Source organism: Gossypium arboreum, chromosome 4 (assembly GCF_025698485.1).
Source record: "Gossypium arboreum isolate Shixiya-1 chromosome 4, ASM2569848v2, whole genome shotgun sequence".
Classification (NCBI taxonomy): Eukaryota; Viridiplantae; Streptophyta; class Magnoliopsida; order Malvales; family Malvaceae; genus Gossypium; species Gossypium arboreum.
In genome coordinates, this window is record NC_069073.1 from 112,234,487 (window position 1) to 112,306,575 (window position 72,089).

At 34.0% G+C, this 72,089-nt stretch overlaps 2 protein-coding genes across 2 annotated transcripts; both read left to right on the plus strand.

The window, feature by feature from the left end:
- Positions 1-7,378: 7,378 nt before the first annotated feature.
- On the plus strand, positions 7,379-8,230 carry LOC108458645 (uncharacterized). The gene has a single exon (XM_017758051.1). The coding sequence runs from the start codon at positions 7,379-7,381 to the stop codon at positions 8,228-8,230; it is 852 nt and encodes a 283-aa protein (XP_017613540.1).
- A 23,670-nt stretch (positions 8,231-31,900) lies between these two features.
- LOC108459860 (zinc finger protein JAGGED-like) lies at positions 31,901-34,664 on the plus strand. Its single transcript, XM_017759254.2, has 5 exons — positions 31,901-32,226; positions 32,352-32,443; positions 32,851-32,982; positions 33,233-33,311; positions 33,467-34,664. Coding segments are annotated over exons 1-5 (798 nt in total). The 5' UTR covers positions 31,901-32,224; the 3' UTR covers positions 33,960-34,664.
- The last annotated feature ends 37,425 nt before the right edge of the window (positions 34,665-72,089 follow it).

Here is a 72,089-nt window from a genome sequence, read left to right on the forward strand (position 1 = left end):
AATATATTTGTCTAAAGGTTTAAACCTAGTGTCATTTTCAATTCCATACTTGTGATACTAATTTTCTTGCTTTCATCCTATTTCTTATTTCATTTTGTTTCAATGAAATGAGTTTTAGACTTAGAAGAAATCTATTTCCCCATACTTCAAACAAATAAAAATCTTCCTTTTATTTGCTCTAGTGTGAAAAGTGACTATTGGCTAAGCTTCATCTCATGGCAAACTTATTTGGGACAAAAGAGGTAGCAAAAGATAGTTTACCATTTTATGGAAAGAATTACGGAAGAAGGCCGTTTATCATAACAAATATGCAAAAATTCATTAAACAACTATAGTTAAACAATATTTATTTATTTCACCTTTGGGATTAAATATCTTAGATACATGATTTTACCATCCTTTTTCACTTTTTCCCATAAAGAATATAAAATTCATACTCATTTTGCTTAATGCCCCTAGTGAAGAGATGATTCTAAGGGTCTACTTGAACAAAATGTGGGATGTGCCTTGCATTTGTCAAACTCTTTGTAGGCACTTAGAAAGATAATCAATGAGCAATCGAAGAATGGTCAGAAAGATAATCAATGAGCAATCGAAGAATGGTTAAAACAAGACTAACGTCATGACGAGCAGCTAAATTACACCACGACGTGGTGATGTGTTCCCACATAAATCAAGTCTTTTCTTCCAGTTAAACTCTCTTATCTTTTCCCAATTGAACTCTAATAATTTTAGGAATATTTTAATCATATTATCTCACAAATTTTAGTCTATAAATAGGGTTCTTAGCAACCCTAGATTGACAAAACAACACAACAAAAAAAAGTTTAAGAGAATTTTGTGTTCTAGCCAGTGAGCTTTGTATTATTTGAGATTTGAAGGCTATTCGTTGCTTAAATTGGGTTTATTGCCAAAAAAACAAAAGAATTATCTAAGCTCAAAAAATGTAGTAGGGAAATGTTTTTTTTTTTTTTCAAGTTAAGGATGGATCAAAGATCTCTCAAATATGGATGTTTTTTTATGAAGAATCATTTGCTGAAGATTACAATCTTCCAACAATTCTTCATAAATGCTAAAGCACTTACGAAGGAACTTGCAAACTCAATTTGAACTTTCCCTAAATAATCATGGGCATGATTTTCACCATAAACGTTAGGGCACTTAAGTGGTAACTAATAGACTACATTTGAACTTTCTTTTAAGGCATGGATATTAATTTTCAAGAGTGCCAACGTAGATATGACTTTCAAAATTGAGTTACATATTATTATGTTAATTGTCTTCACATTCATTATTTAGGAATTAGAAAGTATATATTTAGGTATTAGAAAGTATATAGAAATGAAATGGATAAATGTCAAAAGATATGAAAAAAGTTGAACAAAAAACCAAATGTTATGGCAATGCATAATTTGTTAATTTATTGCAATGATAAAAGAATGCTAATAAATGTATAGGTAGAAAGGATCCTTTTTATAATTATAAAAAATTAATCGATGATGTCAACTTAAAACTTTCTCATCAAAATGCCCCATGGTGATTGGGCAAAGGATCTTCCCAAAAAGTTGGGTCTGTTTTCTCATCAAGCTTCAATTTATCATCTTAGACTAAACATTTTACTTTGGTTACTTTTGTTTCTGAGAAAACTTTGTTTCAGTTGTTGTTGAAATTAATCAAGTATGTTTGAGTGAAAAACTTGTGTTATAAATCTTTATATGAAGGGTTGTTTTTGAATTGATGTATACCTTATATATATATATAATGTGGAATCTTTTCTCCATTTTATCGGATGTGATCATGTTTAATTTAGAGAGGCAGTGTAAACTTTAAAAGCTATATATTTTTCTTGATTAACATATATCTATAATAATATAATATATATTTTTATCTTAATGTGCTAGAGATGAAAACTAGGAAGTTGGAACTCTTGGCATTAAGAATTTATTTTTGCATATTCTTAAATATTATAATGTATTATTACTAAACATATTATTATTGTAACTTTGACCATGTAAACTTACTTGATATTTGAATTCAATAATATTTATTTATTTAGTTTTATATATTATTTAAAATTTTCTATTAATGTGTATTTTAGTTTTTTTTTTTACTTAGATTATTCATTGAAAAATATCGTGGAGTTTCAAGATAGATGGGATAAAATAGAGATATAACAACTGTGATAAAAATTTAAAATGCGTCAGAATTTTGTAAATGAAATTAACATAAATTATAAGAGAAAAATTGTGATAGATTTTTGTAACAAAATTTAAATTTATAACAGATTTTAGTGAAGGAATATGTGTTGTATTTAGTGTTTTAAGTGTACACTTTCATTTTTTTGAAACAAATTGATTTAATAAAATATCTATTGATTACATTAATATTTCTTGTATACTATCATCAACGTTTTTGGCACACAAAGCAAAACAAAAGTAAATATTTGCTCACTAGTTATTTAAGGTTTAACTAATACTAAATAGTATTACGTGGCCGGATTGTAATATGGAAAGACAACTTATATTAGGAGACAAACCTAAACACATCCTTAGTCTAATTGAAAATGAGCAAACTAATTAAAAGACTAATATGTTGTCTACTAAGTCCAATTGGGAGGTGCTTTTTCTTGAATATTAGAGCGAATGACTCCCAGAAGATAGAGATAGAGATACCACTGATTAAACTCATAGTACATCCAACAAGACCCAAATAGAATACATTTTAAATCTATTTATAAATCTATTAACTTGTGACATTTATAGTGTGACATACATTAATCCTGAGTGGATGATGGACTATATTCACGTGACTCGAATACTTTGATATAAGTAAAAACCTTAGTTCAAATAGATAATGTAGAAGGCCCATTTCGCCCGGGCCCTTAGAATTATTTACAGCAAATAAATAAACCAAAAAAGTAAATTAAAAACCAAAATAAAAAAAACCAATAAAAGGTCCAAATTTATTAGTCCAAAGTCCATCAATTATAACAAGCCCAACTTCGGCCCAATTAAATACCAAATTTTACATTAAACCCAAATTAAAATTATTCCCAAAATAATCCCTAACCCAATTAAATAAACCTAACCCAAATGGAAACCTAAAACTTACTGGCCTAATAACCTCAACCCAAACACTTGGACCCAATGGTCCAATCTTATCATGGACCAAGTAACCCAATTCCAAGACTGGCCCAAATGGCCCAGCACATTTGGGGTTTTTGGAAGACTCTTCCCCCGTGCTGCAACGCTCACACTTGGTTCCCTCTGTACGGCCATCTCCACGTCAGTCGAACCTGCGAGAAGAAAAGAGTAACAGAATACAGTAAAGAAATAGCAAAAAAATGAGAAAAATTTGTATTTGTATTTTACGATCTCTATTCGGCTATAAAAAAGAGGTCGATTGTATACTGTAGGGGGCTACTGATGCATATTGAATACAAAATCAAAAAGCAACCAAAAAGTTAGAAGGTAACCTTAGATTCCGTTTCTTTTCTTTTCGATTTGTTTTTTCTCTTTGGTCTTGCATGTAGTTCTTTCGCATGAGAAAATAAAAAAGGGAAGGTGAAGGATTTACCTTCGCAAATGTGCCATCGGAGTCCTTATCTCCTTTGTCGAAATCGGAGTTTGAGATGGAATTTTGGGGCTAAAATCGACAATCCTCGAGTCTTGGTTCTAAACTGGGATAAAAGGGGCCTTTGCACATCATCATCCACCGATTACAGTGGTGAAATGGTGGTCGGACGGCGGGTTTCTGGATCAGCTGAATGGGGGAGGAGCATTTAGGGCTTTCCATTTCATTTTTTTCTCTTTTCTGGAATGGTTAAGTGTTTTATTTTTTTAGGTTTTTTTCCCTTTTATAAATGACATGAAATGACGTCGTTTAAGGACTAATTCAGTGGCCTTAAAACGACGTCGTATAGGCTGTACCTGAAGACCCGACCCAGACACAACCAGGATCCGCGTGTTTCGGTCTTTGAGGGGAATTTGCGCGATTAATCCCTCCATCTTGCTCTGTTATTCGATTGGGTCTTATTTCTATTTCTTTTGTTTTTTAATGTTTTCCTGAGATTTATGCGTAGTTTTAATTTAGTCTATCGTTAAACGCTATGTTTAGGAGCTTGGAATAATTGTATATTTGGCCCCTACTAGTTTGCGCGCACCTTATTTTAGTCCCTAATTCGGCTTTAACAATTTATTTATTTACTAATTATCCTTAAAATATTGTTTTGGTTTTCAATCTCATCCCTAATTTACTTAATTCATTTATCTACTTAATTTTAAACTGTTTTACTATATGATATTAAAAAAATATTTTATATACCATTCATTTTAAACTATTTTTATATATTATTTATTCTAATTTGTTTTAATGTAATGCTTATTAAAATTTATTTTACTATTTATTTAAAATAATTTTATATACATCATTTATTCTAAACTTTTATATATATATATATATATATATATATATTATTTATTTTAGATTTTTTCACGTATTAGGTAGCTTATTTTAGTTTTTTTTCATCTCTTATTATTTTAAAATTGTTATGTATTTAAATTTTCTCTTTTACATATATTGTTTTAACCTTTAATTATTTTTTATTAAATTATTTATATACCTTATTTTAGATTCATTTATTTATTTTAAAGTGTTTCAATATTATTTTTGCACTTATATATATATATATATATATATATATATATATATTTAAATGTTTTATATATCATCTGTTTTAAATTGTTGTATATTATTGATTCTTAAAACTACTTTTTACATTATTTTTAAATTTATTTATTATTTATATTCTATTTATTTTAATTTTCTTTATGTTTATTTTCTATTATTGTTTATATATATTGTTTAATACCTCTTAAAAATTTGTTAGCGTGAATATTGGAATAATATATGTTGAATGATTATTCGCCTTGTGTGTCGCATTTTGAATTCATTACTTTTTATATTGTTCATTTGTGTCATATTCGATTTTTTATGCTTTCCAACACCATGAGTTGTTAATGCTTTTGTAATGTGTTTTGGAAAGATAATATGTCGTCATTCTTATGCATGTTGTAATGTGTTTGGAAATTCGAGAAATTGTGCCCTAACGTCCAGGGTTTTGATTTACCGTTTGACCAAATAACCGAATATCCTTTTAAAATTTCAATGCATGAGTTTTGGAAATCATGAGATGATCTTGGTATCGAGGGTTTGAAATGTTGTATCCTAACGTGCTGGATATGATATTTTATTTCTTCAGAACAAGAGAATCTTAATATCCACTTCGAGTTATCCAAACATTTTTTAAAGGGATTGTATTTTAAATTTTTTTCAAATTTTCAACATTAGGACATTAATTAATCAATAAGGTACCAATTTTGGGTGCTGCGAGGGTGCTAATCCTTCCTCGCACGTAACTGACTCCCGAACCCGTTTTCTTGAATTTCGTAGGCCAAAATCAATATTTTAATAAAATAAAATGTTTTATAGGTGATTCGATCACACCTAAATAAAAAATTTTGGTGGCGACTCCATATTTCTTTTTAAAGTCGATCCTCGTTTTTCAAAATAAAAAATGGTTTCGACAGCCTGACAACTCCACTAGGGACAAATAAGAGAGTCAAGCCGTAAAATTGATTATTTTTTGTGCTTTTGTCGAAAATTGAAAATTTGATTTGAAAAATCATGATTCTTTTGTTGCATTTGTTTGTGATCCTTATGATTGTTGTGGTTTGAGTCTCGTAGGATACTCTTGCATTGCATTACATGAACATTGTGGTTACACCTTTAAGTGGGAGTGAGAAACTATGCCTTCATGAGGTTTTCACCTCCACATGGGCTAGTGGACTGCTTCTGGGAGACATCTGTACTTATGTCTTCATGAGATTTTCATCTTCGTATGGCCATAGGGAAATGTATTCCCCTGAATTGAACTCGATCCATATGAGCCTATGATGGGTGAGGATTGAGGAATCTGCTGGTTCAAGTACCATTCATTTAAAATTGAACTGCATATAGTGAACCCTAAGAGCCCACCCTAGGTCGAGCTATGTTGAACCTTAGCGGTTACCCAAATAGATGTTTGACTATTTTTTGTTTGCTTTGAGTTTTATCATTTGTATATGATACTGAATTGTTGTGTTTTGTTTTGGCTGTAATTGCATGACATTGCATATTAAAGAGGTGTCAATTCGTGTTCGGTTACTAAGTTAGAAGGCTTGCCATGGAGAATGAATTTCTTGATAAAGTAGAGGATAATGCGGTTGTCCGTATATGGTCAGAGAAATTACAATTAGTGAAAGGGGATATTCTAGCTGAGGGGTATACATCGGAGTTGTAGGACTTCACTCGTATCAATGTGACACAAAATAAACTTCAGGAATTGAGAGATATATGGGCCCATTGGGATGATGAGACTAAGCAGCTGTTTCACCATAATTATGGTGCTCTACCCTACTTGCTCGACAACAAGGTGGACAAGCATTTGTTTCGGGCTATGGCTTAGTTTTGGAACCCTGCCTATTGTTGTTTCACTTTTGGAAAGGTGGACTTGGTGCCCACTGTAGAAGAATATACCACTTTGCTTCGTTGTCCAAAGATCCAAGTCAGCAAAGCTTACTCTAGGGCCGCTAATGTCTCAAATTTTGTGAAGAAGTTAATGAATATTACCGGGATGAGTGAACATTGGGTTATGGGATGGTAAATGCAGTCCTTGGGTGAGTTCGAGGGACCTGATCCTAGCACATCTAGATGTAAAGAAGAAAGTTGACATCTTCGCCTTGAGTATTTATGGTTTGGTAATCTTTCCTAAAACTTTAAGGCATATAGATGAAGCAGTCACTGATTTATTTGATCGACTTGATAAAAGGGTCACACCTGTACCTGCAATTCTAGTCGAGACATTCAGATCTTTGAACATGTGTCGGAGGGAAGGCGAAGGCAGATTTATCGGATGTGCACACTATTATTGGTATGGTTTTATGGTCATTTCTGGAAGGTGGACAAAGTCTCTTACTGAGTCTTCTCTGAGAATTATTCCCCATTAAAGGAGGAAGCAGCTACGCAAATGAGGGACGACATATCAGAGGAAAGGTGGATGACAATTCGTCAAAATCTCAAAGAAGAGGATGTTGAATGAAGAGCCCTTTGGATTGTCCTCGATAAGATCCTTTATCAGTGTGGGAGTTTTGATTGGGTACCTTTGCTTGGAATTTGGGGAGCCATTGGATATGCCTTTTTGCTCGTATTAAGGCAGTACAAATCAAGGCAGTTTATACCGGTGACATACAGACTAGCTCAATGTGAGTTCTCGTACAAGGGGGACAATTATAAGAAAAAGGTTTGAGAGATTTCTAATGCTTGAAAGGAGACCCGCTGGATGAAGAGATTGGCTGTTGGTTCAATGACAACTTCTGAATACAATGGATGGTTTAGTAAAAGGATCAATGATAACATTCCTGGGCCGAATTTGGAGGGCGCTCAATCAATAGAGGAATGCTTGCAAGTGGTCCCATCAGAGTTAGAGATCATAAGGCAGGACTTCGAAAAGAAGAATTCTGAGCTCGGGAAGAGGATTGAGCAGCTGGAGGAGGAAAAAATGAAGTTGAGATTAGATGTGGATGTTCAGAAGTTAGAGGCTGAGAAGTTAAGAAAAGGGAAAAATAAGGCCGAAGAATATCTACATAGTTTGAAGACAGATTATAATAAGCTACATCTATCGATGAGAACTGCCGAGTTGGGGAAAACTTCAGAGCAATGGCGTCAAGAGATTCGAGAGGAAAAGATCAAAGCTGATCGGTGGGAAAGAAAATTTCAAAAGGCTGAAACGCAAAACGAGGCCCTAGAGAAAAGTTTATCAGAAAGCCGAAATGAACAGGGCGAATTAAAGGCTAGAGTAGCAGAACTCAAAAAATCTCTTCATCAGTACCAAAATCTTAATTCCGCGATGGAATTGAAAGAAAGCTTAAACAAGATGAAGGAAATGAAAGGAAAAGTAGAAGAATTAGAGGCGGCATTACAAAACTGTGAAATGCGGATTGAATTCCTTGAAGCAAGTGAAGAGCGTTGGAAAGAACAGCTTTACTATTCTCAAAATCAAGTCAGAAACAGAGATTACATTATGGGAGAAGTTGTGGTTCAGATTCAGGAGGTAGTCGATCACTTGCAGACTTTAGCGGTGCAGGCAGATATATTGAGTGTGAAGTATGAGTTAGAGTCAGACCGGGGGTAGGAACTAGCTTCACTGTTTAAGAAAACTAAAACTTTGAGCATTAGGGCAAATCCTTATTTGTAACCCGTTTTATGTAAAGAATTTTGTTTTCTAGTAAAGTTTTCCAAATGGGATTGAATCAGAATCGACGCCTTTTTTGCATTCATTTCATGCATCTGCATTACATTGCGTCATATGCATTAAAGTCCACCAAAAGATCCTAATTAATTAAAAAATTATTTCAGTCATCTGGAAACTGACAAAAATCTACCTAGTACGCATCCCTACGGTACACGAAGAAAAACCAAAGCAATGGATAAAAGACTAGAAACGTTGAAACAAATACAGAAGGAGATGAAAGAATAGATGCAAGCATAGATGCAAGAGAAAATGGCTAAGATCCAGTAGGATATGAGGGATCAAATGCTGGAATCACAAAGGAACATGATGAACCAGCTAACAAAACTGCTGACTGGTGGACAGGAGAAAGGAAAAGGCCCTATGGTCAATACTGGAGATGACAATGAAGATCCTCTTTACCCTCCTAGTTTTACCCCGACAAACGTACAAACACAAGCCGAGGTATGCACACGAAGGTCATCCGTTACAATCAGACCCCAACAATTTCAGGCTAGTGTTTCAATACCAATTAACTATCAAGCCAGCTTAGCCTCTAATCCAGGAGATAACCCAACTAATCCTGTGGTCCCTGATCTGGATGACATGGTAGAAGCTGAAAGAGTGAGAATGGAGTTCGAAAAACAATTAGAATACCGATGCAAGTGGTTAGAAGAGAATTTCAAAGCAATGGAAAGTGTTGACCATCGCTGTAGGATCGACGCTAAATATTTGAGCTTGGTTCCGGACTTGGTGCTTCCTCCTAAGTTCAAAACTCCTGAGTTTGAGAAATATAACAGGACTAGTTGCCTCGAGGCTCATATTACCATGTTTTGTAAACGAATGATTGGGTATATAAACAATGATCAATTATTGATTCACTGCTTTCAAGACAGTCTTGTTGGGGCAGCATCCAAATGGTACAACCAATTGAGCCGTACTAAGATCAACTCATGGAAGGACCTAGCTCAAGATTTTATGAAGCAGTATAGTCATGTGACGGATATGACTCCAGATATAATCACCTTGTAGAACATGTAAAAGAAACCAAATGAGAGTTTCCAACAATATGCCCAAAGGTGGAGGGAGGTTGCTATACGAATCCAACCACCTCTCCTAGAAAAAGAGACTACCATGATATTCATCAATACCTTAAAGGCTCCATTCATTACTCATATGTTGGGGAGCGCCACCAAAAGCTTCTCAGATATAGTGATGACTGGCGAAATGATTGAGAATGCGGTAAGGAATGGAAAAATAAATGCAGGGGAAAGTATCAAGAGGTCAACCCTAAGGAAAAAAGAGAATGAGGTGAACAATACGAGCACGTCCAGCAAAGGTCATTCCAAATCACTCACTGTAAACCAACCAAAGACAGTAATTGCCAACCATCCAGGTACCCCAAGACAAGAACCCAATACGAGGATGAACACAAAAAGACTACAGTTCATGCCTATACCCATGACATATAGGGAGCTGTATCAAAACCTATTTGATGCGCATGTGGTGGCCTCTTTTTACTTAAAGCCATTACAACCCCCATACCCCAAATGGTACGATGCAAACGCTTAATGTGAGTATCATGCAGGGATCACAGGGCATTCGATAGAAAACTGCACTACCTTTGTAACACCCCCAGCTGTTTCCATCGCCGGAGTAGGCTACGAGACATTACCGATCATATCACAGTTCATACTAATAATATGTTTAAATCATAATTTGGCATATATTAAAACAAATTATAAATTGTATATTTAAACATAGAACATAATACAATTTAACAAAATCGTTAATGAAATAATAATCTAAAACACCCATTCAAATATATTCATGTATAAGTAAGTGTAATTAAGCATACTTAAGTAAACTTTACAACAAATCATACTTACGGTTTAGTAAACAACTATCATACTAAAAATTTCAACATGTTATACCGATCTTAAGTTTATTACATTATTATATCATAAACATTTTTAGACAATAACTTTAATACATGCATATGATAAAACCGATTAAATCTTATTACCTAACTTAACTAACAATCGCATATGCAACTCAACATGACCGAACATGCTATTAAGGTATATAGATGAATATACATAGCATGCACTTACTCTAAATTCAGAGCCACGTTTAACATTGGAATTCATACCAAAACAATTAACTAAAATCATCAATGAAACATTTTATTTTCTTAATAATTTGCACGGCTGAATATTATTACTTAAAACCACATTCACATCCAAAATTTCCACCACGAAATTGCCAAGACTAAACTTATTAAAAATTACATCTAAGAAAATATCAAACGAAGTCCAAGCATAATAAGCAAGTTTCGCATACACCTTGTCTTAATATAAAACACATCCCAAACCAACCATTTTACTTATGATCGGTTCTTTCATACATGTTTTAGTCATTAATAAACTTCAAGAATGTATTATCTTCTATTTCTAAGTCATAATTTACCTATCACAAATATCATTTCATCATAGCACTTAACACGATAACCAAAATTGAATTCAAACATAATCAAGCATAAACGAATTTATCATAGGAATAAGCCATATTCGCATGGCTTTTATACAAAACCAAAGTTCGTTGTTTCTAAACACATTCCAGCCTATATATGCCATAATTCGAGTTTGATTATTTAAATACCAAAGCTGTAGATAGTGTGATGAACTTTGTTGACGATCCCCGAGCTGGTAACTTGCTTCAAAATCTATAAAACAGAGTACACAAATACACACAAAGTAAGCTAACTTAGCTTAGTAAGTCATAAGCAAATATAACTCAAAAATATAGTCAACTTCTTAAAATTTAAACTGAACCAATTTACTATATCAATGTCGTATTTAATCTCAACTTATACATTCCATAACCACACATGTTTAACATAACAATCACTTTGGCCGAATACTTATAAGGTTAAAATTTTACAAATTTTCATTCAACTTTCAAAGTCAAATACCATTTACACATTCAAGTATACTTCCATTCATTTACACAAACTCATAAAAACTAGAATTAACTTCATATACAAACATCACTTATTTGGTCGAATACACAAGATTTTGTATAACATCACATATGTACATTACCTATATGGCCGAATATACATGGTCACACTTATACACCTATTGAATAATCATTTCATTAATATAAAATTTATTTAGTCACAGGGCCGAATGCACATACTAAACTCACATATATTTTTCATTACTATTATACATGATTTAACATAAATATTCTAAGTACTTACTTACCTTATCTCACATAGGTAACAGGTTAATTCATACCTGGCCATTTAGCTCAATTTACTTACTTAAATACCACACCAGCATGAAGTCTTTTAGGCATAAACTTATGATAAATCACCGGCATAAAGCTTGCCAGGCATAAGCCTGTATTACACACTCGTACAAGGCCTGCTAAACTCAAAGTCTGATTTTTATACACCGGCATTAAGCCTGCTAGGCATAAAGCCCGATTAAATTCACCAGCACAAGGCTTGCTAGGCTCAAAGCCTGAATATCATTATTATAAAGTTGTCTCATAAACAATTCATATATCAAACATTCCAGATATTCCACATAATTCATAATGTCTTCCAAATGTTATAATTCAATCGAGTTAAACTCAAATACATTATCTCTATGCTTTATCACATTCGGCTAACTATACCATAATTTCATGAATTCCAAATCAGCATATTAAACTATTTTACATTCAAAATTGACGATATTTAATTGCTTAAAGACTTACCTCGGACAATGAAAAATCGGTATAGATTGGCTAGTCAACAACTTTACTTTTCCCCCGATCTAAATCCGATTTTCTCTTTTCTTGATCTAAATTAATATAAATTAAACTTATTAAATCAAATATTCAACCAAACTCATCCAAAAACACGTAAATGGGCAAATTACACTTTTATCCCTGATATTTCACATTTTTTACAATTTAGTCCATATTGCATAAAACACAAAATATGCACAATCTCACAACAACATAGTTAGGCCAAATATTCCTTATACTCATACTAATCCATATATTTCATTTATTTTACATTTTAGTCCCTCAATTTATTATTTTTTCAATTTAGCCCTAATTACTCAAATTCATCAAAAATTCCAATACAAAACATGTTAATCTAAAACATATCTTTAATATTTCATCACCAAACATCACAGAACACAAATATTCATCAACGGCACAACTCAAAAAGTTCATCAAAATCAGAAATTCTAGCATGGGTCGGATAGTATTCGAAGCAACGATTTAAAAAACGTAAAAATTATCAAAAACTGAAACCAAACTAACCTTGAATCAAGCTTGAGAAATGGCCGAATATCACCAAGCTTTAGTTTCTTTTCTTTCTTTTTTGTTTCGGTCAAAACATGCATATATGAACATCATTTTATTATTTATGTTATATTATAACATATATTATTTCATCTTTTACTATTTTAACCTTTACTAAATAATATAAAATCATTATATTGGTCGTCTACAACCATCCAACTCATTTAATTATGGCTAATTGCATTATAAGTGCTTCATATTAAAAAAACCACTAACACTTCAGACCTTATGCTTTAAACTATCAAGTTTTCAATTTACGCAATTAAGTTCTTTTATTAAATTAAGCACACAAATAATCAAATTTTCATACAAAACTTTCACACATACAAATTCACATATAATAAACACGAGAAATAATATTTAAATATTATTCTAACTCAGATTCGTGGTCCTGAAACCACAGTTCTGATTAGGGTCTAAATCAGGCTGCTACAACCTTTAAGAAGTTAGTTGAAAAATTTATTCAAATGGGCATTGTAAAGTTTGATGATGCATCTAGTGCAGAAAACCCATTACCTAATCATACCGATAATGGGGTAAATGTTATAAGTGAAAATATGGGGAGAAGGATCAAGGCAGATATTACAGAAGTAAAAACTCCTTTGAGATGGGTCTAGAAGGATATGACAAAGAGGGGGTTAGTTATTTCGAATCCAGAAGGAAGCTGCGAAGAGATAAGGAACTACTGTGAGTTCCATCATGAAGAGGGGTACGAAGTCCAAGAATGCATAGGATTTAGAGCTTTGGTGCAAGGTCTGATGGATAATAAAGAGATAGAGTTCTGTGAAGAAGTTAAAGAAGAAGAAAGCATATGCGTGTCAGAATCAACAACGAAGGTTCCAAAATTCAATTATCCTATGGTTATTATTTCAAGTCCTAAAAGTAATGAAGCTGGGATGTAGATGACATCAAAGATCGTAATCCAGAAACCGAAAGTCTTCTCTTATAAGGATAGCAAAAGGGTCCTTTGGAATTATGATTGTAATATGACAATCCCGATAAAGGAGAGTTCAGCCAGCGCTTTAAAGGAGGATCAAGATGTAGGTTCTTATACGTATAGTAGAAGACACTACGATTTGATAAATGCCCGAACAAAACCTGTAAAAGGAAAAACCCTGATGGTGGAACAAAAGAAGGGAAAAGTAGTCGAACCTGAGTTACCTGTTAATGAGCCAGTAGAAGAGGAGGAAGCTAAAGAGTTCTTGGAATTTCTAAAGCACAGTGAGTAGAGTGTTGTGGAGCAGCTGTATAAATAGCCAGCTCGTATCTTGGTGTTAGCTTTACTTCTAAGTTCAGAAGTCCATCACAGCGCACTGATGAAAGTCTTAAACGGAACCTATGTAGCTAATGATATTTCTGTTAACAAGCTAGATCGCCTAGTTAGCAACATAAGCACAGATAAATTCATCTTCTTCAATGATGACGAAATACCACCCGGTGGCATGGGATCAACTAAGGCTCTGCACATTACTATCAGCTACAAGGGGTATACGCTACCAGGGGTGTTGATTGATAACGGGTCAACTTTGAATGTCCTACCATTATCCAAACTGAACAGATTGCCTGTGGATAGTTCTCACATGAAAACCTGCCGAAATATAGTAAGGGCGTTTGATGGTACAGAAAGAAGGGTAATGGATAGAATTGAAATACCTCTTATGATCGGTCCGAACAAATATGAGGTGGACTTCCTGGTGATGGATATTAAGCCTTCATACAATTGTTTATTGGGAAGACCTTGGATACATTCGGCAGGGGTAGTGTCTTTGTCACTACATCAGAAGTTCAAACTAGTATCAAAAGGTCGACTGGTGACAATAAATGTCGAGGAAGATATTATTGCAACCGTAACCAGTGATGCTCCGTATTTGGAAACAAATGAAGCAACCAAATGTTCCTTTCGGTCTTTGGAATTTGTAAATGGGACATTCGTTACTGAAGGGAATAGAATCCTAATGCCAAAGCTATCCAAGACTACAAGAATGGGTCTACAATTGACGGTAGGAAAAAAAGCTTTACCGGGAAAAAGACTTGGAAGACACCTCCAGGGAAGAATTGAAACTCCAATGTTGAAGGACAAGTATGACCGCTTTGGCTTAGGCTACAAGCCGGATGCAAGACAAAGAAGGAAGGAACTGGAAAAGAGACAAGAAAGAAAAAAGGCACATTTGAGTGGGGAAGAAGTCAAGTGAGAACCAATGATATTCCCCTACATATCCAAGACCTTCGTATCGGGAAGGATTATTCATCCTGAACAAAGGATGCCAAAAGAAGAAAACATTGAAGAAATGTCGAGGAATATACATATCAATGCCATATCCAAAGAGATAATTGAAGGAGGGACCTTGTTAGATATCTTCCCTTATGAACCTAGGAGTGTTCTGAACAATTGGATTGCGAAAGAAATTCCTGCAGTTTTTAGAGCTTACTCAGAGTAATGTTCAAAACACACTTGTTGCTTTAAGCCTAGAGGCAATAAGGATTTTTTTGTGAAATAGGCTCATGTTCAAGCATCATTATTTTAATGAAATACATCTTTGCTATCATTTTGAACGAATATTCTTTCATTTTTTCCATACAAATAATTATTTTATATTCCTCCATGCGAGCAATTTTTTCAGATTCTTTCAAATCATTCTTTCATTTCATTCATAATCATACTATATAAATAATTATTCTTAAATTCATTTGATTCTTTGTATATTCTTTTGTACCTACAGTAGGTTCCCAGATATCAATGATATGAGCGACGCTGATACTGACTCAGAATTTCCTTTTGAGCAAGACTTGTGTTTAGAGGGATCCCAGGATTTTGAAGATGACATAGACTATGGCTTATCCCCAGATTTGTTGAGGATGGTAGAGCAAGTAGAGAAACAAATTCTACCTCATAAGGAGACAGTGGAGACTATGACTTTAGAAGAAGGAAAGGTAGTAAAAATGGGAACGTGCATAGCCGAAGAAACGAAGTAAGACCTTGTTGAGTTACTTAAAGAATTCAAAGATGTCTTCGCGTGGTCATACCAAGATATGCCTAGGTTAAGCACTGATATTGTAGTACATCGCCTTCCCATAAAAGAAGATTGCAAGCCAGTTCAGCAAAAACTTCGAAGGATGAGGCCAGACATTGTGCTAAAAATAAAGGAGGAAGTCAAAAAGTAATTTGATGCTGGATTCCTGCAGGTGATCAAATACTCGGAATGGGTAGATAACATTGTGCCTGTTCCTAAGAAAGATAGAAAGGTATGAATGTGTATGGATTATAGAGACTTAAATAGGGCTAGCCCAAAGGACAACTTCCCCTTGCCTCACATTGATACTCTAGTGGATAATATGACAGGTTATTCGTTGTTTTCCTTTATGGATAACTTCTCGAGATATAATTAGATAAAGATGCATCCTGAAGACATGGGAAAGACTACCTTCGTCACCTTGTGAGGTACATTCTGTTATAAGGTAATACTGTTTGGGTTGAAGAATACAGGAGCTACATATCAAAAGGCCATGGTGACTTTATTCCATGATATGATGCACAAAGAGATCGAAGTTTATGTTGACGATATGATTGCCAAATCTCGAATCGAAGAGGAACACATCCAAGTTCTAAGAAAGTTGTTCTTGAGATTGAGAAAATTTCAACTAAAGCTCAATTCAACAAAATGAACTTTTGGAGCTAGATCGGGAAAACTAGTTGGCTTTGTAGTCAATGAGAGGGGAATTGAGATTGACTCAGACAAAGTTCGGGTTATATAAGAATTGCCTCCACCGCATACTCAAAAAGAAGTTTGAGGCTTCCTTGGAAGGCTAAATTACATTGCTTGGTTCATTTCATAATTAACTGAGAAATGTGACCCTATATTTCATCTTCTTAAAAAACATAACCCAGGTGTATGGGATGATGAATGTCAGAAAGCTTTCGATAAGGTTAAAAAGTACTTATCAAGTCCCCCAGTGCTGTCACCTCCAAGCCCAAATAGGCTGTTAATACTGTATTTAACAGTGTTTAATAACTCTATGGGATGTGTGCTTGGTCAACATGATGAGTCGGGAAGAAAAGAAAATGCGATATATTACCTCAGTAAGAAATTCATTGAGTGTGAATTGAGATATTCGCCTATTGAGAAATTGTGTTGCGCTTTAATTTGTACAACTCGGAGGTTGAGTTAATACATGCTGTACCATACGACCTGACTAATCTCGAAGTTGGACCCTCTAAAATATATGATGGAGTCAAATGCTTTGAACGGAAGGATGGCTAGATGGCAAATTCTGCTATCTGAATTTGACATAATTTATGTGAGCCCAAAGGCCGTAAAAGAGAGCGCAATAGCAAATTTTCTAGCCAGCAAAGCTCTAGAAGATTATGAGCCCTTGAATTTTGATTTCCTCAATGAAAAGCTAATGTATGTGGCAGCTACTGAAGAGACGCTACAAAAGATCATCTTTGGAAATTGAACTTTGACAGAGCCTTAAATGCTCTGGGTAATGGAATTGGGGCAGTCTTGGTATCCCCAAACGGAGATCATTATCCATTCACATGTAAATTGGATTTTAATTGCACAAATAATATGGAAAAATATGAGGCATGTATTATGGGACTTTGTGCAACCATAGAATGCAAGATTAGAGTGCTGGAAGTATACGAAGATTCTGCTCTAGTGATCTATCAACTTAAAGGTGAATGGGAGACAAGAGACTCCAAATTGATTAATTATCAAAGGTTAGTTTTGGGGTTAATCGAGGAATTTGATGATATTACCTTCAATTATCTCCCACAAGACGAAAACCAGATGGCAGATGCTTTGGCTACTTTGGCTTCCATGATCAAAGTGAGCAAACAAGAGGATATAAAACCCATTCAGATGAGTATTTACGAGGCCCCATCTCATTGTTACAACATAGAGGAAGAAGAGAGAGATGACCACCCTTAGTATCAAGATATATTGCGATATGTGAGAAATCGTGAGTATCCTGATTAGGCAACAGGGAATGATAAAAGGACATTGAGAAGACTAGCCTATGATTATGTCTTAGATGGGGAGATCCTGTACAAAAGAAGAAAGGGCCAGGTACTATTGAGATGTGTGGACATTGTTGAAGCAAAGAAAATCTTGGAAGAAGTTCACGAGGGTGTTTGTAGAATGTATGCTAATGGTTTCACAATGGCAAGACAAATTATGAGATTTGGATATTACTGGTCTACATTGAGGGAGACTGCATCAATTATGCCAAGAGGTGTCATAAATGTCAAATTTATGGTGACAAATTTCATGTACCTCCTTCGCCTTTGCATGTTATGACTTCCCCATGGCCTTTCTCCATGTGGGGTATGGATGTCATAGGGCCAATCTCGCCGAAAGTTTCGAATGGGCATCCGTTCATCTTTGTGGTCATTGACTATTTCACCAAGTGGGTAGAGGCTGCTTCATATGCCAATGTGACTAAGTCGGCAGTCAGTAAATTTTTAAAGAAGGAAATCATATGTCGTTATAGAATGCTCGAGAGGATCATATCTGACAATGCATTAAATTTGAGCAACAGCATGATAGCAGAGGTTTGCAGTCAGTTCAAGATCAGACACCATAACTCGTGATTGTGTCACCCAAAAATGAATGGTGCAGTGGAAGCAGCCAATAAAAATATTAAGAAGATTGTGGGAAAAATGACTGAAACTTATAGAGATTGGCACGATAAGTTACCACTTTCTCTCATGCTTATCGAACATCTGTCAGAACTTCTACTGGGGCAACGCCTTTCTCATTGGTCTATGGAATGGAGGCAGTTTTATCCATTGAAGTAAAGATACCTTCCCTTCGAGTTTTGTCAGAGCTAAATTTAGATGAAGCAAAATGGATTCAATCTCGATATGATCAATTAAATTTGATTAGGGAAAAGAGACTAAAGGCTATCCATCATGGTTAGATGTACCAAAAACAAATGATGAGAGCTTATGACAAGAAGGGTCGCCCAAGAGAGTTTATGAGGGAGACCTTGTATTGAAAAAGATCATTCTCATACAAAAGGCTTTCAGAGGGAAATGGATGCCAAACTGGGAAGGACCTTATGTGGTAAAGAAAGATTTCTCTGGAGGAGCATTAATTTTGACCGAAATGGATGAAAAAAACTTGCCCAATCCTGTGAATTCAGATTCAGTCAAGAAGTACTATACTTAAAGAGGGAAAGAGGCCAAAGTGAAAACCCGCAAAAGGCACTTTGAGACCTTTTAAAAAGAAAACGGGCCAAGGTGAAAACCTGAAAAGGACGCTTTGAGACCCTATATAAAAAAATGAAAATAAAAATAAAAAGATAAAAATGAGAGGCCAAGGTGAAAACCCGCAAAGGGCGCCTTGAGACCAAAGGGGATTTGAGTTGAAAACCCGAAAAGGGCTGCTCAAATTTTGATCAAAGATGGGGAAGGTGGTGATCTTGATGTACTTAAATTAACAAGGAAAAGGGTATGCTACATCTTGGGGCATTGACAGAGTACTTTTGATCTCCTAAACACATGTCAAGCTCAAATTGGTCTTCAAGGAGTTTGTACAGAGAAACTCAGGTTGCGATATCGGGGGTACCTAGTCTTTATCTTATTCATATTGATTGGCTATCTTTGAAATATTTTTCCTTTTCAAGATATGCATTCCTAATCAATTTCCATTTTTATTTTTCTATCTTTGAAAATTTATTCACTTCGAGCTATGCTCCAATTCAATTTCATTCTTATCTACTGTTATGATCTGTTGGAAGCATGTTGCATTGAAATAATGATTAATGAACTAATAACATTTTCACAACAGAAGTTCTGCATATTACTCTAGAAGCTTCTAAATAATACAAGAACCTGAAACAGGACTATTGTTTATAACTCACCAAGCTTAAAAAATATTTGAGTAGGAAGGGTTTAAATTGAGACCATCTCTTCGGATTTTGTCCAAAATAATGGACAAGATATTGCGTCAGTGATACAATTTCGATGAAAAATGATTAGTGTCAACCTAAGGGTATAAAAAAGGGTCATTCTCAAGAAAAGAAAAATGATATTTTGTATTCATGCAAATATCAGGCATACACGTCTGGTCATGACACCCGGGGAATGGTGTAACGGACCGAATTGATGGGAAAAAATTTAGATTTTACACCCCTGAGTTGCAATTGGAGGGTTTGAAAATGGTACAGACCTTAGGTCCCAGAGGTAAAGTGAAAGAGACTCTGAAGTTTCTTCAAAGTTTTTGTCAAAAACTACCAACTGAACAGGGTGGCAGTGTATTATGTCAGTAATAAAGCCCTGAAGAATAACGAGTGATGACGTTCTAAACATTTAAAAAGGGATCATTCTCATGACATTTCTGCATTCGCAACATATCTGGTTAAGAACATTTGATTCATTTTGATCATAGCATCCTAATCATTTGGCATAAACATAGGCATATAAAATTGAGTCTACAGGACATGTCCTCAGAGGATAGTGTAGTAACATTGGTGAATTCAGATTTTGTCTCCCTAAAATAGTAATAAAGCAGATCAAAGACAATGAATCTTATCTTCCCGAGGTAGCAGGAGAGCAGATTTTAGCCACCAGCCTTATTTCTCTGAGGTAGCAAAGGAGTAGGCTGAAGGTTGTAGTCTTATCTTCTTGAGGTAGTAAGGGAGCAGACTGAAGATTGTAGATTTTGTCTCCTCGAGATAGCAGTAGGGCAAATCGAAAGTGGCGACTCTTATCTTATCGAGGTAGCAGGGGAGCAGATTTTAGTCATCAGCCTTATCTCTCTGAGGTAGCAAGGGAGCAGGCTGAAGATTGTAGTCTTATCTTCCTGAGGTAGTAAAGGAGCAGACTAAAGATTGTAGATTTTGTCTCCTCGAGACAGCAGTGGGGCAGATCGAAAGTGGCGAATCTTATCTACTCGAGGTAGCAGGCAAACAGATTTAATTCATCAACCTTATCTCTCTGAGGTTGCAGTGGAGTAGGTTCAAATCACCCATTCTTTTCTCCTTGAAGTTCCAGCGGAGTAGGTTAAAGTTACAAATATCTTCTCCCTAAAATTACATCAAAATGGATAAAAGGACTATTTCTTATACCCCTGAAGACGTAGTGAGATAGAACGGGGTTACTTGAAGAAGAGAAGTGCAAGATGCAGCAAGACCAGGCAAAATTGGTCCTTTTAAAGTCTTTGCTTCATTCCCATTATACGATAATGAGCAAAGAAGGGCAGCTGTAGAAGGCCCATTTCGCCCAGGCCCTTAGAATTATTTACAGCAAATAAATAAACCCAAAAAGTAAATTAAAAACCAAAATAAAAAAAAACCAATAAAAGGTCCAAATTTATTAGTCCAAAGTCCATCAATTACAACAAGCCCAACTTCGGCCCAATTAAATACCAAATTTTACATTAAATCCAAATTAAAATTATTCCCGAAATAATCCCTAACCCAATTAAATAAACCTAACCCGAATGGAAACCTAAAACTTACTGGCCTAATAACCCCAACCCAAACACTTGGACCCAATGGTCCAATCTTATCATGGACCCAGTAACCCAATTCCAAGACTGGCCCAAATGGCCCAACACATTTGGGGTTTTTGGAAGAGTCTTCCCTTATGCTACAGCGCTCACGCTTGATTTCCTCCGTACGGCCATCTCCATGTCAGTCGAACTTGAGAGAAGAAAAGAGTAACAGAATACAGCAAAGTAATAGTAGAAAAATGAGAAAAATTTGTATTTGTATTTTACGATCTCTATTCGGCTATAAAAAAGAGGCCGATTGTATACTGTAGGGGACTACTAACGCATATTGAATACGAAATCAAAAAGTAACCAAAAAGTTAGAAGGTGACCTCAAATTCTGTTTCTTTTTTTTTCGATTTGTTTTTCCTCTTTGGTCTTGCATGTAGTTCTTTCGCATGAGAAAATAAAAAGGGAAGGTAAGGGGTTTACCTTCGCAAATGTGCCATCGGAGTCCTTATCTCCTTCGTCGAAATTGAAGTTTGAGACGGGATTTTAAGGCTGAAATCGACAATCCTCGAGTCTTGGTTCTAAACGGGGATAAAAGGAGGCCTCCGCACATCATCATCCATCAATTACAGTGGTGAAATGGTGGTCGGACGGCGGGTTTCTGGATCAGCCGAATGGGGGAGGAGCATTTAGGGCTTTCCATTTCATTGTTTTTTTCTCTTTTCTGGAACGGGTAAGTGTTTTATTTTTTAGGTTTTTTTTTCCTTTTATAAATGACATGAAACAACATCGTTTAAGGACTAATTCTGTGGCCTTAAAATGACATCATATAGGCTGTACCTGATGACCCGACCCAGACACAACTAGGATCCGCGTGTTTTGTCTTTTGAGGGGAATTTGCGCGATTAATCCCTCCATCTTGCTCTGTTATTGGATTGGGTCTTATTTCTATTTCTTTTGTTTTTTAATGTTTTCCCGAGATTTATGCGTAGTTTTAATTTAGTCTATGGTTAAACGCTGTGTTTAGGAGCTTGGAATAATTGTATATTTGGCCCCTACTAGTTTGCGCGTACCTTATTTTAGTCCCTAATTCGGCTTTAACAATTTATTTATTTACTAATTATCCTTAAAATATTGTTTTGGTTTTCAATCTCGTCCCTAATTTACTTAATTCATTTATCTATTTAGTTTTAAACTGTTTTATTATATGATATTAAAAAATATTTTATGTACCATTCATTTTAAATTATTTTTATATATTATTTATTTTAATTTGTTTTAATGTAATGCTTATTAAAATTTGTTTTACTAGTTATTTAAAATAATTTTATATACATCATTTATTCTAAAATTTTATATATATATTATTTATTTTAGATTTTTTCACGTATTAGGTAGCTTATTTTAGTTTTTTTTCATATCTTATTCTTTTAAAATTGTTATGTATTTAAATTTCCTCTTTTACATATATTGTTTTAAACTTTTATTATTTTTTATTAAATTATTTTATATACCTTATTTTAGATTCTATTTATTTATTTTAAAGTGTTTCAATATTATTTTTACACTTATATATAGATATATATTTAAATGTTTTATATATCATCTGTTTTAAATTGTTGTATATTATTGATTCTTAAAACTACTTTTTACATTATTTGTTTTAAATTTGTTTATTATTATTTATATTCTATTTATTTTAATTTTCTTTATGTTTATTTTCTATTATTGGTTATATATATTGTTTAATACCTCTTAAAAATTTGTTAGCGTGAATATTGGAATAATATATGTTGAATGATTATTCGCCTTGTGTGCCGCATTTTGAATTCATTACTTTTATATTGTTCACTTCTATCATATTCGATTATTTATGCTTTCCAACACCATGATTCGTTAATGCTTTTGTAATGTGTTTTGGCAAGATAATATGTCGTCATTCTTATGCATGTTGTAATTTTTTTTTACTATGAATGGCCATTTAAATGTTTTAGTCCAATCAATTATCTTTTAATTAAATTACCAACTCTTTTTATTTTAAATTGTGACGAAAGGAACCTTTTGAGAACAAGGCAATGTTTCGTGTTTGGAAATTTGAGAAATCGTGCCCTAACGTGCTAGGTTTCGATTTACCGTTTGACCAAATAACCAAATATCCTTTTAAAATTTCAATGCATGAGTTTTGGAAATTATGAGATGATCTTGGTATCGAGGGTTTGAAATGTCGTATCCTAACGTGCCGGATATGATATTTTATTTCTTCGGAACAAGAGAATCTCAATATCCACTTCGAGTTATCCAAACATTTTTTAAAGGGATTGTATTTTAAAATATTTTCAAATTTTCGACATTAGGACATTAATTAATCAATAAGGTACCAATTTTGGGCACTACGAAGGTACTAATACTTCCTTGCATGTAACTGACTCCTGAACCCGTTTTCTTGAATTTCGTAGGCCAAAATAAATATTTTAATAAAATAAAATGTTTTATAGGTGATCCGATCACACCTAAACAAAAAAGATTGGTGGCAACTCCATATTTCTTTTTAAAGTTGATCCTCGTTTTTCAAAATAAAAAACGGTTTCAACAGATAAGGAATCGAAAGTTGATATGTTGTTTACATGACTTCTGCGTATGTAGCATCATCACAATAGTGGAGTTCATAACCCAATTAAAGGGTAAATAATATTCTCTCATTAGCATTACATGATAGATGAAAAGTAAACGTGACCATAGGTAATTTGTTTGTGATAAATGACTTGATTACTATTTGATAGTAATTAACTTTAATTTTCATGAAGAAAGGTGTAGTGGTTACCATGATATAAAATAGGATCATATTAAGAGAACAAGTTTACTCCAAAGAGATTAAGAATATCTTATAAGGGTGACACATTTATGACAAGGTCATTAGATGAACCCTTATTATCTTTTCTAATGATATATAATTAGGGAGAGCTTAGTCATGATACTTTAGTGGAATGACTTTATGACTAAATAAGTTTATTATTAATAATAATAAAATTTTGAACTTAATTATAAATTATTTGAGTCATAATTATATATGTTCAATTGTTCTCTTTGCTAGCTTGTTGAAACCATCAATGAATTTCATATAGAACTAAATGGATAAAAATGATTAGAAATGTAACACCTCTTACCCAGAATGAACCGATGTATTTCAAGCAAGAAATGTCACATTTGGACACTAAAGCTAACTTAACTCAATCATCAATTTCAAGACTTTATTTTAACATAAATAAGCTCTTTTAAAGTTACTTAAGTCATTTCTAAGTTTACTTTAAAGTTTAGTTACACACGGGAGTCATTCGGGGCATAATCAGGACAAAACAAGCTAAACAGGGTCAATGCTACGAAACTGAGAAATGGGTGTCACGGCACTGGACTGATGTCACGATATTGATCTCCTGATGTCTTGACATTGAGAAAAAAATACTCTTATAATTCCAATGTCGCAATGCTAGCTAATGTCGCAACACTAAAGGTCGGATGTCGTGACATTGGTTGATGTCGCAACACTAAGGGTCGGATGTTGCAAAACCAGAGACAATTCCAATATTACAACACTAAGGTTGAATGTCGCGACATCTGAAACAAATTGCCCAAAACATATCTGGAACATTTAAAACCAAGTTTAACTATCATTATCCTTTCTATAAAACATTTAAACAAAATTTGAACTCCAAGTATGTCAAATTAAAATTCAAATTTTCATATAATTCTTAAGTATATCCCAAGGTACAAAATGTTAAGAGACATGCAATACCATAGTTTTAGAAGCACTAAGTTACTTACAACAAAATTTCATATAATTTTAATTCTATGTACATGCCACTCTATTTCCAAAATTTAAGTTCCATACTCTTCAAATAGACCATTTTACCAATAAAAGCCCATTTCCTACTTTATTTACGGAAATGGGCCACTTTTTTTATTATTTATCGGAATGGGCCGAAAACACTAAAACTCGTCCACGTACGAGCGTTTTAAGGGGAAATTCCAAAAAAACGCGTCCCTGATGGAGCGTTTTGCCATGTCAGCACAAAATACGCTGACGTGGCAAAATCTTAAACCCTAAAACACTAAACCTATAAACCCTAGGCACTAAACATGCAAATAGCCCTAACCCTAGAAAAACACGGGCTAAAACGCTCCCTCCACGTAAGAGCTTTTGTGCTGACATGGAAAAACGCTCTCTTAGAGACGTATTTTTCTAGAATTTCCCCTTAAAACGCTCCTACGTGGACTCGTTTTAGTGTTTTCGGCCCATTCCGGTAAATAATTAAAAAGGTGGCCCATTTCCCTAAATAAAGTAGGAAATGGGCCTTTATTGGTAAAATGGTCCTTCAAATACTTGCTTGATGATGAGATGAGGATGAGGATGGCCACTACTACAGGTGCTTTCTATCAAACTTTACTTACATATTTTAAACAACAAATGTGTTAAGTTTGTGAAAACTTAGTAAATATTCAAGAATTTATACTTACCTTTTTACTCAATTAGATACTTTAGTAAATGATTAAAACAATATAGTCATATGTAACTAGAATTTTAATACGAAAATAAAGAACATCATGACTACAAGGTCAATTAACACATCTTTAATTACCATGCTTTCATCACCCATTCATCGTTTATGCATTACTCATGTTGCCTATTGTAGACATTGAATGAACAAAAAGGATAAATGAAATGGAATCACAAATACATGAGCACATAAGTGCTAAATCAGGAGCACAAAAGTGCTAAATTCAAGAGCAAGGAAATGCTAACTTCACAAGCACCAGAGTGCTAAATTCACGAGTATGCTATGGTATTCCTAATGGCATGCCATTTATATCCCACAAATTCAAAACTTGTTTCCAAGGGTTTTAACATTATTATAATATCAACATTCATCAGAAGAACAACTAAGTTTCATGATATTCACGAAGACACCTAACGTTTTAGCATTTTACAATTTAGTCATTTTCCCTTCACACTTAAATCACATTCACAATAATCACATTCCTTTGCTACTTTATTGAGTAATTCACATATTTATTAAGTGACCAATACTAAAATGCATGAAAATAACATGTTCATTAATTTTATTATCTCCAAAAACCTAATTAGGTAAGAAAAATTCTAAAATACTTACAAATTTTAACCAAATTATACTTTCTTCAAGCTTTGTCCACTTGTTTCCCTTTTTCTGCACCTTTTCCATTTTCTCCGTTTTCTTTCTCTTTTATTTACATCAACATGATAATCAATACTCTCACTTTATGCTCAAATATTTCAAATAAACATGATAACAGTACTAAATCATAAAAATCTTACCTTAAATCTTTAGTTTCTTTCATAGTCTAGATTTTCTCTCTTCAAACATGAACCCACCACTTCTATTAAAAGATCTAAGCTTGCTAGGTTGCGGGTAATTTGATTTAGCTAAGGTTTCTAAAGAATTTTGTTGATTTTAAGCTTGGAAGGACCGTTAATGGTGATGAAAGACTAGATTGTAAAAGAAAAAAAAAATTCTTTCTCCTACTTTTGGGTAAGGTGAAAGAGAAAATAAAAGTAGATGATAGAGTATCTCTCCATCTTTCTATTAAAATATCATCATTATTATAATAATAAAATATAATAATATCAATAATAAAATATTATAACTTATTCACAAAAATCTATCTTATCATCTTTATCCATTAACTCTTGGTAAAATTACCCTGCACGTCCTCACATATTTCACCATTAATTCAATTTAATCTTTTTTACTTTTAATTTCTCACAATGATCCCAACACATTGTAAAACCTTACAATTTAGTCTCTACCCCTAATTAATATCTCTCAATACTTCAGTCTTTTAAATTTTCTCCAATTTCCTACTACCTTATCCATTAATACTTATAAATTATATTTTACTTATTCACAAAAAATGGACTCATAATTGCTTAAAATTATATAGTTGCAACCAAGGAATTTTCAGGGATGTTACAAGAAATGGTGAAGTAAGAGAAATGGATCGCATTTTTAAATAAATATGTTTTCTCGCTAAGTACAATAACGACTTGAGAATTAATTTGAGGCTTTTTGAATTATTATTTTATTAATTAAATAATTTAAGTTAAAAATGGAATTAAATTAATTAGACAAGATAATCTGTTGAATAAGAAAATTAAATATATTTTCTCATAGGTTTTACGGTAAAGTTATTATGGCTTTAATGAAATTATAATTGGGTTTAGAAACTTATTTGATTGGGAAATTAATTTAGTTAATTTAATTAATTAAATAGTATCCATTTTGAGAAATAGGAAACAAGTATTGAGTTTGATTAAATTATAAAGTACTAGATCAAAAGTTTAGGAAGTACATATAATTGGATTAAATATGACCAATTCCCTCATAGAAGAAGAGAGGGACAACAACCCTAGTTATATTTAGTAGGGTGTGCCGCCCACCTTACTCTAGTTTGAGTAGGAATGTGTTTTATATTTAAATAATATTATTTTATAAGGACTATTACAATCAAGATTCTTGTATCTCTACTTATAGATATATGACATCGGTTGATCTGAAATCATAAGTTTGATACGCCGTTATGTTGCCAGAAAATTGTGGGAATTTATTATCTAAGAATAAACTCTATTTTCTAGGAATTATGATATTTGTTGATTTCTATTGAGAGAAATTACTTTCCCACTAAAAGTAATTACATTGTTACTTTTCTATGTTTGATTTATGCTGTTTGAGCTCACAATTGACACAATTTAAGGTATAGGGATAGCAGAGAAGGCCGTTCGGTTGAAAGCCATGATCGACTCGAATCCATCTTACACAAAGCACAAGTAATATTCGATTAGGGTTTATTATTATAAATATCATAAAGTGACTTAGTTTGAAAATTTTTTAAACTTCCATTGTAACTATTCCGATCGCCTTGTATTTGGTGACCGACAATTGCCCGATTTAACAAATTTCAGTGATTAAAATTTCATAACAAATTTAGTGATTTGCCATCCTTGTGACAACCTTATTAGTGAAAGGGATGTATTAGCTGCAGAAAATCTCGTCACTAAATCTATCACAAAGCGTAAACAATGATAGATTTAGTGCATTTATGATGGATTTTATTTATCACTGTTGACTCAAATTCTAGTAGTGTACTCATAAAATTGCTCTGTATCTCATTCTTGGAAACGTATCAATTTAACTTCCCATAATGGCTTGATTTTCAATTCCGACATGAAAACCGGAATTTTTAACTTTCCTTGAATTATCCGGTATCAAAAAATTTTGGGCAATTACATGTCAAATCTTAAGGCTTGAAAATTTTAAGGCTTGAATTAGGGGAGAGTAAAATTCGATTTGACTCGAAAAAAATTGAAAAAAATTAAATTTCAAATTATTCAAATCGAATTAATCGAATCAACTCAAATTGTTTTTCGAATTTCAAGTTCGAACCGAATTTAAAATTGAATTTTTGATGATGCCATACAATATTATTTGTGTTAAAATTTTCTGTTAGTATCAATTTCACATTTTAACTTCAAGATAACTTTTATTAAAAATCACATTTTTTTACATTTAATATATTTTTAATTTCAAAATACATGGTGACAAGAATCAAAAGATAATTGAAGCAACTAAGAAAAGAAACTAACCCGTATATAAAAGATTAATAAATAATTATGAGGGGATGAAAGTTAATAACAAATTTTATTTCGGTGGGAAATTTTGATTACAGTGGGTGGCAGTGACTACAAGGACCCAAAATCATTTTTTTAATTTAACTTGAACAAATATATTTGATTCGATTCGATTCGAATTCTATCTCACTCGACTCGATTTGAAAAAATTTTAAATCGAGTTTAGATGATAAACTAAGATCCATCAACTCGATTATCTTGAAATTTTTTCATTTGGTTCGATTCGATCGAACACTCACCTCTAGCTTGAATGTCTTTTGTAGGAGCTTCCATCTCATCATGCCAAGCTTGAGGTTGTTATTGTGGATCAGTTACTTGTGGTTGATAGTCTAGGTGTGTATTGTGCTCATGTCCTTTTACATTGAGTGATGAGGCAATTTCATCATGTTGTCTCTAATATCGAAGAGGGTTTGGACTTGCTCTTATTCTCTGATGATCTTCGCATTCTGGCGGAGTTGTTTTAGATATTGCTAGTAATGTGTAAGCGACTATTGTATCATTTGGCCTCTTAGTGATCTCATTTTCTCTTTTAGTTCCATGAATTGTTGGGGGTGGAGTTGGGATTGGGATTGAGATTGAGATTCTTGGTTGTCTGGTCTTCTAAGGTAGGAATTGGTTGCATGTTAGATGGTGGTGGAAATGATGTCTGCTCATTTACGGATTATAATATCCAAGTTGTTGTGGATGATATTAACAGTATATATTCTCATATGGATCACTATATGGGTTGTATGGACGATCAATTGGCTGAAGATTACTACTTTGGCCAGCTTGAAAACTTTGTATTAAAGGCTTGGTAGCATTGGGGTTTTCAAGGACACTCTCATGAAGGTGAGACATGTATGTCCTTGCTCGCCGCACTAAATTATTGATGGAAAAGTCACTATAGGTGGAGAGAGCGAGTTTCACACAATAGAGGCAGAGTGGTCATGAGGAGAGTCGTCGATGCAGTGCCTTCAACAAAGCTTTGGCTTATGAGAAGGGTCTTGCTTTAATGATGGAGGATAAGGTATTTATAGATAGGTTTTGCTATCAACCTTCTCTCAAGTCTTGATTTGTTTCTACCAAAGTCAAATCTTGGTATGCTTCTTAGGGAGCAAGATAGCCTCTAGTCAGGTGGTGATTGGATTTGATGTAAATTTAATAGAGCCCCAAGTATTTTCCATGCATAAAGGATATTCGATGCCTATCTTAATGAAGTTAGTAGAAGAGGCTCCACGTGGTGCACATATAATCTAGTGAAAAGTCACAATCGGTGAAGGTGTACCAAGCATGATTGATGAGGCTTCTCTAAATGAGGTAGATATAACAATTTTAATAAGCTGTTGCACACGAAAATTCTTATAAATACATTTTTTTTAGTGCAATAATTTATAACAAGGAATTGAATTGGAGGTTGTTATATATAAACATTTTTTTATACAATATTAAGAATAATAGATGTGGATAATATAATTCGAGTCTGTACAAAAGAAATGTCTACTAATAATTTTAATTATCGTTTCAATCAAATTCAATACACATACAAATCTTTTTTTAAAAATGGAATATGATGAATTGAATGGAATGTTACTAAATGCTGGAAATAAAGTAAGCTTCATTAGATGGATTTCATTGAATGAATATGGTGCCTTGCTTAGAAGTTAATTAAGATTGGAGGATGCACTGGTTTATGATGAGCTTAATGCAGTTGACATACGTGTGACATCTTAATGTCAGTGCTCTTAGAACCTTGATGGCTTTCTAGTTATGATTCTCAATGTTTCTTTGATTTTCGACCAGATGTTTCTCTATTGTATCATGGGGATGCCTTTTTATTTTTTATTTATCTGAAGCTTGTTAAGGATGTCAGCGTTAAGAATGGTTGGGATTTACATATAAATTGCTCTGTACTTTCTAGGAATCTAGCTTATAATAAATTTGTGAAATTGTTGCACAATATGTCAAACAGTACACCATATCAATTTGAATATATATAGTCATTACATCAGGAACTTTCAAAATACCCTTTTAATCATTATTCTGTTTTATTAAAAATGTTCCTATGATTTCACCAAAATAAAAAAAAAAATTGTTCCTATGAAATGCATAAATCATTTTCCAATGGAATTGTATAGAAAAATTATTTGTTGTAAGCAACATGTCAAATTCCTGCTGATTAAAGAACAGAGTGTTGAAAGTATATAAATGGGAGAAAGATTTCATAAAGCGTCAAAGTGAGACGAGAGATGTACCATTAAACAAGTTTTTTGTATTTGATAATTTCATCATATTTAAAGTCAAACTGAATTAAATTTTTAAATAAGACTCGTAACATGTTTTTATTCCTTCATAAAATTCAAAATTTTATTTAAATGAAATAAAATCTCTTATAGCTGAACATTTTAAAATTTAAATAATATAAGTTTTAAAGCATTTTAATTATTATTTTTAAGATGTGTATGCAGCACTTCCCGTTAAAATTACTAGGGGAGAAAGAAACATAAAAGAAAACAAAAGACAGTAACTTTTAGATTTTATAATGAAGGAAAAGGACCATGATCAAACAAGCAGAGAAGTTCCAAAGAATAAAACAACACTTATTTCTGGGGTTCAGTCTATATCCCAACTTAGATCACAAAAAACCTGATAATGAGATCTTGATAGTTACAGTTCCATGTTCCATGGCAAAGCTCAGGGTACAATGATGCCCCAGGAAGCCTCAACTACACGGGGACCAACCCATCCAACTTTTAGCATATCCCCCACTTCTTCAAATAATGAATAATTAGTAGATCGCAGCTTAATTTTAGGGCTAGCTAGCCCTTGAGTTCAAACCACATGTCCTCAATAATATTTCCCTTTTATCTTCCAACTTTTTGCTTAATTGAATGCAGTGGACTCACTTAGAAGACATGGGGGGGTTGTTTCACAGCAACCTTTTTACGGTAAATCCTGTTAGCAATCTCTGTAACTATTTTAGGCGCCATCATTGTTTCATGAAACTAGTTTGTAGGGCAAGGGCAATAGACCTCTATAGGCTCTCTTCACAAAGGCAAACAAAACCCTCCCATCCATCTTTCTCAATCCAAACAAATCCCCCATCCCCTAAACTCAAACCACTTGCCCTTCCCCTTTTCAAAGTCACGAGACCCACTGTCCCCTATTGTTCTTTCATTTTTTTTTTTTTTATGAGAGAGCGGGTGACGGAGAAACTGATAGAGAACTTTCAAAATCTCCTTTTTTTCTCCACCTTCACACTTCACTCAACTACTAGCCTCCATATTGCAGTCTCAAACTGAAGTCTTGTAATCTTCCAAAGCTTTAGTTATCTTCAATCTCAAACATTGTTCACCTCATATTTTCCTGTCTTTCTCTGTCGGTACCATGTAGGTCTCCGCACCCTTCATTATCTTCTCCTTCTCTTCATCCTCCACTTTTTTGTCTCTTTCCCTTTGTAATTGTGACTCTCTTCATCTTTTTCTTTTTCCTTTTTTTTGTTTTGCAATTGCAGGAGACCTGAGAAAAACCCCTTAGACCTCAACAACTTGCCCGACGATTATACAAGGGATGGTAAGCTGGTCTTTGAGGAAGGCTCCTCCTCCGGTATTTTCTCCAACTAGTACTACTATTATTACTATATGAATATATGTAATCAAATTTGACAATATAATCTAAAGGTTTTTTTCTCTTTTTACGAAATAAAATGCTACTAACTATGGTATGAATTGTACGAATTTTACACACTCCTAGTCTCTTAAAAACCATCTGTAATATATAGAATAGACTAGCTGTGTTTGTAAGCTTAAACAGACCACACAAGTTTCTTTTGATGCTTTTAAAATGATCATCATATATATAAAAATAATTAAAAAGAAGCAGTGGAAAAGGAGGGCTAGGAAATTGAAGGTTTTAGTGACTTAGTTGTTACACGATTTGGGTAAGTTAGGGTTTGGGTTTTGGGCCAAGAATGGTCTCATCGAAGTTGCTTTAATTGGTGCTCTCTGAAACAGGCTCTAGGAAAAAGAAAAGCGGCGGTAAGGATGGGAAAGATGAGTGTGGGAAGGTCTATGAATGTAGGTTTTGTTCCCTCAAGTTTTGCAAATCTCAAGCTCTTGGGGGACACATGAACCGCCATCGCCAAGGCAAGTCATTTCACTTCTTTATTCCAATTTTATGTTTTGAGGTAGATTAGCCATGTCACTTTATTTTACTACACACACTTAGGGAAGCGTCAGAGGTTGTTAAGATGATGGGGGGGTTTGCCCATGAAGCGTGGTCATGTCAATCTTGATGAAAACTAAGTTGGTTTCGTTGCTGAATTTCTTGGCTGGTTTTCCGTGTTGATGAGTACTTTTGATTTGATTTGATTTGCTGTTGTTGTTGGGTGGTCAGAAAGGGAGACAGAGACACTGAACCGAGCTCGCCAGCTGGTCTTCAATAACGATAACTTGGCCACCCAAGGGCATCTAGGGTATGCTCCGTCAAGTTTCATATACAACAATCAATGTTTTCATCTTTGAGAAATCAGCAAAAATATTAAATATATAAGGCCCATTTGATTTCAAGACTTGTGTAAGTAATTTGTTTTAGCTGAGGAAAAAACATGAAATATTCCAATCATTGCAGCTGCCATCCAAGCTATCATCCCGGAGGCAACGTGGGTGATCCAACATTACCATTTAGATCAGTTTACCCACCAAGAATGTTCTCTGGTTCTTCATCAACGCTGATGCCACCTACATTACAACCACCACCAGCACAACCATATTTACACCCATCACCGTCACGCCTCAGCTCCTACCCTTCCCAATACCCAACTCACTCCATTAACGATTACTATGTAGGACATGTTCTGGGAAGCAGCGGTTCATCACAATATCCTCAACAAAACTTAAACTACCTTGGTGCACCAGAGTCTAACTACACTTGCATAGGGGCTCCTGTCGGACATGGATTCGGGGCAGGTTCAAATCGACCGGGAGGCGGAGGTACCGGAGGAAGAGACGTTTCACTGAGCAATCAGGAAGAGGGACTGAATTGGGGTAGGAGCTATGCAGGAGGGACACAGCATCGTTTGGAGAATCCTTCAGCGATCAATCGATTTCAGGATGGGTTCTAAAGATTGTTTTATCTTTTTTTTCTTCCCCTTTAAGAAAAACCTTTGGTTATGTTTATCAAGTATTAACTGGTTTGACACGGCACCCAGAGAGAGAGAGAGAGACTCAACAAACTGACAAATGGGGTCATGCAATGCAAGGAAGGAGAGAAAGAAAAGTTTTTGGTTTATGTACAGGGATTGGGGCAGCTTTTTGAGCTTTGGACACCCTCAGCTAGTTTGGCTTGGAGCAGTGGCGATTGGAGAGGGTTGCATTTTTGTGTAGTACCAAGCCGACTGTGAGAAATGGGGACTAAAGCTGGGTGGTGGGACAAGTTAGATATGAACAGAAAGTTTCTAATCCCTTTTTGCGTTTGGATTTTTCTTTTATTGCATGGCAATGAATTTTCTTTATTTTCCATGTTTCTTAATATCTCTTGCTATGTTTTCCACTTTATTTGAACTCATCATCCATCTTTGACTGGAGCTGCTGCCGGAGTGGGGTGCTCCTCTTTCTCTCTCTCTCTTTCCAAAACCAAATTTGGGATCTTGTTGATTTTTGAGACCTGTATGGTTACACCATGTTTGCACAATATGGGCAATTTTGGCCTAGGGTGAAGTTGCCAGTAAAACTTCATTTAACACTTTTTTCCTTTCTTTTTTGGCTGAGAGTTCCCTGACGAGAAACAATCAAATCTGTCAAGAAAAAGCCTGATATTGAGCACTGAATTTCTTTTTTTCCTTTACCTTGCGATATTAGTTTATTAAATGTTAATTCAGTTTCATGAATACTTCTCCTTTTGTGTCATCCTAGCCCTAACTCCTTTGCAATGTGAAAAGGAATACAGAAAGCCTCTTCATATTGTTTGATTATTGTAATTATATATTCCATTACTGTAAGATGCATTAGAAATCTAAATATTTTATGAAGAGAAGCTGAAGCAACTAGGTATCAGTTTGCTAGCTGAAATGACATCCTTAACAAAGACAGAATGACATGTAAATCTGCTTCCAAAAAGCTAACCTACCATAAAATTTTCCTAAAGTATTATCCAGCTTCCAAAGTTGTCTTTCTGTTCGTTTTGTTTAAGAAATATTCTGCCACACAAACCGGATTTTATCAATCTACTGCCCAGATTTTATTCTCTTCCATGAGTTGATACACAAACACGAATAACATTAAGTTTTAATCTAGAGTTGGTAAGCTGTTTCTCTACATTATCATTAAGTGTCTTTCCACTTTTGTTTCTAGGCCTACTATATAATTAACTCAATTAGTGGTTTAATTCAATGAAAAAGGCAAGTTAAGAAACTTTTGGCTCACCATAAAATATTTGAAGAGGTAGAGAAAATAATCAAATATATATGAATGGGGTTAGTTGCATTCCATTTAAAACATGTTGCTATAACAAGTGTCCGCTATACATTTAATTGACAATCTTGAACACCATGTTTAATAGAAGTAAATTGTTAGATATGGCAGTCATACAACAATACTTCTAGAACTTGGTTAAAATATAGTACAGTATTTGGATTTCTCTTCTTTCTACTTCAATAGGGAGCTGTTAATTAATAATGTCTTAGTTTTAAAGCTGATAAAGAAAACCCTACCAACTGAACTAGTGGTTAATGAGTTATACCTACTGGCACCATTTAATGCAGGCAGTGCCTTGAAAGACAATGACAATATTTAAGCCAAAAACATAAATAATATTTAATAATCAAGAGTTTCAGGAGTTTGTGATTGCAAAGATTAATTATGACATTGGAGGGTGAATGGTTGGGATGTTGGATTTAATTGAACCATGTTGGCCAGTTATGCGATCCCTATTGGCTGATTGATGGATTAAAAACTCTATTATCAGGTTCAAGACAGGCAGTTGGGGGGAACATAACTCTAAGTGAGCCTAACCCTAACCCTAGCTAGCCCTAACATGTGTGCCCTCAAGGAATAGGTTAAGCAGATGGACTGCAAAAACTGCCTACCACTCGTTTACACTTTCAGAATTCAGATTAACTCTCTCAAGGCTTAGGGGAAGAAAAGGAATTATCCTATAGAGAAAATGAAAATAAGACAGACAGAGAAAGCGATGACTGCATCTTGGGCCGTACTTATTTTTTCTTTCTCCCTTGTATACTATGAAATGGAAATGGTTTGTGAGATATATATTTTCTGTACTTGGCTAGGTTTTCTTTTTAAGAACAGTACTTGGCTAGGTTTTTTTCTTTAAAGAACAGTATTTGGCTAGGTTTTATTAATCATATAGATTTTTTTTTTTCTATAGAAAGTGAAATTGGTTCTAATGAGATGGTCCACTTGGTTTTCACGTATGACCAGTGTGGCACGTTTTAGACATTTTATTGCCCAATCTTGCTACAACGAGCTGTTTGAGTTACACGGTTCAATCCAGTTGAAATCTTCCCCGTTGGCATTTTCTTTACTTAAGTTTGGATAGAATGAATTGAAAGGTTTAATCGATTTTTGAATAAATCATTTAATATTAACAAAAAAATTATTAAATTAATTTATAAATTATAAATTATTTATTTATTAGTCAGACAATCAATTAATTGAACGAAAAATCAAATGTTTGACTAGTTTTACCATTCAACCTATTTGTAAAAAGTTAAATATAAAATTAGTATCTGAATTTATTTACTTCTCTCAACTTGATGTCTATGATCCAAAATCTTAGTACCTGAGACTAACTGTGTTATTTTTTTCGCCGACATGACAGTGTTGGCCATTTGCGTGCTGCCACGTGTCACTCTTTTCGGCCTGAAAAACTGTTCCCTTTAATTATTTTTCATTTCATTTTATATTTTTAAAAATCCTTTTATTTATATTTTCCTTTGAAATTTTCTTTCCCCATGTCCTCTTCTACCTCTTTAATTTTTTTCTCTCTTTTTTTTTTTTTCGTTTTTCCTTTCACCATTTTTACCTGATCTCTTCGTCTTCTACCTCTCTTCTATCTGTTTCATTCTTTTTTTCTTTTTTTCCTTCAGCCCCCCAAATTTTTATGAACAACTTCAATATATTTGTGCAGGAGGGTAAATGTTTGAAATTCCCTCATTCTCATAGCTTGATGCATATGATACTGGTGGTAGAAAGTTGTTGATGATTGGTTATTATTTTGAGCTTATTTTGATAGTGTAGAATTTCTTTTTTCCAAGTTATCATTTAGGGAAATTTAAGGTTACATCATAGTGATTTTCTTTATAAATCATGGTGATTTTCTTTATAAATCATGGAATCTAAGCGTAGATGCCATCATCTAGCAATTATCATATCCATGGAGTTTCTACAGATGCATATGTTTGGGTATTTCTTAATCCCTGTAACCAAGTAGTGACCGTAAGGGCTGTCGCGAGTTCCTTCATTTATGATCACTACCTTACAACCGGCGTAGTGACCCTGAAGGAAAACCACCGCCTTGTTTGGCTTCAAGAACTTCACCATTGTTGCTGTTGTTACTCACTGTCCGCTTTTCTTGGTTTCGTCATCACAATCGCATTATGGTAGCAGTAACAGAGTGTATGAAAGGGAAAAGAAAAAATTTATGGGTATTTATTGCATCAACCAAATGAAACCCTAGCAGTAGCATAGCTTCTCTTTCTATGAATCGGCGGGCTTCATTGTTGAAACACTCATAAACCATAGCCAAACGATCCAAACCAGGTTGAGAGCGTCGAAGCTTATCCACCTAAAGCGCTCACTTCTATTCTTGTCCTGCGTCAAAGCTTGGGTTTTTGGGTTTGTTGTGTTGGGATTTTTGTAGGTTTGGGATTAAGGAGAAATGAAATAATGAAATGGATTAGAGAAATTAGGATTCCTTCATCTTCTTCTTCAATGATGGAGAAAGAATGAGTTTTTTTTATAGAAGAAAGAAAAGAAAAGAAAACACTCCTCAACCATAGTCAAACAAGCAAATGGGTTTTTTTATGGAGGAAAGAAAAGAAGAATAAAAACAGACCAGAAAAAAATTAAAAAAAAAAAAGAAAAAGGGAAGAAGAGGGAAAATAAAAAAGAAAATAAACACAGTTAGTTTTAGGTACCAATATAGAGAAAAAAAAAGTTTAAGTACTAATCTGGAATAAAAAAAAATTATAGGTACAAATTCAAGTACTAATATTATGTTTAACGCATTTGTAAAACATTTTCTTTAGTGAAAAATTCAATACCATGGGTATTCTTTTTTTCCCTCGTACGCTCACACTTTTTTTTTCTCCTTTTACATTTAATTTAATTTAAATTTTAAATAGTTATTAATTTAAAATAATAAATAAATCAATCACCCAATTTTTACTTGACGTTCGTAATTCTTTTATCAGTTTCTAAATCATTTATTTTATTTTTAAATTATTTTGATTAAAGTCATTTAATATAGTAATAGATCCATATAATTATGTAGACATTGAGTTAAATGTTTGGATAAATATACTAATAATGTGCTAATATCTTAAAATTTTGGGTAAACTATACCCATGATCATTTTTGTTTACTTCAGGTTACATTTTAGTTACTTATATTTGAAATGTTACGTATTAGTTACTTACGTTATCGTGTTATAACATTTTAGTCATTGAACCGTTAACGGTGTAACGGTAAACTAACGTGGCACATTATATAATCATTTTAAACAAAAATTTTAAGTTCAATTATATAATTGGTCCCCATTTTTTTTGTTTTGAGCAATTTAATTTTTTTCTTTTATATTTTTTCAACTTTCTATTTTTTTCTTTATTTTTCTATTCTCTTCTATTTCTCCCTCTATTTTCCTACATTCTCCGTTTCTTTTAACACATCAAGAAGTCGAATTGGCAGTGAAGAAAGAAGCATGGTATGGTTTTATGGGTTTTGGTTATAGGCAATGATGGCTTTCGATTTCCTGTTTCTTTTTTCACTGCCAATTCAATTTCTAATAAGTTAATAGAAATGGAGAAGGTAAGAAGATAAAAGAGAATGAAAAAAGAGAGAGTAAAGTTTAAAGAATATAAAAGAAAAAAAATTAAATTGCTCAAAAAAAAAAGGGATCGATTGTATAATTTAACCTAAATTTTTTATTTGAAATGATGATTTAACATGTCACGTCAGCTTACCGTTACATTGTTAACGATAATTAATAGCTCAGTGATTAAAATGTTACAATACGATAACGTAAGTGAATAAAACGTAATATTTCAAATATAAGTGACTAAAATGTAACTTGAGGTAAACAAAAGTAATCATGGGTGTAGTTTACTCTAAAAATTTATTAGAATTTCAAACAAGCTAGAAGTTCACTTATAATGTCCATAATTATTATTTTGTATTTTTACTACAATTCACCTCACCACAAGTTTTATGTTTGCATAAAAAACATATTTTATTATAGATATTAATCTTATCGTTAAGGTATCCAATCTCATAATTGCATTAACTAATCTCATCACTACTTTAGATATCTTAAAATTTAGTTGTACATCTAGATTTTATGTAATTTAATAGGGTTCTCCTTTTTAAATATGTTGAATACAAATATCGACATCTAGCCCGAATTAATTACTGATTCTAATTGGTCTAATCATGAGGGTAAAATCTTGCAGTGTTGGTTAGTAATATTAAATTGTTTTAATATTACAAACAGTGAGTGACATTTAGTGTTGGAATATTTTCAAGTATATATAATGTTTCTATAACTATAAATTAAAGGGTGTAAGTAATCAAATGTTATAACTTTTGGTTATTAATAAAGAGTTATGACTATTCATAATAATGAGTCATGTCTCTTAAATATGAAGAGTTATATCACTTGATTTTTTAACAAAGAATTATAACTATTCAAGTAACATTACTTGAATAGTTTGTTATGGCTATTTAAGAGATGTGAAATTAAAAGATACTTATTGAAAAGTTAATTCTCTATGAAGAGACATAAGAATTCTTATAAATAGGAGTGAAATTTCATTTGGATTATATACCGAAAAGTTCTGAATTTTTTTCTATTCTTCATCCATCTTCTATTATTCTTAAATTGTTCTATAAAGAATTAGTAAAAAATTATTTATAGAAAATGATTTTCTTGTTATACTTTACTCAGTGCTTAGTGGACTATTTCCATCTGTGCAAAACACAAATAGTTATTAGACTTTATTATATCATTGAGCTTCATTTGCTTGAAACTCATTTGTAGACCAAGTATAGGTGAGGATGAATAGAATCTTAAAGATATTGACTTGATATACACATTGGAGCTTTTTTCTATTGATTGAATTTTTTTTGTTCCAGTAATTGTTTGTGTGTTCGAGATTTTCCTCACTAACAATTAAGAAGTTTTGCACCAACTTCTAGTAATGCATCACTATTATCGAAGTAATAGGAATGTTCTGGTTTGACAAAAAACCTTTTTGTGATAATGTTAATATGATGTCTATTCTTTTGTCCATGATATCCAAATTGAACACAAGTCATGGAACAATCACACTTGTTTAGTTTGATATTTTATTTCTTAAATCTCGAGTAGAATAAGACAAACAAATAAGTTTGATATCTCATATGAACTCATTTGAGTATGACCATATATTTCTTATCTCACTCGATCAATGGTCTTGAGATATCGCTCTCGCTATACGTATGAAACTAATTCTATCTTGATAGTATAATGTATTACATAGGTTGTGATGCACCCAATAATAGTCTGTATAGTACAACCATTTGCAAAAGATGTTTGACTATGTCAAAGCATATGACTTTCGATGTTGGAACTATGATGACCTCAAGTCTAAGGATCATACATACCATTATCACTATAAAAAATGTTGTAACTTGTAACGCCACCACGCCCGAGACCGTCGCCGGAGTCGAGTATGAGGTGTTACTAAGCTTAGTTTAACATTTTTAGAACTTTGGATTATTTATTTCTACATTCACAGCTTTTAAGCTACTTGCGTCACAGTCACATGAAAAATCATATCTCGAGTTACGAAACTCGAAATTAAGATCCATAAATTTTCCCTGAATCTAGACTCATATACCTATCTACTAATTTTTTTCTAGAATTTTTGGTTGGGCAAATTAGTACAGTTTATTAGTTAAAGTTACCCCTGTTTCAGGACTCGACTGGTCTGACCTCTGTTTACTACGAACCACATTTCTCTCTGTAAAAATTTCATATGACTATGAGATTTGTTTCTAATAAAACTAGACTCAATAAGTATTCTGAGGATATGAAATACATCACCTAATTATATCTTTACAATTTATGGTGAATTTCTAAAGTAGGAACAGGGGATTCAAAAACTGCTATGACTCTGTTTCACTAAAATTCAAATATCTTCTAACATATAATTCCTTTACTTGTTTCATTTGTTTCATGTGAAACTAGACATAATAAGCTTCAATTTGATATGTAGTTCATCACAAAATTAAATTTCTATGATTTTTAGTAAATTTTCAAACTCGCGTTAGTGTTGCTGCGGTATTCTGTTTATGGTAAATTTCATCCTTTTTATGAGTTTTTATGCACTAAGTATCTTAATAGTTTTCCTTAACATCAAACATAATCTAAACTAACCATTTTCATAATTTATCATTATCAAGCATTTCCTCAACCATTTCACAACCATACCATAAGATCATTTACACAAAATAGGTATATTGCTATACATGCCATACTTAAATTTATAAGCCATTTACCAAAAGTCTTAGGATAGTGTGGTGAGCCTTGACCTATCCCGACTCTGAGCTGGCTTGTCCAAAACTACAATGAGTAAGAAGGAGGGAGTAAGCATAAATGCTTAGTAAGTTCATATGCAAATAATAAGTAACATAACAAACAGTTATACCAATCAACATTAGCATACATCACTAAAACACATATCACATTTTTAATCATTCTTCATCATCTTATTACCTTATCGTGGTTGTATCAATACTCAACCCGAGGGTTAAATACATACCTGTCCAAAATATCCATTTCATATCACTTACCAATATGTCTCTTTACATCTCGAATATTCCTCCATTTGAGTAGAACTTTACCCGTTGAACACATCAAAATATAATTCGGATACATGGATAACTTGCACATAAGTGCCATATATACAATCAAGCAATCATGTAACCCGCCCATAAGCGAACTCGGACTCAACTCAACGAGCTCGGGCATTCGCATCCATAAGTGAACTCGGACTCAACTCAACGAGCTCGGATGCCTAGTTACATTTCACGAACTCAGACTCAACTCAATGAGTTCAGACATTCGCATCCATAAGTGAACTCGGACTCAACTCAACGAGTTCGGATGCTCAACCATCCTAGTGACATGTCACTTGTATCCTAATCTATTCCTAAGGTTCAAACGGGATTTTTCTCGAACACTTATCCTTGCCGTCTTCCGTAGAATGCCGAAATCAATACTCGGTAACAATTATATTTAACAAGTAACTCACATAATTTACATATTATTTGAAATTAACCACAAAGCATACATTTCATAATGAAATTCAGCATAACACATAATTAATATCAATAACTTAAAAATAACAATTATGCTACATTATTTACACATGAACTTACCTTGGTACCAAAATACAAGGATTTTGCAATTTAGTCCACAATCTTTTCTTTTCCTCGATTGAGGTCGATTCCACGTCTTTCTTGATCTAAAATAACACATTTAGCTCATTTAATACTCACATTATCAAATTAATCCTTAACTCAAATTTTGGCAAAATTACAATTTTGCCCCTAAACTTTGCATATTTACATTTTTGCCCCTAAGCTCTGGATTAAACTTTATTCCTTATTCTTATGTTTTACAACATGCTGATCACTTTTCTCTTCTATGGCAACATCAAATTCTCACTCTAACATGTACTTATGACTATTAGGTATTTTTACCAATTAAGCCCTTTTACTCGTTTTCGCTCAAAACCGAGTAGCACAAGTTGTCTAACATAATTTAAAACCCCATATTCTATCATAAAACATCAAAATACACAAATTTCACCTATGGGTATTTTTCCAAATATGAACCCTAGGTTGAATTATTGTTAGCATAAGCTTAATCGAGCTACCGGGATCTCAAAAACGTAAAAATTATTAAAAACGGGGCTTAGAATCACTTACTATGGAGCTTGAAAGTTGAAGAAACCCTAGCTATGGTGAGAGTGAAGTTTCGGCAGCAACTAAATGGGGAAGATGACTATTTTGTGTTATTTTTCCCATTTTATTTCATTTAATATCAAAATGACCAAAATACCCTTACTACTAAACTTTCCAAAAATTCCTTCCATGTCCTAAATTTTTCCATGAACTTAAAATTGGTAAAATTGCTATTTAAGACCTCCAAATAAGTATTTCAAAGCAATTTCATACTAAAAATTTCTAGAATGCAAATTTTGCAACTTATTCGATTTAGTCCCTACTTTCAATTTAAGCACTTTAGGCATAGAATTTCATCACAAAATTTTCACACAATCATGCAATCATATCATAATCATCAAAATAATTATAAAATAATTATTTCTATCTCAGATTTGTGGTTACAAAACCACTATTCCGATTAGGCCCTGATTCGGGATATTACATAACTGCTACATAATAATCCAAGAAGCATTCTTATGATATGTTAGTCTAGTATATTATTATCTAACATGTCTTTATACGTTGACTTAATATCCCATATCTATAAAATCTTGTTATCAATCAACCACATATTAGTTGTAATACATTACTCCAACATCAATCACTCAATTACCAATTTTGTTTACCATCTCTAAATTAATATCAATCAAATGATGAAAACATTTACATTACAAAAAAAGTAAATGGAGAAGAATTAAAGAATCGAATTCTAAAAGATAACTTGAAATCCAACTAGACTTATCAAAGGATGATGAATTGATTCTCAAGTTTCTATAGATTCCAATTTAATGATCTTAAATGAATAAAGGTAATTTGAGTGAATTAAGATTGAATCTAAACTTTTTATTTTCATCAATCTCCTAATCTATGGTTCTCTTGATGCTTTTAGAGTTAGTCATCACCGAACATTTCCGTGATTGATGATATCCTGATATATTTAAAATCAGTGGAAAATAATGATAAACATTTGAGAATTGTGTTGCAAGTGTTGTGTGAGAAGAAACTGTATGAGAAGCTTAACAAATGTGAATTCTAGTTGTCAAAAGTTGTATTTCTAGGTCATGTTATATCAACCGAGGGAATCCATATGGATCCCAAAAAGATTGAAGCCATTTTGCAATGGGAAACGTTAAAAAATGTGCCAGAAATTCGAAGCTCCTTAGGTCTGATTGGTTATTACAAAAGATTCGTAAGTTGATTTTCCAAAATAGTTTTTCCTATGAAAAAGCTTCTGCAAAAGAATTTGTCATTCTTGTGGAATGGTCAGTGTTAGGAGAATTTTGAGAAGTTGAAGGCCATGTTGACTGAAGCGCCAATATTGACCTTGCCCGAATCAAGTAAGGAATATTTTGTGTTCAGCGATGCTTCATTGAATGGATTGGGTTGTATATTGATGTAAGATAGTATGGTAATTGCATAATTGATTATCATTCTAGAAAAGAAAATGTAGTGACTGCTGCCTTAAGTTGAAAGTCAATGTTTGAACTGAAAGCAATGTTCGCTCAGTTGAGTGTATGTGACGATAGCAGCTTGTTAGCTGAATTGAAAATAAAGCTCTTATTGATTGATCAGATAAAAGAGGCAAAATCCACAGATGCTAAGCTAGTGAAGAAAAGAAAGCTTGCTCAACAAGGCATCAATGAAAATTTTGACATCGATAGGTATACTTGCCTTTGATTTCACAATTGACTTTGTGTACATGATAATGTAGAATTAGAGCAATTAATTCTGTGTGAAGCTCAATATGGTCCCTTTTCTATGCATCTTGGTGGTGTAAAAATGTATTGTGTCTTGTGAGAATCATATTAGTTGTAAAACCTTTACTTCTTTTGTTCACCTGATCCAAGTACGGGCGTCACAACTGAACCGGTTTATCGTTCGTACTAAAATTTCACTATGTCAAAACATATTATATTACCTATTAACAATCTTACAAACAGTCTAATTTTTAAACAAAGTTTACTGTCCGCACTACGGACTCTGATGAATCTAGGTAAATACATCATAATAGTCCTTTTGGCGAGGTTCCTAAAGGTGACCTCTAACCTTTGTGCATGACACTTCTCTTGAAGCCTCTTGAAGCCTCCGTTGAGTCATTCTAACCTCTCTTTTGAATGCTTCGCTGCTCCCGCGGATTTCATCCTTTCTTTTCCTGTTTTCTTATTTCCACTTATCCTATCATGAGTTTCTTCTTCCTACTATTTCTTCGTATTAAGGCGGCCTTTTAACTTACCCTCTTAAGGGCTCTTGGGGAGTACTTTCAATCTGTTTAATCCGTAGTAAACTCTTTCCTTATCTTAATTCCGTATATCTTGTTTACGTTCATCCATTAGTATGGCTAACAATGTAACACCCCTCACCCGTACCTATCGCTGGAACAGGGTTATGGAGTATTACCAAAATTTACAGATTAATTAATAGACATTTCATATCATTTAGCATTCATATCAGAAACCAATCAAAATCAATTATATTGTCCCTTATGCGAGCCCTCGAGGCTCAAAATACACATGGGAAATAAGTTGGGACTAAATCGGTTACTCAAAGAATTTTTCAAAAAATATCAAAATTTTTCAAAGGTGCAGGGGACACACACCGGTGTGGCCAGGCCGTGTGTCTTACACGGTCAAGAGACACGCCTGTGTCTCAGGCCATGTGGGCATTTGAAATTGGGACTCACGGCCATGTCCAAACTTGTAAGCTCTTTGCCTTGTGTCACACGGCCAAGACACACGCCTGTATGTGTGTGAGCATTCTGTTTTTTTAGCAAATTAAAGATACAAGTGTAACACCCCGAATTTAGGCCTAGAAGTATTGGGCCTTGAGTGCGGGTCCGTAAGGAGGTTGTATATAGGTATTTAATTGTGCAATGAAATAACACAATTAAATGTCTGCTTTGGTGGTTAATGGCCCTGAGAAGTGTTAGAGAAATATTGGGTTCAAACTTGGGCTTTAGCAAAAATTTTGGTATTAAGTGAAAAAAAAAACCTGGATGCTTGGATGTGGGTTTTTAAATTATTGTGTTAAATAAATGACACAAGGAAGCTTGTAGTCTAGTGGTTGTGGCGTCATTAAGGTTGTATGGGAGCCTGGGTTCAAGCCTTGGCTCTTGCAATTTGTTTTGGTTTTTTTTTAAGGGAACTTGGACTTTGGCCTTTAGACCTTATAATTAATTGGGGATAAAATATGACACAAAAAGCCTTGTGGCTTAGTGGCAAGTAGCGTGTGGAGCATTTGAGGGGAGGCATGGGTTCGAATCCTATGGCAAGCAAGGAGCATTCATTTTGCTAACATGGGGCGGCAAGAGTTGGTGTTGAATTTAAACTCTGATGTTGGAGGGATCCCATATCGGGAAGCTAATATAAGAGTGGTTGCGAAGCTGGCTTTAGATAGAGGGAACCATGAGGAGAGTAAAGATACCTTTTCTTGGCTGATCCCTTTCGCTGTATGGTGTGCTCGTTTGGGTTGGGCGTCGGCTAAGAGTGCTCAGAGCGTGGATTAACTCCAGTCTCCTATCAGGTGTGTATTTCTCACTACTCTAGCTGTAGGATGGCTACTTCGGGCCGAAAAAGGCCATGTGGGCCCAATGGGCCTACGGGCCCAATTGGATAAGTTTGTTTGATTGTGTAGTAAATATTGGACTAGGCTAGGTGAATCTCATATTTGTGGCTAGATTTGGGCTAAAAGGGCCGCACGAGCGTGTGGGCCCATTTGGGCCGAGAATAGGCTTTAGGCCCATTCGTATTGTTATCCCTGTTTAGAATACTTTAGTTTACCAAATTACTAAAATGTTCTCAATTTGTAAAATTACCAAAGTACCCTCAATTTACAGAATTACTGTTTTACCCTTGATTTATAAAATTACCGTTTTACCCTCGATTTATAGAATTACCATTTTACCCTCAATTTACAGAATTACCATTTTACCCTTGATTTACAGAATTATCGTTTTATCCTCGATTTACAAAATTACTAAAATACCCTTGGTTTACAAAATTACCAAAATACCCCTATTTTGTAAAATTACCAAAATACCACTGGTTTGTGAAATTACCGAAATACCCTCAATTTGTAAAATTACCAAAATACCTCGATTTACAAAATTACAAAATACCCTTGACTTTCTAAAATTATAGAAATACCATTGGTTTACAAAATTATGAAATACCTTTGGTTTGTAGATTTACCAAAACACCCTTGTAGGATGAAATGACTAAAATACCCCTAATAGGTAAAAAGACCGTAAAGCCCCTGTAGGGTAAAGTGACTGTAATACCCCTGTATGGTAAAATGATGAATATGCCCTTATGTTCCGTATAACTGATGTGCTTAGGATTTACATATATTGATATTGGATTAGTTAAGTTTGAGTGATAGGTGGTGGTTATCGTAGGTGATTGATTTTGGAAACGTTTCAACTTCAACCCATAACAGGTGTGTAATAACCCTCGCAGTAGCTTAGATTAATATTCGCCGAAAAGCCAAAATGCTAAAATTTTGACATTTCGGGAACTTGTGATCTTACCTTTGCTTAAAGATACGATAGATACGATATGATCGGTGTTTGGATCGATGGAGCAAGTAAGAGCGCAATTTTGTGCACGATGGTAAGTTGGGCCTCAATGGGTTAGAATCGGGTCCAATGGGCTTTCGGGCCCATTTGGGTAAAACTGATAGAAAATGGAATCTGGAAAAGTTGCATGTTAACACGGTTAGTACTGTTGTAAAATTTGGATTAAGCAAGCTTAGTGGGCTAAATCAGCATCCATAGGGCCCATTAGGGGTTTTGGGCCCAAAAGCCCGAATTTGATAAGTGGGTTAAAGATCATTGTTTAAACACTCGGAAATATTGACAATTGTAATGAACATGGAAAATCCTGATTTTTGGTAAAATTACGAAAATACCCTTATAATATGAAAAATGACTGTTTTGCCCTTGTGGGCAAGTGACTGATTTGGACTGTGTGGTTGACGGATTTGATTGTGAATATATGTTGGTGATATAAATGACTTCACTGTGATTGTTTGATTCAAATATGGGCATGACATATACATGACATATTGCATGGGATATGGGTTATATTGATGGAGAAAGTACTAAAAGGGCTCTGCCCCAGTTTACCGAAAAGGGCTTTGCCCCAGTTTATTAGAAAGGGCTTTGCCCTAGTTATTAAAAGAGGCTAGGCCTCCAGTTATATGATAAAGCAGCTATGCTACCAGTGGAGAGTTTGGTTGGGTGGGTTGAGTTATTCCCCACATGGAGAGCTTGGTTGGTACGGGTGGAGAGTAGCGGATGGTGGGTCGAGTAGTCTCCCCAAATGGGCTTGCATACATTCATTGACATTACATGTGATATTGAAATGGGCTTGCATACATCCATTGACATTACATGTGACATTGAAATGGGCCTAAGGGCCATACTGTTTACAGTAAAGGCTTCGGCCCAGTGATATGATTTATGAAAAGGCTTCGGCCCAGTGATATGATTTATGAAAATGCTTTGGCCCAGTGATATGATTTATGGAAAGGCTTCGGCCCAGTATATGTCAAGACTAAATAGGGCTTTGGCCCAGATTATACTGATACCGTGTTATTTACTATTTGTTTGTTATTGGGGTTACACATTGAGTTTTCATAAACTCACCCCGTTTCTAACTGTGCAGGTAATCCCTAAGCTTAGATGGTTTGGAGCTGAGGACTCTGAGATGGCCACACTCATTGCTTTCTTTCTTTTAATTGAAATAAGTAGCTGATTTATTTCTTTATAAGTTTTATCTTATTAATATTATTATTTGGTTTTGGGTTGTAATAAGGCCATTTTAATTATTTTTTTGGGATTATTTTATCTTATACCCTATATTTTTCTGATAACAATATGAGTTAGACCTAGGGCGCGTTTCCAAAATGATAATTGTTTTCAAAATAACGCAATGATACAATTAATCGGTTTACCAAAAATATCTACTTAAATGAATTCCAACTCGTTTTTCTCAAAACCTAACCTAGCACCAAAGTGTGGCAATAGTTGTGGGCATGTCTAGGATTGGATCCAATCAAGAGCTTGGTACTTAAGCAGCCTTCTAGGCTCACCTCCTCTGTTTCGGATACCTACCTGGTGCACAACTTCCATTCACTTTATTAACTTAGAAAAGACTATCTTTTAAAACATTAAGAAGGACGTTGAAAGAGGCATGGGTTTTCTTAAAAACTTCAATGTGACACATCGGATCAGGCCATAACGTTTGGGCCGGGTTTGGGGTGTTACAACAGGGGACACATACCCGTGTCTCTGCCCGTGTGGACAAAAATAGGACATTTTCCTAGCCATATTTCTCACCCAATTTGTCATCAACCTAAATAAACATTTTTGGACATCAATAAGCCATAACAAGGCATTCAAATCAAGCCAAAATCAATACTTAAACATGTAACACTATCACATACCAACAATATGCCCTTAGGCTTTTTATATGACAACATAACTCATATCAACCAAATAACCAATTTCACCTACATGACCAAATACATATTTCCATAATTTACCAAATATACCAATTCAACCCAACCATCAATATACCTATAAGATTTCCATCATTCAACCGTTTCAAACACACATCAAACATGATAAGACCACCTATATATACATATAAAAATTATAACTATCACAAGCCATTCAAATGGCTAGTTCCAACAAAACATTTATATGCCATCAATGGTCAAATTATCCTATACATGCCATGATAACCATAATTAATTTACTAAAAGTACCCAAAATAGCCAATGGATAGTGTGATATAGCTCCAATTCTTCCAACCCGTATGAGCTTCCTAATTACTATAAAACACGAAAAATAACACAAAGTAAGCATTTAAGCTTAGAAAGTTCATATAACAAGAAAATTAATTTACATTTAATCACGTTTAAGGTAAGCATGCTACTATAACCAAACCAATTTGGCCAAAAACCTAAACACATATCCTTAACATGTTAGCCATGTAACGCTTTCAATAATCAATAGACATGGATGCACATAATCACTAGGCAAGATTCACATACAGGTATCATCCATATCATATTTCAATATATCATTGATATCATTTCCATGTAACTCAAGTATATACCTATAATTGTTCATTTCGCTCATATTGTTTCATATCAGAACTTTGCTTGTTGAACCATTTAAAATATCATTGGATACACGGGTAGTACACAGGAAGTGTACAAATCTGTAATCCGTCAATTCATATACTTATATGTGTATACAAGCATGTAAATGGGAAGCTCTTTCGAGCCATATAACAGGAAGCTTATGTGAGTTGTATATCGGGAAGCTCTTGCAAGCCAAATATCGAGAAGCTCAAGAGAGATGTTAATCTGGAAGCTCATGAGAGCCAAGTATTGGGAAGCTCATGAGAGCTGTGGTGTGTCCGCAACAAATGCAGGATCACAACCAAATCGGGAACCCTAATGACATGTTATTTGTATCCTTCGAATTTCTAAGGTTCAACCGGGACTCGATAATTATCGGATATGTGATCATAATTATACATGACAATTTTTACAAATCACACACAGTAATATTCAATTTAAAACATTTAAATATACAGTTTAGTTACACGAACTTACCTCGATAAGTATATGAAGATAGAAAAGCTACTAATCCGATACTTTTTCTTTGCCTCGATCTAACTCTATATTAGGTCCATACAGATCTATACGAATGAATTTAACTCAATTTAATATAATTCATATTCAATTTAATCCAACACACATATTTGGAAAAATTACTATTTTACCCCTACACTTTTAATTCATTACAATTTAGTCCTTAGGCTCAAAAAATGAAATTCATTCAATTTAATCCTTATTCAAGCCTAGTCGATCTTCATACATATCAATAGCAGCCCATGTAAATTTTCCATAAAATTTTTTCATCTTTTCAGTTTAGTCCCTAATTGATAATTTCATCAAAATTCTCTTTACAAAAGTTGTTTATCTAACAACAACATTTCATTTTCTATCATAAAACTTCAAAATTCAACTATACTCATCCTTGGAAAAACCCTAATACTTTAACGATTTTGTAAATTAATCCCCGAGATAGCGAGATTAAGCTATTACGATATCAAAAATATAAAAATCATTAAAAATGGGACAAAAATACTTACCTAATTAAGCAAAATAAACTTGCTAAAACTTAAGCTTCTATGGCTAGGGTTTCCATGTTTTTTTATGAAAGTTGATGAAAATAGATTTTTTCTTTTATTTAATATTACTTAAATCTTTAATTTTCAAAATTAACCTTAATAATTTATCCAATTTCCAATGATCAATAATCATTCTTATCCACTAACTACTCTAAATGCTCTATTTATTATATAAGAACCGTCCATTTAAAATTCCATAGTTACTTAATCCCTTTAGCTACTAGAATTCAACTTTTGTACTTTATGCAATTTAGTCCTCTTTATCAAATTAGACATATAAACGATAAAAAATTTTAACGAAATTTTCATATAATATTTCTATCATACTATGACCATAAAATAATATTAAAATAAATTTTCTTCTGACCTCGAATTTATGGTCCCGAAACTACTATTTCGATTTCATTGAAAACGTTACAACTCTCCCCTAAAGGAATTTTCGTCCTCGAAAATTTTACCGGTAAAGAGGTTTGGATATTACTTTCTAATAGTTTCCTCGGGTTCCCAGGTTGCTTCCTCTATTCCGTGTCATTGCTAGAGAACTTTTACTAAAACTATTTTTTTATTTCTCAATTCTTTCACCACTTGTGGTAAAATTATGATCAGTTCTTCACTGTATGTCATGTCAGGCTAAATCTCGACATCCTCAGAGAAATAACATGTGAAGGGTCACATCGATACCGTCGTAACATAGACACGTGAAATACATTGTGAATCTTTTCTAGTTCTGACGGTAAAGCTAATCGATATGTAATAGGTTCGATTCTCTCCATAATCTCATACGACCTGATAAATCGTGGACTCAGTTTTCCTTTACGACCAAACTGGAGAACTTTCTTCCAGGGCGAAACTTTCAAAAATACATTGTCACTAGCTTGAAACTTTATTTCTTTACCTTTAAGATCCGCATAAGATTTCTGCCGATCAAAAGCTGCTTTCAAGCTATCTTGGATCACTTTCACTTTTTCCTCTGTCTCATGAATCAAATCAACTCCATGTATCTTTTTCTCATTGAGTTCAGTCCAATATAATAGAGTTCAACATTTGCGACAATACAAAGCCTCATATGGTGCCATTTTCATGCTTGACTGAAAACTATTATTATATGCAAATTCAACTAACGACAAATATTTCTCTTAAATTAGCTTCGAACTTTAAAACATAACACTGAAACATGTATTCAAGAATTTGAATCACATGCTCTGACTGACCATCATTCTGAGGATGAAATGCAGTACTAAAATGTAATCGGGTATCTAGAGCTTCCTGTAACTTTTTCCTGAATCGCGATGTAAATTGCAAATCTCTATCTGAAATAATGGAGACTGACACTCCATGTAGTCTAAGAATTTCTTAAACATATAATTTTGCTAATCTATCCAGAGAGAAATCCATATGTACTGGAATAAAATGTGTAGTCTTCGTCAAACGATCGAAGATAACCCAAATGACATCTTTCTTTTTTCGGAGATAGGGGTGACCTCGATATAAAAGCCATTGTAACTCTATCCCATTTCCACTCCAGTATCGTCATTGACTGTAACAGTCCCGAAGGTACCTGATGTTTAGCTTTAACTTGTTGACATATCAAGCATCTAGATACAAAATCTAAAATGTCACGTTTCATTCTTGGCCACCAGTACATCTATTTCAAATCATTTTACATTTTATTATTTCCTGGATGAATAGACATACTACCACTATAAGCTTCGTGCAAAATATTTTGTACAAGCTCTAGATTCTTCGGTACACAAACTCTGCCTCTGAATAACAAACAATCCTCAGATCCTACCTGAAATTCTGAATCAGAAGTTAACTCACACTATACCCGTTTAGCTTGCAACTCATTATCACATTTTTGAGCTTCGCAGTCTGCTGTAAAAACATTGGTTTAACTTTTAACTCAGGTAAAATTGAGCCATCATTAGACAATGAAAATCGGGTATTCATTGCTCGCAAAGCAAAAAAAGATTTTCTACTCAGAGTATCTGCAACTACATTCGCTTTTCCCGGATGATAATCAATAACCAACTCATAATCTTTTAATAGTTCGAGCCATCTACGCTATCTCAGATTCAACTCTTTTTACGACATCAGATACTTTAAACTTTTATGATCGGTAAATATATGACACTTTTCATTGAAACAAATAGTGTCGTCAAATTTTTAGTGCAAATACAATAGCTGAAATTTTATTCGGATCAACTCTAATACCTTCATCCGATACTATGTGTCTCAGAAAACTCACTTCCCGAAGCCAAAATTACATTTGCTAAATTTAGCAAACAATTTGCTAAATTTGCTAAATTTTGCAAGGTTTGCAGAACAATTCTCAGATGCTCGGCATGTTTGATCTCATCTCGAGAATATACTAGAATATCATCAATAAATACCACAACAAATCTATCCAAATATGGTCTGAAAATTCTATTCATCAAATCCATAAATATCGTAGGTGCATTAGTTAAACCAAACGACATCCCAAGAAATTCATAATGTCCGTGCCTGGTTCTGAATGTTGTTTTCGGCACATCTGAATCTCTCACTCATAATTGATAATAACCGGAACTCAGCTCTTTCAAGATCATCATCAGCTATAGCTCAAAATTCTTCTGCACTGTACTTACGAAATAAATAGGAGGCTTACTAGCTCTGATAAGTTCTGTACTTTGAGACATATCGGGAATTGGTTGAGGAATAGGATGGGGTAGAGGTTGTTGCACAACCAGGTTCATTCGTACAAATTCAATAAACCATTAATTTATCATTTGGAAGAAGGCTTTTTTAGCCTCTCATCCTCAGCCCTTAGGTACGACCCTTCTACTACTCAAAGCTGCTATTAGCACAGAGGCTTGAGCATTACTTTTAGCTTATAAGGAATCAGCTCGGTTGGATGACATTGCTATATGAAAACATGATTGAAAATGATCAGAAGATATCATACTATCACAGGTTATATAATGGCATGTATAGCTAGACTCGTATATACCACGTTAGTTCAAGAATCAACTAAACCGTAGCTCTGGTGTGTTCGCAACACATGCAGGATCATAACCAAATTGGGAACCCTAATGACATGTCATTTGTATCCTTCGAATTTCTAAGGTTCAAACGAGACTCGATAATTATCGGATATGTGATCATAATTATACATGGAAATTTGTACAAATCACACACAAAAATATTCAGTTTAAAATATATAAATATATAATTAGTTACACAAACTTACCTCGATAAGTATATGTTGATACGAAGGCTACTAATCCGATACTTTTTTTTTGCCTCGATCTAACTCTATATTAGGTCTATCTGGATCTATACAAATGAATTTAACTCAATTTAATATAATTCATATTCACATATTTGGAAAAATTACTATTTTTCCCCTTACTTTTAATTAAATATAATTTAGTCCTTAGACTCGAAAAATGAAGTTCATACAATTTAATCCTTATTCAAGCCTAGCTGATCTTCATACATATCAATAACAGCCCATGTAATTCACAAAATTCAGAATTTTCCATAAATTTTTTTTCATATTTTCAATTTACTCCCTAATTGATAATTTCATCAAAATTCTCTTTACAAAAGTTGTTTATCTAACAAAAACCTTTCATTTTCTATCATAAAACTTCAAAATTCAACTATACTCATCCATGGAAAAACTCTAATACTTCAATGGTTTTGCAAATTAATCCCCGAGATAGCGAGATTAAGCTATTACGATATTAGAAACATACAAATTATTAAAAACAGGACAAAAATACTTACCTAATTAAGTAAAATGAGATTTCTAAAACTCAAGCTTTCATGGCTAGGGTTTCCATGTTTTTTGATGAAAGATAATGAAAATAGATTTTTTTTCTTTTATTTAATATTACTTAAATCTCTAATTTCCAAAATTAACCTTAATAATTTATCCAATTTCCAATGATGAATAATCATTCTTATCCACTAACTGCTCTAAATGGAATATTTATTATATAAGGACCTTCCATTTAAAATTCCATAGTTATTTAATCCATTTAGCTACTAAAATTCAACTTTTGCACTTTATGCAATTTAGTCCTCTTTATCAAATTAGATATATAATCGGTAAATTTTTTAACGAAATTTTCATATGATATTTCTATCATACTATAGATCATAAAATAATATTAAAATGAATTTTCTTTTGACCTCGAATTTGTGGTCCTGAAACCACTGTTTTGATTTCACTGAAAATGGCTGTTACAAACAAGATCTCATGCCATTCTGGTAGACCCAATTTCGTTTGGTCTAAATAATGGTCGGATTATTTCTTTACAATCCACCTAAATCGCATTTCCTTAACCTTAAGCATAACGTAACCTTTTGCTACAAAATAATATGACATACCATACTGAATCACTGACGCTGAGTGATTATTAGGTCCCACAAATATTCTTTCTTATCGTATTTCTACCTAACTAGCCTTTTTGGCTAACACTACCTTACTGATTTCCTCCTTAAAAGGATTAGTCTTAACAAAAACTTCTATTATCCCATCTATCCTCCTTTATTAATGGATTCTAACCACCCCTCCTTTACTTAGGGACTAGTTGACGTACATATGATACACCATTAGTTTATTTGGTTTCCCTGAGCACCCTCGAGGTTCCTTAATAGTGAATCATTATGCCCTAGTAGTTTACATGATTACTATTCTTATAGTCCTTTCTAATTTTCATTACATTCTCATTCATTGGTGGATTTCTTCGATCTGCTGCTCAACAGTTCCAAATCTATACTTCTATTTTCCATCCAACCCTTTTTTCCTTGTTCATAGGTTGCCCCACGGTTACAATTTCCATTGTTCCCTTATTTTATTATCCAAATGAACCATCTTATGCTGCCATAATCGAGCCATAGTCTTATGCCATATGATTACATATTGGTCATTCTGGCAAACTCCATTGGCTGCCTTAGCCGTACCATAGTTTTACCTTCCAATCCTCATATTTATCGTCTCGTTAGACTACCCTATGTTTAACATCCCGTCGGACTATCCCGCGTTTAACATCCCGTCAAACTATCTACGATGCCATAGTGTCTTTCAACTATGGTCTTACTCATTATATCATCAAATCATCTTTTGATGCCATAGCGTCTTTCAACTATGGTAGTACTCACTATACCGTCATATTATCTTTTGAATCCATAGCATCTTTCAGCTATGATCTTACACAATATAACCCTCTGTTTATTGTCCTGGCAGACTACTTGGGTCGTCATAGTCCAACTATGCTCTTACACCTTATATTCCTCGTGTTTATTGTCCCGACGATCTACTAGGATGCCATAGTCCAACTATGGTCTTAGTCCTATTTACCATGACGCCATGACGTCTTTCAATCAAGGTCTTACTAATTTATAACATTACACAATAGCATCTTTCAACTATGGTCTTACTCATTTTAGGTGTATAGCCTCTGATCGGTTCTATGGCCTCATCATGATCTTTACTCTTCCCATTTTATTCTATCCACTCCTCCTTCTCACCATCCTATACCTTGATACTCGAACACTACAATGTCCCTTCTATAAGGCTCGGAGCTTTACACATCAAGGTTTGCACTTCCCAATACCATATGGCGGTATCTAACATAATCATCTCTCACTGTTCCTTTACTAACTTCATCCAACCCTTCATTAACCCCTTTTCATGATTTCCTTTTATCATGCATACTAATCTAGAATGGAGAATACTTATGAATCCATGAAAATATGCATCATACTTTAGCAGTTTTGGTTTGAGTACAGAAACTCCCCTAATGTCTTATCACCTTATCTGCTTAGAATCTCCAAACGCCAGAGCTTCTATCCTCTTAAAAGTCAGCAAGACAACCAAACCATGGGTTAAACCCAGTGTTTTCACTTTAAACATCAAGTTTCCAAAAACATACAAAACACTTAGAAAATGGTTTTGGGAACTCTTGACTTTGTTTTCTAAGTCTTATGTATATCAAAGGGCTTAGAACCTTACTAGTTTACTGGTTTCCCTACTTTTCAAACTTAAGCTTCTCGATCGTCACTTTATGCGGAGCTTTCCATGACAATCGCTTCCTCAAAGTGACCATGGAGGTTGAAGAATATGAGAAAATGAAACAGGCTGAGAGAAATTTGTCTGAGGATTCATTTCTCATCTATTTATAACCCTTCATTCGTGGTCTCCAATTGTATATCAACCGTTCATTCGTAATCATTTTTTCTCCCATTAAGAGACCGGTTGGTTCCAATCCAATCAAATCGAACTCTGTTCTCAACCATTCTTCTTCTGTTTCTAACTTTTCCTAATTTTTCAATAGAGACCACCAACTTATGGTTTCTTCCAATTTAACCCCTAATTATTTTAATTTTCTGAGTTAAAAGAATTTTGTGTGTGAAAACTCTCCCACTCTAATTGTTCCAATCTGAGTGTGTTATCCAAGTGTTAGAAGACATGATGTGAGTTTGTATTATTGAGTTCGAAGCTATTTGGGAATGTTATTTGCCTTTATTTGAATTATTTGTAACAACAGTTTCTACATAAGCGTATTTGTAGCTAAAATTCACTTAATTGCTAATTCATTTGGGTTTGATCCTCAGAGTACTCTTGTACCCCATTGTACAAATATATTACAACTGACCTATTACACTTTCAGAAATTGCACGTAGTTATTGATTATTTGATTGTTGTTTTTAGTGTTGATTTCTCTCGTAGTCTATCACACCCCAAAATGAGTAGATCTGAAAAGGTGAGTAAAGTAGGTATGTAGGCTATTGGGCACACTGTGGTAACATAATTCGCCACCCTATTGGCCTGATGGCGAGTTAGAATATTAGCGCATACTAGCGTTAAAGCATTCATGGCATGAGAAGGAACCCCTGTCGTCACAACGAGGCAAGTCAGATGGTCACGTCGCAATGAGAAACTCCTTCATGTTGTGACGTTATGTTGGAAATTTTGAAAATGTTGCAATTTGGTCCTTGTTCAATTCCGTGTTAATTTTAGAGCGTACGTAGGCTTGTATAAGACCCAAGAAAGGATGTATTTGGTGATTATGAATTGAAATGACTATTAATTTATGATTTATGTTTAATATAAATGTTAATTGTTTGTAGTTGCTCCGAAAACATATGTGACACTCCATAGCTCAGACCAGTGGCTGGATTGGGCAAGGGTTGTTACATTTTAACCAAGAAAATTGTTAATTAAAACTTAGAGACTAAATTGTAAAAATCCAATCACTATTAAGTTTTAATTTAGAAAGGCTTAAGGACCTAATTAACAATTATCTAAAGGACCAAAATGGTGAATTAACCAATTTTAAATAGTAGATAGTGGAGTGTGATGGTGTTAACTATTAGGTTTAGTTAATTATAATTAAGATTGACTAATAGTATAATAATAATTAACTTAATTAATCATGATAACTGAATTTTAAATACCAAATAGTGGAAGAAGAAAATTTTCATATTATTTCACATTCCTTTTCCGTCCTTCATTTAATAAGAAAAGAAAGAAAACCCTCAAAAATTTGGTCATTAATCAAGTAAGGTCCTTAAGATATATTTCTTTGATTTTTATGAAATTTGAATCACGGGAGCTTGATTTAGCTAGCCCATGTATCAATTTGTTAAATCGTTAAGTTTTTAGCAAGTTTCAATTATAGAGAATTTGATGATTTTGAGCTTGATTTGCAAAAATTAATAATTAATAAGCTTAGATGATGTTAAAGAGTAAATTGAAATTTTAAATCAAGTTTGTTATATAATTTTGTAAAATTAGGGAATAAATTGAATAAATTGAAAATTTGTCATTAGATTATTGTATGAATAACAAGTATAGGGTCCCTAATGAAAGAATGTAAAATCAGATTTTCATCTGATGTTAGATATAGAAAAATATACATATCCCGAGTATAGAGATTAAATTGAATAAAATGCAAAATATGAGTGACTATGCAGTTGGATGTGAATTGGATGTAATCTAATATGCTTTTTATTATTGAATTTAGCTAAAGATGATGTTGGACTGTAGCAAAAAAAGGGAAAGTCGAGAATCGTAGACGAGTAGCAAGAAATTGAGGTTGTACTTTTATGATTCAATATCATCATACTTACTTGTGTATATATTTATGTTGATTGCATGATTACCTAGCGAGGTAAGTTTATGCTTGTCATATGAAATGATTCATGTTTGGTGATATTGAATGTTGAGAATTGGACTGAATTGAATAAAGTAGAAATGAACAAGATATAAATTGATAAATGACTCATAATATGATTTGATGATGGAAATGGTATTGAATATGTGATGACATGCAATTGGTTTATGGGTACCCTAATAACTATTTGGGTAGAGTCGATTATAGTTGACATGGTTGACCGCCTCCGGACATACCAACGTTCATAGTGTGAATACTAAAACTAAAATATATGGAATCAAGGCAGTGTCTGTAAGTATACAGGTCAAATTGTAATATAGTTACAACGAAGTACGTAAGTACTCCGAGGATAGTACCTAAGGGAGGCAAGTACTAAATTAACTTTAACCTAAACACAAATAAATATAATTAATACTTTAAATATATCATATTACAAACATATATAAATATGAGATTTTTGAGTATTAAAAATAAAGAAAATAAAAATAGTAAAAGTAAAGTGAACTTCAGATATATGAATTCTAACTTAATCAAATCTAAGTATGGGCGATTAGCTCACTTTGGTGATCATAACTAATTCCTATTTTGGGTTTCTACTCAATCAACTAGTCGCTACCCTGGCAGGATCTCTCAATATTCTACTAAACTAACGAGTCAGCAAGAACTACTTTTCTCTCAACCTCACAGTCCAGATCAGTTCGAGGCTAAGGTGTTCATGAATAAGCCATACCAATTTTGGGTTAATTCCCACCTAAATGACTTCCTAGGGTCGTCAAGCGTTGTTTTTAAGTTCTTTCTCTCCCAAATAGCTGATCTACTAAGAAAACTTTAGATAGAAATTAATTAATCACACCTCTACTCACTAATCCCCCATAAAAGGATTAGTTTCTCATGGATCTCATGAACAAAATAAACTTGATAATAAAGATAAACATAAATAATGAATCAAGAGAAGGGTTTAAGAGAATCCTAAATTGTATTGATTGGACTGAAAATTCACAATGGTTTGATCATGGTTACAACTCACGTTCTCTAAAGAACACAAACTAGAAAGGAATTGAAATAAACCTAAAGCCTAAAAGAAAGGAAAACTCAAAACTAAAATTACAAAGAAAACTTAAAGTGTGAAAAGCCATCCTTAAACAAATGCTTTAAGAGTCTATTTATAGAGTTAGGGTTTTCTTCATCCTCAACCCTAGGTCAGTTGACGTTCTTGTGTGTAATTTCCATTGTACAGACCAAAACTTCCCAGCTCATAAGTGCTTCCCATACAGGATTGATGTTGCAACATTTTAGTTCGTGTGACACAACATCGAAAACAAATGCATGGTTTAGGGGTAGTTTTAGCGGTGTGTCACTACATCCCTTGGCTATGTCGCGACTCTTAAGACAGTATAACAATTTTGACATTCTACTTTATAAGTGCTAAAATTAACATGTTTTAATCTTGTTTTTAATGCATTTTTGGGTGATTATTTGATGTAAATTATGAATTTTATGCTCCTAATCCTTCAAATTTATGTTTTCATACTTAGGAGAGCATTTGGAAGTAAAATGAGTGAAAAACGAGTGAAAATTGGAAAATCAGAATGAGTTACAAGATGCACACAGGCTGGACCATTTCATATGGCCTGGACACACGGACATTTGCCAAGTCATGTCAGTTTTGCTAATTGCATTCTGGATAGCGAAAAAGTGATTTTTAAGATTTTTCGGGCATTCTGAGACTTAGATATGAGAAAAATAAGAAAATAAGAGTGAGCCGTCATAGAATGTTCAAGAAAATAACTCGAAAAAAACCATTGAAATGGATTTTGAAGCAGATTTCCATCAAGATTGAAGACTCCCTTTTGATTTCTTTGAAGATCATTATGAGTTTCTTTGTTTTTTGTGGTTATATTGTATTTTGGATGTTTTTATTTGCTAGCATAAACTAATTTTCTAAATACCTAGGGAGATGAACCCTATGATGGATTCTATTGTTTGATTTTTATTTTCCGCAAGAAATACTTGGATATTGTTCTATCATTTGAAAAGTTTAAGAAATCATTAAAAAAAATTTGATACAGGGGTCATACGGTCGTGTAGCCAGGCCATGTGCCTCACACGAATGAGACACTCGACCATGTCTCAGGCAGTGTAACAATCAAAATAAGGACATACAGTAGTGTCCCAGCCCGTGTCCGTGCCTATGTAACATTAGAACTAGAGACACACAACAATGTTCCAGCCTGTGTCTTTGCCCGTGTAACTTACTGAGTAGGGTCAAACTCCTGTGTGCTAGGCCGTGTGCTAACTGACTTGCACCCTGAACACTCAATAGATTACAGATGGCCGTGTCACTAATCCACATTTGGAAGTGTCTGCTGAGGGCGGATCAGGTGCATGCTCGGGGTACTAGTTCTGCACAGGCATAAAGGGTAGTTTAGCAGCCACAGAGGGGCCGTGGTCAGACTAGAGGTGGTAACGGTATGGGTTGTGGGCAGAAAGCACCAGGCAGAGGTGTTGGACAAACTAAAGCGAGGCAGCCTGCTTTTGTTTTTGCTGCTCGTCACCAAGAGGACAGAGATGCTCCAAATGTCATTATCAGTACGTTCCTAATTTATGATGTACCTTATTTTTTTTTATAGACATAGGTTCTACACATTCCTATGTAGTTAACACTGTGTCTGAAAACTTAAGGATTCTGGTTGAGGGTACTTCTAGTGAGGTGACTGTACTAAGTCCACTAGGGCAATCAGTTTGGGTTAACAAACTTGATAGGTATGTTCCCTTAATGGTGTAAGGGACTATTTTTTTGGCAGATTTGATGGAGCTTCTGTTTGGAGAGTTTGAATTAATTCTGAGAATAGATGGTTGGTCAAGCACTGGGTTAATTTGGATTGTACGACTAAAAGGGTGATTTTGAGAACTGAGGAAGATGAAGAAGTGGTTGTGATTGGAGAGCATCAGGATTATTTGTCTAACGTGATCTCTGTTCTTGCGGTTGAGAAACTGGTCCAGAAAGGGTGTGAGGCGTACTTAGCCTATGTAAGTGTTTCAGATTCTAAGGACTCTTCTGTTGGGAACATCGGAACAGTAGAGGACTTTTCGGACGTCTTTCCTGAAGAGTTACCGGATTTACCACCGCATTGGGGAGTGGAATTTGGTATTGAGCTTCTTTCAGGTACAGCTCTAGTATCCATCGCTCCCTACCGTATGGCACTAAAAGAGCTACTGAGCTTAAGGCGCAACTGCAAGAGCTTCTAGACTGTGGGTTCATCCATCCTAGTGTGTCTCCATAGGGAGCACCAGGTTTATTTGTTAATAAGAAAGATGGGACCATGAGGATGTGCATAGACTACCGACAGTTGAACAAGCTGACTATTAAGAATAAGTATCCACTTCCGAGGATCAACAACTTATTTGATCAGTTTCGAGGGGCTTTTGTGTTATCTAAGATCGATCTCCATTCTAGGTATCATCAGTTGAGGGTTAAGGAGCTGATGTACATAAGACTGCATTTAAGACTCGGTATGGGCATTATGAGTTCCTAGTTATGCCTTTTAGGTTGATGAATGCACCAAACGCATTCATGGATCTGATGAACTGAGTGTTTTAGCCCTATTTGGATCAGTTTGTCGTAGTTTTCATTGATGACATTTTGGTATATTCTAAGATTGAGGATGAGCATGATGAGCATCTTAGACTAGTACTTCAGATTCTGCGTGAGAAGCGACTTTACGCTAAGCTAAGCAAGTGTGAATTCTGGTTGCGTGAAGTAACTTTTCTAGGGCATGTGGTTTCTGCTGAGGGGATTCAAGTTGATCCTCGAAAGATTGAGGCTATGCTGGATTGGAAGCAACTTAAGAATGTGTCTGAGATCTACAGTTTTCTAGGTCTGGCGGGTTATTATCAGCGGTTTGTGGAAGGTTTCTCAGTGATGGCAGCACCCTTAACTAAGCTGCTACATAAGAGTGTTCTGTTTGTCTGGACTGATGTGCAGTAGGAGAGCTTCGAGAAGCTCAAGACTGTTCTAACTGAAGCACTGATAGGTAAAAATCGTATGCTGATCTGAAGAGACGTGAGATTAAGTATTTTGTGGGAGACCTTCGTGTTTCTCAAGGTCTCGCCATGGAAGAAGGTTCTGAGGTTCGGTCGCATGTGCAAATTAAGCCCTAGGTTTATTAGACCTTACCGAATTTTGAAGTGAGTAGGACCAGTCTCTTATCAGTTGGAGTTACCTCCAAAGCGAGACCGTATTCATGACATATTCCACGTCTCTATGTTGAGGCGTTACCACTCTGATCCTACTCATATTGTCCCTGTGGAGGAGATTGAGGTTAGGCCAGATTTGACCTTTGAGGAGGAGCTGGTTCAGATTCTAGATCGTGATGTAAAATTTCTTCGAAGGAAGTCTATCCCATTAGTGAAGGTGCTGTGGCGGAATCATAGCATTGAGGAGGCCACGTGAGAGCCTGAGGATGCGATACGTTAGTAGTATCCTCATCTATTCTGATTAGGTAAATTTCGAGGCTGAAATTTTCTTTTAGGGAGTAGAGTTGTAACGCCCCAAAATCCTTATTTTTTTTGTTTTTATTAGAATGTGACAACAATATCTATCTGCTTCAGTAGTTAAGTGTTCTGGGTGTGTGTGAGAGGTCCAAAGTTCAAGCCTTATCTTGGGTGAATTTTTCTTTTCTTTCTGAATAAAGCCTTAACCTTGCTCAAAGGGTTTAAGTTTAATTGTTTGTAGGTATATAATAGAATGGGCTAGCTGGTTTGGTGGTTAAGATGTGTATTGGTGTGTTGGAGGTTTAGAGTTCGAATCCTTACTTGTGTATATATTTATGTTGATTGCATGATTACCTAGCGAGGTAAGTTTATGCTTGTCATATGAAATGATTCATGTTTGCACTACAGGAAAACAGACTTTTAGCGGCGTTTTTTTTGGCTTTTAGCGGCATTTTTAAGCGCTGCTAGAACTATTAGTGGCGTTCACAAGCGTAGCAAAAACGCTCTATAGCAAAGCGCCAGAAAAATTGTGGCGATTATTTAAAAAAACGCCGCTAAAGACCATGACTTTTAGCGGCGCTTTTTTTACAAACGTTGCTAAAGACCATGACCTTTAGCGGCACTTTTTTACAAACGCCGCTAAAGACCATGACCTTTAGCGGCGCTTTTCTCACAAACGCCGCTAAAAATCATGAACTTTAAAAAAATTATTTTATTTTAATTAAATAATATTTATTTTTATGTTAAATATTATATTATGTTTAATTTTTGAAATTTGAACTTTAAACTATATACTTTTAAGGATAAATAAAAATATTAATTAAATTAAATTTTCCATTAAAATTTAAACTTCAAAACTAAATATAAAAATTAATGAATTTAAATGTAATACATAAAATTGATTCAATATGTAATTTAATACATAAAAAACATACACACAGAGAGACACACAAAGTATTACAATTTTAAAACAAAATTCATCCCGGTGAGAATATAATGCCAAATCATCATCACCTCTCATTGCAATGCTCGATATATAACTTAGTGAAGTACTTTGATCTTGATCTTGGTTAAGACTTGTTCCAAAGAATAAAGAAAATTGTTAAACGGAATCTCGGTCACCGACCGAGCAAAATAAGGAAATTAGCTATACCATCTATCGTAGTGAAAGTGAAATCGTAAAAGTAAACCCATAATAAAAAACCGATGCTAGGCTAATCGTAAATTCTACTGTCGCTATAAATAAGTGACAGGCATGAGTCGATTTCATGTTGATGGACTTGTAAAGGCCTCAAAAAGAAAATAAGTAGCATATATGAAAAGACAAAGGGTCAAATGAAGGTTAAAGGAGATGTCATGACGAACCTCACTAGATTTGACACATTTTACCGTTAAAGTCCAACTCTTCCTTCTCCTTATCATCCTCGTAACCTCCATGTTTTAATTATTATGATCTCCGTGACATTGTCATTCACATCAACTTGCACTTAATTTTCAAGCACCGAACACAATTCGGACATAAGTCCATAAATGAAACCATATTTTCCTACAATTCCGTCATTGATTATAGACATATCATTTTCTATTCTTCTAGGTCTTTACTCATTCTAACCTATATAATCATTGAGAATATTCATAATTTATTGAAGCATGAAATTTTAAAAGATACATCGATTTAAGATTTTCAAACAACAAAAATGTTTGCTTTGTATTTCTAGTCTGACTTCCTTTTGGAAGTTAACCTTTAAACTTTCTGTATTAACCTTTAAACTTTCTGTAGAGGATTTATCCTGAGTAGGAAATAATAAGAGCATGGTAAGATAGTCTAGGTTCTATCTATCTAACATGACAATTGCAACAAATGATGGCTCCAAATCGTGAGTCATATAAATAAAACATGTTATGCATAAAAATATGTCAACGCTACATTGCTGTCAAAAAGAAAATTCATTTTTCTTTGTAGGTTCACTAATAACAAAATGAAACAAGGGACAGTGCATCATATAAGAGATTATCCATTACCAGTTCTTGCATCATCATAGTGCTCCAAGATCTTGTAAACCTCCATTGGAGTAGCATAGCCATTGATCAATGAGAATGTACGTGAATGTGAGGCACATAATATGAGGCTCAGGGCCATAGGTCTAAGAAATTTGGCCATCTGCGTAAAAATGCGAATACCATTTGAATGAAAGCTTAGTGCTATAGGCATACAGAATTAAATTGGTGTAGAAGATGCCCACCATAAATATAATAGAATTATCGTAGGGATTATATTTGTCTCGGAAAAGATCAGGAAAACTCTCAATGACAGCAGAAGCAGCAACACAAACAAGAGGGTATATGGGATAAAGAAATCTGCATGACAACTAAATATAATGGACTGTTACAAATCAAGCAGCAAGACCGATATTAAAGATTGTTCAGACACGTAAAGAGACAATGACAAATGTGCTCTGCTTTTGTTCCCTTGCAAAACATACCATTCAAATTAGCCCAAAGTTTTGGACCAAAACAATTTCTAAACCCTCCTTGAAACTTCTAAAAGTCATATATTGGAATGTTCGTTATTAATTTATCTATTTTATGTCGTGGAAAAGCAGAAACAAAATATAAACAAAATTTGCTAAAGACATTTAGGATAAAGATTAATTGTACCTTTCTTCTTTGTGCAATTGCAGAGACATAAATGCCATCCATATATAAAGAGGAGAGATTACAATAAGCAAGTTAGAGGCATACTTTTTCCTTGCAATTTGGCGTAATTCCTGTGAAAAGAAAAGTAAGGATGAAATGAAGTTGAAGTTGTTAAACCCATTCCTTATATAAAAAGTGGCCCTCGGCCCCATACAAATGGCTCTCGCCACCTCTTAATACATTATATACTAAGAGATTAAAACATATGATGTCCAAATTGGTAGTAGCAAGGATCAACGAGTATGGAGAGTGCCCGGAGAACGAACTTCAATTATTCACAATTAAACAACAAATGGAAAAACTAAATATAAACCAATTACAAATATGTTAATGTCAAACTCTAAGTTAAGATATCAAAACAATATATCCAGATATAATAACCAAATGGAATGATTAAATTTACTTACAAGAAGAGCTATTGAGGTGACAAAGACCGTAAAGAAATGCTTGTTTGAATTGTTTAGCTAAAGAGTAGAAGGTCATGGAAGAAATGCCAAGATTGAAAATGGCCAACCTAGGATTACACCCACAATTTGCAATAAAGAATAAATTTCATGCAGTTTCTAAAGTAGAAATAACCCCGATGAGAGGCTCATAGCATACATAGAGAATGAACTAGGAAGAAAACCTGGAAAAAAATATCATAGTGATAAAATATAGCAATTTGACAGAAAGACAGAATTTGTTAGGCATTCTCATATAGCTTAAAAGCACATTTATTGATTACTTTGTTAGAAGCAGCTAAAAGTGTAGCACCCCAAACCCGGCCCAGAAGTTATGGCCGGATTCGGCATGCCACATCAAAAACGTTAAAAAAAAAATTTTCATTCTAAGTCCAGAAAATCGTACTTGATGTTCAAAAGATTAATTCATTAAGGGTTAAAGTGAATGGAAGTAGTGCACCAGGTAGGAAACCGGAAAAGAGGTGGTGAGTCCATCTGATCGCTAATACCAAGCTCCCTTCGGATCCAATCCTAGACATGCATACCGCCATTGCCACACCTTAACGTCATGGATATTTCTAGGAAACCGAGTTGATTAAGTCATTTTTAGGAAAAGTGATTAATTTTGGAAAAATACTTTTATTGCGGAAGCTTTGCTTATTGTCGTGTTATTTTGAAATCAACTGTTGTTTTTGAAAACGCGCCCTAAAGCTATCCAATTTCTACAGTTAAAATAAGTAATACCTATCTTAGTAATACATATTAAAACCATCAAAATAAATAAGCGGCCTTATTACATTTAAAAGCCCAAAACCTCAAACGTAATTAAAAGGATGTCCATTCACCGTAAGAAAATCAAACTTTCGAACGGGTGGCCACTCCAATTCCCTCACACTCCAAGCCCACTATGGTTGGGGATTTCTGCGTGGATGAAAATAAAAGGGTGAGTTTAGGAAACTCAGTGTAAGGAAAACCCATTCAAAGTCCAAGTCACTCAAGCCTATTGGCCTAAGCCCATTCAGTAATAAAGTGGTATCTGGCCGAGCCCTTTTCAGATCACAATAAACCGGGCCTTAGCCCTTATTCAGATAAATGATGGCCCATAGGCCCATTTCAAAATACATGCAACATCAAGAAACATATGCAAGCCCATTTGGGTAATAAAGTGGTCTGGGCCGAGCCCTTTTCAGATTATAATAAACCGGGCCTTAGGCCCTTATTCAGATAATGAGAAGGCCCATAGGCCCATTTCAAAATACATGCAACATCAAGAAACATATGCAAGCCCATTTGGGAGACTACTCAACCCACCAACCACTACACTCCACCCGTACCACCATACACTCCATGTGGGAATAGCTCAACCCACCCAAATTTAACACTCCACGATTCTTAAAAGATTGTCGTCGATTATCAAAGAATTGAGGCAAAGCCTCCAAGACGTGGACAAGCCACTTTCAGACTTCCTCCGTCAATATCCCAATCCCATGCATCGATAATAACAACATGGCATGCAAGAAATAACATCACCAAACATGCATTTAGGTCAATTTAACCTTAGGGGTATTTCGGTAATTTATCTACTAGGGTAAACGTAAATTTTCCACTTTTAAAGGTATTTCAGTAATTTATCTATTTTAGGTTTTTCATGCATATTCCTACCTTTCACGTACTAATGTAATTACGCATCGAGGGTTCTTACCGAATTGGGCTGCTGGCCCATCATTCTAATTTTGGCCCATTAAGCCCAAAAATATCGAGGGCACGTAAATCATGCACTTTGCGGTCCAAACATTGCAGCTTACCAAAAACATTAATCGATTTACCTCACGAGCATTCGCACACTCGCAAATCTAGAAAATACCGGTTTTCGCATTTCACTTTTGCCGATCTAGACTAAGAAAGAGGGTGTTAGTTACACACTGCTTTTGCATTTATATCTTCGTGAGATCCACACACGAACCGCCTACAATTGGATTACTAACACGTTAATCTAACTATTCAAATACGAACTACGTATTAATCCCTTACAATATTCGGTCAACCACACCTACAGATCATAGTAAGCTTATAAGAAATCAATAAGCAACTCATTAACAAATTTTTGTCAATGTTTACCACATAATCATAATTTCACTGCAAGCTGTCTTTCTGAGCAACAGTCACTAAATCATTTATAACTGGAGCTACGAAACTCCAAATCAAGTGCCGTTAATTTTCCCTAAAAATAGACTCATATATCTTTTATCCATAAAATATTCAGAATTTTTGGTATGGCCAATTAATACCAGATTTTTCTTAAAGTTTCCCATGTTTCACTGTTTGACTAATCTGACCACTCTTCATTACGAATCAAATTTCTCATTGTACAGAATTCAAAATATGTTCTTGTTTATTTCATTAGAAACTAGACTCAATAAGATTTAATTACATAATTTATTCAGCTTCTAATTCATCTCCCACAATTTATGGTGATTTTCCAAAGTCACGTTACTGCTGCTGTCCCAAGTAGATTTATTACCAAATCACTCTTTCATACACCTATCTTGCATGCATGTTATTTAAACATGTATATCACCAATCAATCATCACATATCTATGATTTTTACTTAAGCATAATCTCCATTTCATCATTTCAAAGCACAACATGTTAGCCGATTTTTCCCTTTAGCATCTAAGGCACATGCATGCTCATTTGTTTGGCTCAACTTCACATATCTTCCATTTTTCATCAAAAGAACATGAAACAACAACCATTTCCTTCATTTTAATTCATGACCAAATGCTCACAACACAATTAAAAATCAAAATATACTTCAAGAGTTAAGGTATAATCAAGAAGAACTCATGAACCTCAAAATAGAAGCAAGGTACCAAGAACTTACCTTCAATTTTCCTCCTCCTAATGACCGAATACTCAAGAGCTTTCTCCTCTCCTTTCTCTTCTCTAACTTTCAGCTATGATGAACAAAGATGGACAAAACTTTGTTCTTTTCACCCCTTTTTCTTTTAATAAAACTTCATATTTCATCCATTTAATTCTTTAATACAAAAGACATGAAATTCTTATCATGAAACATTTACCTAACCCATTATCATGAAACATTTACCTAACCCATTATCATGGAACATTTACCTAACCTATTATCATGGAACATTTACCTAACCTATTATCATGAAACATTTACCTAACCTATTATCAATTTGTATCAATTTGTACCATAAATTATGGATATCAAGTGTACATTTTGTCTACAACAACATGATGGCTGGCCACTTCATGTAAAATGGGAGGTTTGTCATGCAAATCCTCCTATTTTGCACTCCTATTTATTTGGCCACTTCAATTTAGCCTATAGCATTTTCAAATATTTTCACATAGGTCCTATTTCATAATTTCACCCCCTTTTTCTTATGGAACAAAAATTAACTAAAATTGTCGGGTTCTATCTTAAGTTTGGGCTTTCTAGAGGCCCACTAACATAATTAAACCTATGCCAACATTCACAGAATTCTCGAAAATTGGGGCGTTACAGAAAGCCTACAACCAACAAGGAAAAGCATGACAAACACTTATATATCATCATTCTGGAGATTGACAAAGGAAGACGGAAAAAACCACTCACTTGTGCTGGCAAAGACCATTTTTGGATTAGTTAAATTAAAGTTTACATTTAATGGAGTAATTGATTTGCAATATAATCACATAGTTCATTTCACGTCCCATCATTCTCAATTCATTCTAGAAAAGCAAAAAGTGAAAACCGATACTTTTTTTTATTTTTTATTTTACTAGTCATATATTTTACCATTCATAGACCAATCATGACAGCAGCAGCTTTATTTATTTTCATTGTTTCCGCAAAGCTTCAAATTGGTCAGGTTATCAAATTTATTTTTTTAAATGCCACCTAATCCATTTTAACAGATCCACCTAATCCGATTTAACAGATGTTCTTTAGTGGTGTTTTTAATGGAATTTTAATTTTAAATAAAAAAGAAGGGATCAAATTTAAAATAAACAAAGAATAAAGCACTAAAAGCATAATTAGACCTCATAAGACCAGACATCAAAAGAAGCAAGTGTTCCTTCCCGTCCCTTGCTTTACCCCCATTTCTACTCTGAGAATATCTTAATAGTTTTGGTTCTCATTTATGTCAAACATCTCAATGAAAAATAGTTATAAACCAACAAATGATAGCATATGAAAAACCGGACGTATCAAGATGAAGATAAATCTCTCGATTCATCTACTTCATGCTTTCAACAACCAGACATGAAAGTGAACAATTGATCGCTTTCAACACGCAAGCGCCCTTAATGTAAATAGAAATTAACAAAGTTAAACTACAAAATAAATTGTATAGCCATTGCAACCTTTTTATACAACAACAAGAAAAATGTCTCCGCTAATGATGAGTGAGCTAAAAGGTGAGAATCTAGATATCTTTCCCACCAACACTAGCAAAAAACTAAGGACCATACATCAATAATGTTGCCCTTTTAGGAAAAAAGAAACATCCTCAATAGCATGAATGAAAGTGAGTTATTTTATAACAGTTGCCATCTTCATTCCTAAACCAAAGAAGTCCCCGCAAAGCTCTAGCCCTTTAAAAAGTACAATGTCAAATAATACCAAAGAAAAGGAATTTTGTAATTAAAATATGTATGTTCAGATATATTTCTTATTCCTAAACATTCTTCACAAACCACAATCTCAACGTAATAAAACTCTCTCAAAAAGAGTAGCCATCCCGAAAATGAATCCGCATAAAGCTCCATCCTTTTAATTGAATCGTTAATAAAAGCACTTCGCATCTATAGCTTGGATTATTGGATGAATAATTCGAGGAACTAAGCGAACATAAGCAATAATAGTCACTAAACGAAGTGGCTGCGATACCAGATGCGCTTTTATGGTTTATTCAAGAATAAATCAAGAAAAATTACAAACTTCACGTATAACCCAAAATTGAAAACCCAAAAAGAAGAAAGTGGAGAGAAGGAAGAACTGGTT

Bases quoted from the DNA above. Each gene is read 5' to 3' on its own strand.
- LOC108459860 (XM_017759254.2), top strand. The intron at 32,983-33,232 runs GCAAGTCATTTC...TTGGGTGGTCAG, and splicing joins CATGAACCGCCATCGCCAAG to AAAGGGAGACAGAGACACTG. The intron at 33,312-33,466 runs GTATGCTCCGTC...CAATCATTGCAG, and splicing joins GCCACCCAAGGGCATCTAGG to CTGCCATCCAAGCTATCATC.
- LOC108458645 (XM_017758051.1), top strand. From the start codon at position 7,379: ATGAAGAGATTGGCTGTTGGTTCAATGACAACTTCTGAATACAATGGA.